Source organism: Chiloscyllium plagiosum, unplaced genomic scaffold, assembly GCF_037043375.1.
Source record: "Chiloscyllium plagiosum isolate Xiang-an unplaced genomic scaffold, Cpla_swu_hap1 HiC_scaffold_49, whole genome shotgun sequence".
In the NCBI taxonomy this organism is placed as follows: Eukaryota; Metazoa; Chordata; class Chondrichthyes; order Orectolobiformes; family Hemiscylliidae; genus Chiloscyllium; species Chiloscyllium plagiosum.
This window is the reverse complement of record NW_028270187.1, coordinates 22,480,192-22,552,280: the sequence shown is the minus strand read 5'-3', so window position 1 is coordinate 22,552,280 and position 72,089 is coordinate 22,480,192.

Below are 72,089 nucleotides of genomic sequence, written 5' to 3'. Positions count from 1 at the left end.
TGCTCATTGACTATAGGTTCACCTTGAACACCATTATTCCCTTCAGACTGATCACAAAACTCCCTGACCTTGGTCTTGGCTCCGTCCTCTGAAATTGGATCCTCAGCTTTCTGACCTACAGTACACAAGCAGTGAAAATAGGTAAGGTTGTCTCTTCCATGATAACATTCAACACTGAAATCCCAAAGGATGTGTCCTCAGCCCCCTACTCTACTCCCTGTACAACCACGACTGTATGGCCAAATTTTGAACGAACGACATCTACATGTTCACTGATGACACCATCATATTAGGACAGATATGTAATGATACCAAGTCAAAACACAGATCGGAAATAGAGGACTTTGTGATGTGCTGCACTGAGTCGAACCTCTCTTTCAACATCAGCAGAACTAACCAACTGATCAATGACTTCAGAAAGAAAGGAGGAAAACATGCCGCCATCTCCATCAATGGAACTGAAGTTTAAATAGTGGACAACATTAAGTTCCTCGGAGTGACGATAACCGACATCCTGTCCTGGACTTCCCATGTAGATGTGAAAGTCGAGATGGCACAACAACGCCTCTTCATTCTCCGGCAGCTCAGGACATTTGACATGCCCACAAGGATCCTCTACAAATGCACCACTGAGAGCAAACCATCCGGGTGCATAATGGCCTGGTGTGGCAACAGCCTAGCACAGGACAGTAAGAGAAATAACAGAAGGTTGTGTGCACAGCCCATGCCATGAAGGAAGCCAACCTCCCGTCCATTGACTAAATTTACACGGCAACCAAAGACCTATCGCTCTCTGGATCACCTACAATCTCTTCCATCAGGCAGGCAGTACAGAAGCTTAAACACTCAAACCACCGGCTCATGAACAGCAACTTCCCAACCATTATTATACTGAGGAATGCAATCTCTGACTTCAAATAGTGCTGATCTTAATCACGTTGATCTTGCCTATTGCATGTCATTTGTGGTGTAACCTGTATGCCTCAGTCTGTTTTTAGTTTTCCCTCTGACCTGTACGTCCTTGCTTAGGAGCGAGATTCCCCAGCTAGGGACAATGTCTCTACAGGGAGTAGACTTTAATTCAAGCAAAAACTGGTTATTGCAGGGAGAGTACCAAAGGATCTTCCTCAAATCTGGCTTTAACGTAAGAAAACAATGGTTTCCTTAATCCTCAGCTCAGATCAGAAGAGGGTTGCTGCTCCAAGTTATCTTGAGCTGTGGGATGGTGGGTACCTCCTGATTTTCACCTGGTGGAGGGTGGCCTTTATCAGTCACCTCAGAGGGTTCGTCGTTTCCTGTTTAGGAGGTTCTGCCCTCCTTTCTCCCGACAACGCTCTGTTTCTTCTTCTGGTGATGACCCTCTGGGGTGTAAAATTCCAAGCAGTGGAATGTGGTGAAACGGTTAAAAATTATGTCCCAATACATGTGTGAATCTAACTGGAATGGAGGTGTTGCTTAGTCCCGTGTGAATCTTATTACACACCTCCCCGTGTGAATCTTCTTATCTGTATGTAACCAGAATGGAATGTGTTTTTTTAGCCTTGCTCTGCTGTTCACATGAATGTTTATATCTGGAAAAGAGTATATCAGCTGGAAAAGTCTCCAGTTCGGTGAGTCTGCTCCGGGGTTACGTTTAACCGCCGAGCGTGGGTTGTTGGCAACCGCTCTACGAGAACTGACGGCTCCCAGTTCCGGTAACATGTAGAGTGAGTATAAGCCAGACCCGGGAGTCTGCTCCGGGGTTACGTTTAACCGCCGAGCGTGGGTTGTTGGCAACCGCTCTACGAGAACTGATGGCTCCCAGTTCCGGTAACATGTAGAGTGAGTATAAGCCAGACCCGGGAGTCTGCTCCGGGGTTACGTTTAACCGCCGAGCGTGGGTTGTTGGCAACCGCTCTACGAGAACTGACGGCTCCCAGTTCCGGTAACATGTAGAGTGAGTATAAACCAGACCCGTTGTAAGTACGAGACCTGGTTGTGGCGACGCTGCGGGGAATAAAACACTTATATTCTAGCAGACTCGCCTCTTGGTCGTTTGTTCTGTGTCAGACTACTCTCCTACGAACCTGACCTTGAGAATTTTTTAAAACATTTTGGCGCTGTGAGCAGGGTCAATCGCAATTGAGGAGAGATTTTGATACAGAACAATGTTTTGGAAAAAGACTAAGAAACCAGAAGAACAAACTGTGGAGGTCCCGACCGTCCCGGGATGGCATGGATGTGGGCATGTACGTGGCAGTTTGTTTGAGAAATGGTGGGGGGCGACCGGAGGAACCCCAGGGTCGCTGCTGTCCACCCTTGAGAGGATCCCAGTCCTGCCGAAGAACCCCTTGCCTGGGGTACAGGGGAGGATGTGGGCATGTCCAAAAAGCTGAAGCGGAGTTAACAGAATTGAATGGGATTGAACTGAACTGAGTGGAACTGAAGTGAATCAAATTGAACGGAACAAAATGGAACTGAGCTAAATTGAATTGAAATGGACGGAACTGAATTGAACACAATTGAATTGAACTGAACAGACCTGAACTGAGCTGAATTGAACTACACTGAATTGACTGAAATGAAATTAACTGAAACGAATTGAACTGAATTAAGCATAATGTAACACATGTATTGGGCCAAGCAGTGGAATGTGGTGTAAAATTCCAAGCAGTGGAATGTGGTGAAACGGTTAAAAATTATGTCCCAATACATGTGTGAATCTAACCGGAATGGAGGTGTTGCTTAGTCCCGTGTGAATCTTATTACACACCTCCCCGTGTGAATCTTCTTATCTGTATGTAACCAGAATGGAATGTGTTTTTTAGGTTGCTCTGCTGTTCACATGAATGTTTATATCTGGAAAAGAGTATATCAGCTGGAAAAGTCTCCAGTTCGGTGAGTCTGCTCCGGGGTTACGTTTAACCGCCGAGCGTGGGTTGTTGGCAACCGCTCTACGAGAACTGACGGCTCCCAGTTCCGGTAACATGTAGAGTGAGTATAAGCCAGACCCGGGAGTCTGCTCCGGGGTTACGTTTAACCGCCGAGCGTGGGTTGTTGGCAACCGCTCTACGAGAACTGACGGCTCCCAGTTCCGGTAACATGTAGAGTGAGTATAAGCCAGACCCGGGAGTCTGCTCCGGGGTTACGTTTAACCGCCGAGCGTGGGTTGTTGGCAACCGCTCTTCGAGAACTGACGGCTCCCAGTTCCGGTAACACGTAGAGTGAGTATAAACCAGACCCGTTGTAAGTACGAGACCTGGTTGTGGCGACGCTGCGGGGAATAAAACACTTATATTCTAGCAGACTCGCCTCTTGGTCGTTTGTTCTGTGTCAGACTACTCTCCTACGAACCTGACCTTGAGAATTTTTTAAAACACCCTCCATGAGCCCATCCTTGATTATGTTAGATTACTTACAGTTTGGCAACAGGCCCTTCAGCCCAACAAGTCCACACCGAAGCGCAACCCACCCAGACCCATCCCCTCACCTAACACTATGGGTAATTTAGCATGGCCAATTCACCTAACCTGCACATTTTTGGATTGTGGGAGAAACCGGAGGAAACACACGCAGACACGGGGAGAATGTGCAAACTCCACACAGAGAGTCGCCTGAGGTGGGAATTGGACCCGGGTCTCTGGCGCTGTGAGGCAGCAGTGCTAACCACTGTGCCACCGTGCCGCCCATCTTCACCATCCGAAGAGCTGCCTCTATCCTCACTGTGAAGCTGCCGTTTCCCCCTTTGCTAGGAGGTTTTGGTGGCCTGGAACGTTTTCCTCCTCCTGTTTTTTTTATAGGAATCCACTCCTCTGCCTCTTTGGTTCCCTCCTCCTCCATTGCCTCTGTCTGTCCTGTAGGAGCTTGGATCGGCTGCACTACCTACCTGCTGGCTGCTGGCTGCTCCGCTCCAGCCTGTCCTTCGTTCCCTTGCTGGTTTCTGGTACCTTGCTCATATTTTGCCGTCCACCTCCGGCCATCTGTGCGTAGGTGGCGGTCGCTCGTCTTGGGCAGGCCTTGTACATGTGGCCTGCCTCTCCGCACAGATTACAGTTCTTGGCCTCTCTGCATTCCTTGGTCGGGTGACCCTCCTGCTTGCAGTTCCGACAGATACTGACCTTACAGTCAGCAGCAATGTGACCTGACCTCCTGCAGGTTTGGCACACTTTTGGCTGGGCTGCGTATGTCAGGTACCCTCTGCTCCCTCCGATTGCAAAGCTGGAGGGTGGGTGGATGATGTTCCCACTGCATCGACCCTCAGGGTTACCCTGACCTGCCACTTGCTGGTTCAGATCCTGAAAGGGTCAACCACATCAGTGCTTTCTGCCTCAACCTGGACGTATCTTCTCAGGAAGGTGAGGACATCAGCTGCTGGGACGTGGAGGCTGTACATATGAATCGTAACACCCTGCCTGCTCTGTGCACGACGCACACACATCAGGATCGCTGACAGGATGGAGAACAGAGGGTCCCCTTCCACCTCCATGAAGACCTTCAGGAGTTGCTTACAGTGCTTCACACTCCTGAAGGTCACATCAAAACAACCTGCCCGAGGAAAATCCTGCACACATCAGCTGCTCCAAACCTGCAGTCCTCGAGCAAAATCTTATTCACGGATACTGTCCGATCCACAGGTATAAGATCCTCCACCTTCTTCACAGTCACCCTGACTGTGTTGCGAATGCCCTGGTCTGGGCTGCAGGCTGCTGCTGAATCCATAGCTCCTAGCTTGGCTGGTCCCTGAATTGGCGTTAGGCCGAAGCCAGCATGAAGATCCACCAAGAGCAGGACAGCAGAACCAAACGATTCTTCAACGTCCAATCACGATCCAACGATGATCTCGACGAGCTGTGATGACTAGCAAATCGACACCTGTCCTGATATGAACAGACACTTGATCTTAGCCAAAAGAGATTCTATTAAAAATCTTGCTGAAAATCCAAGTTCTGTTCCTCTATTGCTTTTCTGTAAACAATCTACCAGTCAGTTTCCTCAAATATGTTTCCCATTTCATTAATGTGTGTTGATTTTTTTTATCTATACCCATTATTTTCAGTTCCAATAATTTTCCCAAATTAGTTTATTTACTAATTTCATACTATATACTTTTTTCCTCAGTCTCAGGTTTTCTCTTATTGCTGGGAAGGAGTTGTTTATGCATTTTTCTGTGAAGACATAAGTAAAGTAGTTGATTCATGTTTCTTTGTTCTCCATTCCTTGGTTCCTGACTGTAAGGAAGCTGACACTTTGACTAAAAAGAACGGCTGTTGTCTATTCACCCTGTCCATGCACTTTGTAATCTTAAGCCTGAATTACTTACCCATTCAACTTTCTCTGCTCCAATGTAAACAACCCGAGCTTATACAGCTCCTCTCCACAGCACATATGATCCATCCCAGGAAGCATCTCAGTGACTTTCCTCTGCACCTCATCGAATACAATCACATCCTTCCTGTAATGTGCTCCCAGAACTGCACACAGTATTTAATTTGGCCTTACCAAAGTGCTACATAACTCTTATGATCTTTGGGTCAACGATCAAATGCTACGGTCCTGCTTAACTCATCAATGATCATATCCAGTCACGTTCAAGAATGTGTGGAGAAGCACCCTCTGAACTTCCTGGTGTGCAGCCATCCATTGAATTCTCCCCTGTTATTCCAAAGTGCATTACCTCATATTCATCACGGTTACATTCCATCTGCCATTGATCGTTATCATCTGACCAATCCACTAGTATCTTCCTGTAACTTAAGGCCTTCCTCCTCACTGCCAACCACCCGGTCAATCTTTGTTTCCAACACAAACTTGCTAATCACACTCCCCCTACCCACTTCACATTCACATCACTTATGGTTACCACGAATAATAAGGCACACAGCACTGATCTCTGCGGCACAACAGGGGACATTGGTCTCCAGACACACAAACAGCCTTCTACCACGAAGTTGTGTTTGGATGCAACTTGGCAAGTCACTAATAGGTCCTACGTATTCACTGATTATTCTGTTCCAGATAACATACCTGTAGAATATCTGGGGATGCTCCCTAATCTTGCCCTGCCAGCAGGTTTCCATGGACCTGATTGCGTCAGTCCCCTCTGAGTGAAGAATGTCCTTCTTATTGCGGTCTTAAATGCCCTGTCTCTTATCCTGCCATTATTTTCCTTAAATGTAGAGTAGACATCCAGAGAAACATTCTATTTATTTCCACCTTGTGACATGTTTCGTAGATTTTCTAAATTTCATTGTGATCACCTCTCGTTCTTTGAAACTGGGGAGGTCACAAGACAAGTCCCCCCATCAGAAAATCTTGTCATCTGAGGGATTAATCTGGAGAATGTCCATTGCACGTCCTCTGTGATCAGTATACTCTTTCTTACGTTGGGTCACCAACACTGTAAACAATTATCCAAGTATATTCTGACCAACACTCTATGCAACTGCTTAATGATGTCTTTACATCTATATTCCCTTAAACGAAGGCCAACCTAACTTTAACTTTCCAATTTCATGTATTCTTCCAAATACTATTCACGGTAATTATATTTACGCGGTCACTGTGTGAGTTCTTACAGAAAGACTTCTGAAAATCCAAATGCACCACTTCCACTGATTGTCCATTGTCTATGCTACAAGAAACAACTTCAAACAATTCCGAAGTTTATTAGGTATGATTTCTCTGTCAGAAATAAATAGAGATTCTCTGCAATGTTATTGTTCATTTCTAAATACCCAATATCACATCTTATATAGTAGATTCCAACTGTTTCACTACAGATGTCAAAGTAATTGGTCTGCTGTCCTCCACATTATCTCTTCTTGCCTGCGTATATAGTTGGATCATGTTTACAACGGCCCTGTTATCTACAATGGCTTATGACCTTTGCAGGATCTACAGGAAAATAAAACGCAGTCACCGACAGTTCAATTAATATGCTGTTTTCTTTCTGACATTTTGATATGAAGTACATCTGGCCCATCATACTTGGCAATGATCAATCTAGCTATACTTTCAAGTACTACCTTCTTGCTGATACGCATTGACTTTATGTCTTTAGTTCCACAAGTCCCATGTAACTTTCCCTCGGAGATTTCCTGGAGCTTTCTCCATGAAGACAAATGTGAAGTAACTGGTTAGTTTCTCTGCACGTTTCCTTTTCCCCCACAATAAATTCTCCTGTATCTTACAAATTTCCACATTTGACCTTGCTTTTGTTTTCTTTAGTATATGGATCGTAGATGTAAGCAGTATGTGTGTTTCCTGTTTGTTTGTATTCATGTTATTTTTGATTTCCTTAACACTTTCTCCTTCCTTATTTTCGAAAAAGTAAATCCCTCAGAATGTTCAGGTTTCCACAATACCTGGAATTCTCCGGAAACTGCATCCGTTGATTTAACACTATCTTTAATTTCTTACATTAACCACCATTGAGTCATCTTCCCTTTCTTTGATGTTTGTACCTTAGTGATGTGTACGTATTTTTCAGACATTGCAGTATGTCTATCAATAACAACCATTATTTGGCTCACACTAAATGTCATATTGTATTTTTCCAATTCACTTGACCCTCTCGTTTCTGGGCTTCCATGATATTTGAGTTTAATGTTCAAAACTTGTATATTGCATGCAGACGCCGTGTAAAATGCAACATATTAATGTCACGATTCCTCAAAAGCTGCTTAAGAGCAAGATTATTAATTAGCCCTTGTGACTACACAACACCACGCCCGCAATTACCTGCTCTCTAGTTTGATTCACAACATACTCTTCAACCTACCTCATATACATTTATGAAATTTATTTTTCACAGCATTAGCAATCATTTAGTTAACCCAGTTTAGATGCAATTTTAGATCATCCAGTATTACTGCAACACCGACAATATTTGCATATCTAATTTCCAGAGCATAGGATGCTCAAAATTTCCACAACAGTTTTGGTTTAGATATGTAAGGCACCAATGTGTGTTTCTCATTGTTGTTTACAAGACCTAAGCAAACTGATTCTGAATAAGCTGAGGGATGTGGTATGTGTTGTTATTAGTGACAGACGTGGACAAGACATTGGGGAGGCTCACCCCGATGCTGAGATGATCAGAAGAAATGCCCATCAATACAGGACAAGCATGAATAACCTTCCCCGCTCGGCCAGGGCAAGTGTCTCCATATTCTCTCTACTCCCTCACAATCACTGTATATCTGTTATATTCCTGATGAAGGGCTTTTGACTGAAATGTCGATTTTCCTGCTCCTTGGATGCTGCCAGACCCGCTGTGCTTTTCCAGCACCACTCTGATGTAAATCTTGTTTCCAGCATCTACAGTTCTCACTTTTGCCATATCTGTTATAGCACCTATAACCGAACAAGGCTCTTGCTCCACCACTCTCACTATTGCATGCAACAATCTCTTTCCTTCACTCTCTCTGTCACTGAAAGCAAATTGAATTTGAATTTATAGTTTTGTCAACATCGAACCAGTTAGACGATTTAAAAATGCGGACATTTTGAAAGTTGGAGAGAGAGAAGATGCCATCGAGATGGAAGAAGCCTGTGCATCAACTATCTTGCTCTGCAAGACATTAGGAAATACTCTCTATCAAAGATATTTTTTCATATGAAACTTATTCACAGTAAACAGAAATATGACGACCCAGGGAATTCAACAGCCAGGAGAGTGACGTCACAGAGGATGGCTGTGGCTGTGCGGTTTTGAAATTAAGTTGATGTAATCTTCATAAGTGTCTTATTGAAACAGCATAACGTTATTGAGTTGGAGTCAGATAATAAGCAGTTGTGGGGGGGGGGAGGAATTAGACTTGTGAATAATTGTTGTGCAATGTTCACTTTTAGAGTTAAAACATAAATTGACATTATTTTCTTTAAATAGTGAAGTGTGGGAGTTCTCTGTCACTCATATTCTAATGGATTACGAGGTGGGGTGAGCTTTCCTGGGTGTTCACTTTACTTAACAGAGGGGTTCACTGCCATTTTGTAACACTTGCAAAGACCAACAGAGAGTAACGAAAATATAAATAAGGAGTGAGAAAATTAAATATGAGAGTAAGTAAGCCAATCATGTAAAGAAAGATTGTAAGAGCTTATTTCGATACATAAAAGGCAAACGAGAGGCAAAAATGGGCATTTGATCCCACACAAATTGACACAAGACAGAAAGTAGTGTGGAACAAGGAAATGGCTAAGGAGCTGAATAATTACTTCGTGCTAGTCTTCACGGCGGAAGACACGAGTAATATTCCAAAAATTGAAAAGAGTAAGGTGGCCATCACCAATGAGAAAGTGCTGGAAAAAACTGAATGGCCTGAATGTAAGTAAATCACCTGGACCAGATGGACTCCACTCCAGTGTTCTAAGGCAGAAAGCTGATGAGACAGTGGAGGCGTTGGTGGTGATCTTTCAGGAGTCGTGCGAATCAGGGAAATTCCCAGAGGACTAAAAAATCGCTAACGTGATACCTCTGTTAAAAAGGGAGTAAAGCAAAGTACGGAAACTTACAGACTGACTAATCTAAATTTGACTGTGGGTAAGATCCTGGAATCCATTGTCAAGGATGAGATTTCTTAATACTTGGAGGTGGATGGTAAAGTGGGACAAAGTTAGCATGGTCATTTTTGGAAAATCTGCTAGAAAACCTTGAGGACGTAATGAGCAGCTTCGAACAAGGAAAGCCGTTGGATGTCATCTACCTGGACTTCCAGAAGGTCTTTGACAATGTGCCGACAGGAGGCTACTGAGTAAGGCAAGGGCCCATTGTGTTAGAGGCAAGGTGCTAGCATAGATAGAAGTTTGGCTGTCTGGCAGGAAGCAAAGAGTGTCGATAAAAGTGTCCTTCTCAGGTTGACATTCGGTGACAAGTGGTGTTCCACAAGTCTCAGTGTTGGAACCACAAGTTTTCACTGTATACATTAACGATCCAGATGAAGGAAGTGAAGGCATTCTGGCTACATTTGAAGATGATACAATGATAGGTGTAGGCTCAAGAAGGATTTGGACAGGGTAGGATAATGGGCAAAGAACTGGAAAATGCAGTACAAATTGGGAAATTGTGGGAACATGCACTTTGGTAGAAAGAATACAAACATGGACTACTTTCTGAATGGGGAGAAAATTCAGATATCTGGAGTGCAAAGGGACTTGAGAGTTCTACTCCAGGATTCTCTCAACGTAAACTTGCAAGTTTAGAAAGTAGTTAGGCAGGCAAATACAATGACGGCATTTATTTTGAAAGGATTTGAATGTAAAAGCAGGGACGTATTTCTGAGGCTCTATAAGGCTCTTGTCCGACCATATTTGGAGTATTGTGCCCTGTCTTGAGCCCCATATCTCAGGAAGGATACAAACTTGAAATGGGTTCAGAGGAGGTTCACGAGAATAGTTCCAGGAATGAAAAGCTTAACATATGAGAACGTTTGAGGACTCTGGGTCTGTTCTTGATGGAGTTCAGAAGGATGAGGGGGCATCTAATTGAAACATGCAGAATACTGAATGGCCTGGACAGTGTGGATGTTGAGGAGACTTCCATTGGTAGGAGACTCTAAGCCCCAAGGAGACAACCTTAGAGTAAAGGGAAAACCTTTTAGAATGGAGAAAAGGAGAAACGTCTTCAGCCAGAGAGTGGAGAATCTATGGAAACCATTTTCACAGAAGGCAGTGGAGGTTAGGTCATTGAGTATATTTAAGGCAGAGATAGATAGGCTCTTAAGTATCAATGGGATCAAGGTTACAGGGTGAAAGCAGGAGAATGTGGTTGAGAAACTTGTCAGCCATAATTGAAAGGTGGATCAGACTCGATGGGCTGAATGGCCTAATTTCTGTTCCTATGTCTGATGATCTTATGGTCGTCAGCCGCAGCCGATTGCTTCCTCTCCTGACAGCAAAGTGCGCGAGTAAAAAAACCCTGAATCATCTTTATTAATCATGGAGGATTCCTGTTGAGGATTCATGGGAATCGCTCCACTGCTTGAAGGAAAGGAAATTCTACCAAATCCAACTGTTCCAGGAAGAATTCTGATACGAGCAGTTTGTTTGAGTAGACTAATATCGGAGACAAAATAGCAGTTGGGACACATTATCACTTTTCCATTTGATATGAGTTCAACTACTATGAAACTCTGGAAATCTTTCCTTATTCTTTTTCGTCTTAAGACATGTGCATTTGTGTATGCGTCTGGACGTGTATGACTCTGTGTCTCATATTTTTTGGGGGAAAATGACCTAGGTTACACTTAGAATCTGTTGTACCCAGTGGAGAAGTGGGGCTGTTAAAGCAAACAGTGACCCTCCAACAGTGGTCGCAGCAGGAATGAGAAATTCCCACGGGGCTGTTCAAATGGAAATTCTCTTCCCCCGAAGTTTCATCCCAAGATGGCAGCTCAGCACCACCACTTCCAGCGTAATTGCACATGGTCCATAAATATTGGCCTACCAACAATAGCCACATTCCATGAACAAATCAAAAATGATAAACTGCAGCAGAATTAAATGGATAGGAACAAGACTGATAGATAAATGTCTGTTGCCTTCCAGACTTGTGCTGCCTTTTCACTTTGACTTTGTGCAGTTTCCGACTACTTATTCAAAGTTGAATTTATTCAACATTTGACAGACGTGAATGGAGGAAAATTGTGGACAGACAGAAAAGTGCTGCGGAGACCACACTCAGATCAGCCATGAACTTATTGTCTGGTCGAGCAATTATTAAGTGTTTAATGACCCAGTCCTGCTCCTCAGTCCTATTTCCTATGTTCCATTCAGTCCTTACAACCACCGTAACAGGAGCAGATAGAGACCACTTGCTCCAAATACCTGGTCCACAGTAACACAGGATACCATTCAGTCATTAACACTGAGTGGTTTGTTGTGGGTTGGAAAATGTGATGGGAAATCCAGGCTGGTTACGAAAGAGGCCTCCCATCTCTTTACAGAGTGTCTCCTCTCTGTAACTGGGGTTTCATTTGTTGGTCATGTTGTAGACCCAGAATCACTGTGAATATTTGGCCCATATCTCTCCCAGAGATGGCTCACAGAATACATGTCTCGCACTGTCCTCAACATTCAATAACAGCACTTCCAGGAAAATTGCAACAATTCACTTTCCAAAGACAGAATATGAGAACATAAGAAACAGGAGTAGGTAACTCGGATGCTCACGCGATTGTATGCGATCATGTCTGACGGACTGTTGGCATTATCTCCTTTGTAATGGCAAATGCTTCAAACCCCTCAGCTCTCTGACAGGTCAAAAATCCATCTATCTCCTCTTTAAATACTTGCAGTGATCCAGCTCCCCTAACTTTCTAGGGGACTGAAAATTGCTGACATTCACTACCCTCTGTTAGATGAAAACACTCTCCAGACAGACACCATCCTATTAACATTAACAAACGGGGTTAACGGATCTACTCAGGTATGAGGGATTGAGCCGGATATCAAGGCAGGATTTGATTAAAGATTTCATCCTCAGAGGCACTTAAATATCCAGAATCATACATCCCGACTAAAATTTTAAAAAAATACAAGCCATGGAATTTATCACCTCTCAGTGTCTGTGTAGAACATAACGTGTGATTGTCCATCACTGTCAAGTTTCAATGCAATGACCCCTTATTCTCGGACAGTGCTACAGATTAACCTTCACTCACTCCTCTTTTACCATCAGCCCAGGGACTAGTCTGGTGACATTCCTTTACACTGTCTCTGTTGCAATGAGATCATTCCTTTTAAAGGAGTGAAAACCTATCCACAATATCCCAAATATTGCCTCAACTACACTCTCAGCGATGATCATAATAATTCCTTTCCCTCACTTACGGGTCTCCATTTCTTTATTATGATGTAAAACCCCATTCCGTCTCTATGCACTGCCACTGTTGTGGAATTTAAAAGTTCCTTACATCTGTATATCAGCATCAGTAAAGCCAGCACCAGAGGCGCCCGTGGAGATGACCATCGCTCTTGGGGAGCGACTCAGTCAGAAAGACTGCACTTGAAATAGGGAATGGTCACCTACCTGAATGGAAATGAAGTGTAGGAATAAGGAAAACAGGCAGAGGAAGGGAGCTAACTTTACTTTTGTTCTTCTCTCACGGGATGTGTGCAGCCCTGGTCAGACCAGCATGTTATATGGATCTCGACCTGAGTGACTGGTTCAGCTGTTCCACAGGACGATAAAGAGTAAAACACATTGCTGTGAGTTTGCGCAGACCTGACTGGGGAAGGATAACCCATTGATTTCATTGAAGGACATGATGCAGGCAGATGGGCGTTTTCTCACAAATTATGGTGGTTTCAGATCAATTACATCAATTTCCTTCAGGAGATATCAACAGACTATTATTCTGTGCCTCTAGATTATGTGCAATGTCTTAAGCAGCATGCAGTGCCTGTCTGCCTGACGGATTCTGTGCAGTGAACAAGTTCAATATACTCAAGCGCAATTATTCTGTCATTAATATGTAGTTAGAAATGACTTGATAACGTGTGTCCAGATTTAACAAAGGGACAATTGATGGTTTATTTAGAAGATACACTGAGGTGGAGGAGGAGACGGGGATATTATGATGGTGGTATTGGACAGGATTCGTGAATGGGGAGGATATAGATATGTAGATCTGTGCAGGGCTTGAAGGATTATGGAGATTGAGAACAGTCTGGTTCCTCCTCGCATATTGGTGAGTAATGTGTCATGAGTAATTTGCTCGTTATAATTTGTGTGAAATGGAATATTTCATTAGAATTGAAAATGTTGACGTCCACCTTTCTAAATTTTAAATAATATCGGCAGCAATTCAGTTTAACCTGGCTTAATGAACAGAAAGAATGACTTACCAGGAACACTAGCTATAGCGAGGATGGGATAGTAACCAGCTTCAATAACCAGCAGTAAATTAGTAATCCACCAAGATAATGATATCCCAGGTTGGGAAATCCAGTAAAGACCATAGGACAAACTCCTGTCCATTGCTGGAACATTCCACTCTAATGTTCTCAGATTCTGATCTCTCCTGCACCTCTCTCTGGAGCAGCTTATCTCTGTTAGTGCTGTCGGTGAGCTCCTGCTCATACTATGGGATAATTCGTTGAACCGAATCCTTAATTAAGAGAAGAGGCAAATCCTCCCATGACCCAATTAGGATCCACGGAGACTGACATCAATAACATTCGCTGAACTAATGTTAACCTGTTTCAATTCAATACTATCTTATTAAAATTCAAAATAACGATTAATATTTACACATTCTGATAGGTATATGTGAGGGTGACTGAATGAACGAATGTTGGGGTTTGTAGGCCAATTCAATTCAATCTGTCTTGGATATGGGAGTAATACTGGAGATTTATCGGAACATGAATATGCTTCCCTGTTTATAAATGGAAGCATACATCCTGTAACTGCTGCTCTGGCATTAAAATATCAATAAAACATTAAGAGAGCTTCTATCATCAATGGTCTTGAAGAAAATGTCCCTTAGACTATGTGCGTTTACAACAGACAGCGACATTATGTTAACAGAGAATTGTACCTAAGAGACAATGGGGACTGCAGATGTTGGAGAATTCAGTGTAGATAAAGTGTGATGGTCGAAAAGACACGGTTGTTCAGCCAACAACCGAGGAGCAAGAGAGTCAACTTTTCAGTCAGGACCCTTCTTCATGACTGAGGAGGGGGAAGAGGGCTGAGAGCAAATGGGTGGTGGAGTGAGGCTGGGGAAAGGTAGGCGATACGTGGACGAAGGTGAGAGGTGATAGTGATATGTGGATGGGGAGTGTGGAGCGGTCGCTGGGAAGGAACATGGACAGGTACGTCCCCTCGAGAGGGCGGACCTGAGTCGGAGAGTTGGTTTTGGGAGGGTGGGTCGGTGAGTGTGGTTTGGAAACTGGTCAATTCAATGTTCATGCCTTGTGTTTGGAGGCTCCCGAGGCAGAAGATGAAGTGTTCATGGTAACAACCTGGTAAATCTCTTCCGAACCTCTCCGGCTTAATAATATCCCTCCTATAACATAACGACTATAATTGCACACAGTACAACAGAAGAGGCTTCATCAATGTTGTGCACAACCTCAGCATGACTTCTCAACTTCTAATCTCAAAGGTCTGAGCAATGAAGTAACCTTAAACACTCTGCAGCATAAACTTCAAAGAATTACACCTGCGTCCCGGGTGCCTCTTTTCTACATAACTACCAACGCCCAGTATTAATTGTACAAGCCCTCCCCTTGTTTGATTTTTTCAAAATGCAACACCTCGCATGTATCCAAGTTAAACTCCATCTGCCACACGTCAGCCCAGTGAGTGATATTACTACCCCCTCTACATTCTCCCTTCGGACTAAAACGACACTCCCCTCTCCAGTAGGCCCACAAACAACAGCCTTGACTTTCCCAAAGACCCAGAGCTTGGATTTCCTTGCGCAGGCAGAGGGAGGAGTGGGTAAGGACAAGCTGGATAGTGAACAGTTCTCTTGCATAACTTCATAATTTTCGGAAGAGGAAAGCCACATGTTAGAGATTTGAAAGAGTGACCGGTGTTTTGGGCCCAGAATTGTGCTCTTTCCTCGTCTCTGGTGTTCAGTATTGATATCTACTTGAGAACCTTCATAGTGCAGAGTGTGTTTGCAGGATTTCTTTCCCTGATATAGCAGACGACTGAGAACAGCCATTTAAACCGGTAATCATCGCCAAGCAATTAAAGATGTTCATAGTTTATCTCAATGGCACAGCGACTGCACTCAACGTCCTATAGTTGAGGCTAATAACGTACTTTTTTCAATGAGAAATGTCCCCTATATAATTTGTTAATGTTAAGCAGAATTTAATATATTCATATACTTAGAATAAGACCCAAAATCTGGGCATGGTTTAGGCCTTGTGTAGTGGGTGTAGGCCACGTTTCAGAGCCGGAACTCTGAATTCGATTCCAGTCCATGAACGTGTGGGAGTGCCCCTATCTCTGGAGAATATGGTGTGTATTCATGTCCTGTGGAGGTGTATCACAGCATATTACAACACGCTGAAGAACAAACACATAGAAGCATCATGATGCAGCCTCAGGGACTAATGCTGAATGATGGTAGTGTCCCTATCACTGCGCTGAAAATTCTAATTTCAAATCCCACAGAGCTGTTTCATAATATGTCTGAACAAGTTGATTAAACTTTTTTTTTAAACGTACCTTGATCGAGAAGGAAGAGGTACGACTACTGAATTTGAGACTATAGACCCAGGGTGACTGAAAGCGCAGCCAACTGTCTTGATTGGAGTTACATTTACACTTTCTAGAGGTTTATAAAATTATGAAGGGCATGGATAGGGTGAGTGGTCAAGGTTCCTTCCCCCCCAAGGTAGGAGAGTCTAAAACTAGAAGGCATAGGTTTAAGGTGGGAAGAGAGACATTTGAAAGACAATGAAGAGCAACTTTTTTTCCCTGCAGAGGGTGGTGCTTCTATGGAATAAACTGCCAGAGAAACTGGTGGAGGCGGGAACAATTACAGCATTTAAAAGGCAACTGGGTGGCTTTATGATTAGTGGGACATGGGCCAAATGCTGGCAAATGGGAGTGGATTAATTTAGAATATTTGGATGGCCTGAACGAGTTGAAGGGTCTGTTTCCCTGTTGTACATCTCTATGAATCATTGATTTAATTAATGAAGGTCTCTTTGTAATCTTCAGTTGTTCACCATTATACAAACATTGTCCACTGTACACCAAAACTTGATGTCATCCGCAAATTTGCGAAATTTGCCTTCTATAATTCTCATTTAAATCATTTATATAAATGACAAACAAAAGTGGACCCAACAATTTTGCCTCTGGATCATTGCTGCCCACAGACGCTCCTGTTCAAAACTCAACCATCCACCACCACCCTGTCTCCTGCCATCAAACAGATATACACAGAAACACAGACGCAATCACACTCACATACAGAGACACGGACGCAACCATGTATTTAAGACAAAGGTTAGATTAAAACAACGATTGAGAGTTACAGTGAGAAGGCGGTGAAATTGTGTTGAGAAACACACCAGACAGGATCAAACAGCAAAGTAGACCTGATGGGCCAAATGGCCTAATTCCAAATTCCTCTGCTCTGCGTCTTAAGGTGTCAGGATTATTTTACAAGTGTGCAGTAGAAGCTCAGTTTGATAAATACTTGACTGAACAGTCAATTGGACTATGGGATACGGTTGAGGGGCTGAATGGTATATGTTTGTTCCTATTTGCTGTGCCCTTGTTTCTGAAAAGAGGAGTTGACTTGCTGTGATGTTAACACACTTTAAAACGAAAGGAGTCTCCCTTTTCCATTTGAGATAGCGTTGCTCCGTTCTCCTTTGGATTGTGCGATCTGTGGCGTTCTCATCCTCCGGGAACAGTGAAGTCTGGGTCATTGAGGATACTCAAGGCTGTCCTTGACTGACCTTTGATTGACAGGGGAGTCATTGTTTATTGGAAACTGAGAGGAAAGGGGTATTCAGCTACAATCAGGCCAGCCATTATGTTTTTAAACTGAGCAGCAAGTTGGAGGGGACGAATGGCCAACTGCTGCTCCTACCTCACCCGTTGTTCTGTCAATTAACTCCCGAGGCTGTCACAGAAGGAGAGAAAGATCCCATTCAGCTAGCTAGCATCGTGACAATACAGCAGGGGTAGGCCATAATGCACCTCCACGGGGTTAGACAGGAATAGCATGAAGTATTGAAGTTATTTCAGTAACTTACACAGCACAGGAGGACGTCATATAACCATCCCAGGCTGTTACGCAGGACCAGGGGCGCCTTGGGCGGCGTCAGGAAATACAGAGTAGAGATCATTATTCATTTTGTGTTTGGAAAGTTGTAACTACTGGAATTATTCAGGGATCTGTGTGAGATCATCAACAACTTACAATCCATACCAATGAATTGGATGAAGGGGATGGAGCTCAGTGTGCTCATACATCAGGATAGTCAATCAATAAGATGTCAAGCGGAGATAGAGCCTCTCCAATGAGATACAGATGGGGAGGACAGAGCGTCTGCAATGGAATACAGACAGGGAGAGGGCAAAGCATCAGCAATGGGATACAGACAGGGGAAGGGAAGAACATCGGCAATGAGATACAGATGGGGAAGGCATAGCATCTGCAATGGGATACAGACAGGGGAAGGGAAGAACATCGGCAATGAGATACAGACGGGGAAGGCATAGCATCTGCAATGGGATACAGACAGGGGAGGGCAGATAATCTGCAATGGGACGCAGGCGGGGTAGGGCAGAGCATCTGCAATGGGATACAGATAGGGGAGGGCAGTGCATCTGCAATGGGATACAGACAGGGGGAGTGCAGAGCGTCTGCAAAGGTATACAGACAGGGGAGACAGAACATCTGCAATGGGATACAGACAGGGGAGGGCAGAGTGTCTGCAAAGGGATGAAGACGTGGGAAGTCAGAGTGTCTGCAATGGGATACCGACAGGGGGAGGGAATATCGTCTGCAGTGGAATACAGACAGGGGAGGCAGAGCGTCTACAATGGGATACAGACAATGGCAGGGGCAGAGCGTCTGCAATGGGATACAGACAGTGGGAGGGAAGAGCGTCTGCAGTTGGATACGGACAGAGGGAGGGCAGGGCGACTGCAATTGGATACAGACAGGGACAGGGTAGGGCGTCTGCAGTGGAATACAGACGGGGAGGCAGAGCGTCTGCAATGGAATACAGGCAGGGGGAGGGAAAGCGTATGCAAATGGATATTGACGGGGAGGTAGAGCGTCTGCACTTGGATATAGACTCAGGAGGCAGAGCGTCTACAATGGGATACAGACAGTGGAGGCAGAGCGTCTGCAATGGGATACAGACGGGGGGAGGCAAGAGCGTCTACAGTGGGATACAGCCAGAGGGAGGGCAGGGCGTCTGCAATTGGATACAGACAGGGGCAGGGTAGGGCATCTGCAGTGGAATACAGACGGGGAGGCAGAGCGTCTACAATGAAATGCAGACGGGGGAGGGAAAGCGTATGCAAATGGATACAGACGGGGAGGCAGAGCGCCTGCAATGGGATGCAGACAGGAGAGGGCAGAACATCTGCAATGGGATACAGACGGGGTGGCAGAGCATCAAGCAATGGCATACAGACAGAGGTCAGTTTTGAGCAAACCTTTAGCAGAAAAAAAAGTACAATACATATGTGATGGGAATTTTCTGTTTTGGGGAAAAGACAAGACAGCAGAAAATTATTTAAATGCAAGGAGAATGTAGAACTCAATGGTCCAGAGGGATTTGTGTGTCTTAGTACATGAATCAGATCAAATTACTCTGAAGATGCAGCTAATGATTTGGAAGGTAAATGGAATTATTCTGTTTCCTGCAAGGGGTGTTGTGTTTGATCTTAGCGATTTTTTTGCATCAGTACAGGGCATTGCTGAGATCACATCTGATGTATCATGTGTAGTCATAATTGTCTTAACTTATAAAAACAAAGTTACTTTTGAAACGTTTCAAATATTTTTATCTTTACTCATTCTAGGGATGAAGACAATACATTACAAAGGAGGAACAATCCGGCCTGAGAATGAGAGATGTTTTATTGACCATATAACATCTTGAGAAGAGTGTAGTTGGTGAATACCGGATGGATATTTCTTCTTATGTGGAAGAATGAAATTGGGGAAATAATTTAAGAATAAGCCAGGTTCAAAGGAAAGGTCATTGGACCGAAACATTGAACTCTGATTTCTCTTGATATCTGATGCCAGTCAGGCTGACCTTTTCCAGCAATTTCTGTATTTGTTGAAGAATAAAACATATTCTTCTTAACACAGATATTGTGAAGTCATCAAACGCTTATGTTTACATTATGCAGGCACATATTAACACATCATCAAAACAAGTATGGCCATTTATTGTTAATGAATTGGTTCTGCGTACGATAACAGCAATAATGCACTGACCTGGAGTAGAGAATGTGATGGAGTCATATAGTTCAGACAATATTCAAGGAGAGCACACATGGTCCGGTTTGGGGTCTGATAACGTTACTGATTTAACTTGGAGATGGGAAAATATACCCTATCTGTGAAGGAACAGTCTATTGCTCCCTTTCTGTTTCCCTACCGCTCATCACAGCAATGCCTGGGAGTGAAAAAATAAACAGTCGCCTTTCCCACTCATGGATGATTCCTGATGAGGATTCATTGGAATTTGTCCACTGCCTGAAGCAAATCAATTCAGCCAAATCCAACTGTTTCAGGAAGAAATCCCATTGTCAGAAGTTTATGCTCGGTGCATAACTTCAGAAGTAATTATTCAGACTCGATAGTGAGGGGAACAGAGAAGAGATCATGTGGCAAATGGGAATCCAAGATGATGCATAGCCAACTACGTGCCAGGGTCCAGGATGTCTCAGAGCGGCTGTAGAACGTTCTCCCGGGGTGGGGGAGCGGCCAGAAGCCACTGAACACATTGATACAAATGACACAGGTAGAAATAGTGATGAGGTCCTGCAGAGTGACTATAGAGAACTAGGATAAAGGGTAAAAGACAAGACCACGACAGTGGTAATATCCAGTTTACTTCCAGTGCTCTGTGCTAAAGAGGGTAAGAACAGGACGACATGGCAGATGAATGCGTGGCTAAATAATTGGTTCAGGAGGTAGGGAGTTTTAGATAATTCGGATTTTTTGAGGGGCAGAGGTGACCTGTTCAAGAAGGACAAGTTGTACCTGAATTGGAAGGGGACTAATATCCTGGCAGGCAGGTTTGCTAGTGCTACAAGGGAGTGTTTCAGCTGGATTGGCTGGCGTGGGGGACAGCGTGGGATCCTCAACAGCAGGGTTGCAAGTGCAAGGCTGGAAGGAGATACCGTAATTACAAATAGTAAAGTGCAGAGATAGGTTAGGCAGGAACATGACAGGGAGCAACGAATGCCTGTTGGATTGAATTGCACCTATTTCAATGTAAGGTGGCTGACAGGTAAGTCCAATGATCTCAGTGCGTGAATAGGTATGTGGGACTGGGATGTTTTAGTCATTACAGACACATGGCTAAGGGAGGGACAGGACTGGCAGCTTAATGTACCAGGGTACAGGTGCTTTATGTGAGACAGAGATGATGGAAGGATGGGACGGGGAGTTTCATTTTTGATTAAGGCGAGAATCACAGCAGTAATCAGAAATAAATTAACTGAAGGAATATCCAGTGAGGATTTGTAGAGGAGCTTAGAAATAAGAAGGGAATGGTGATTTTTTTTTTTGGGTTGTTCCATCGGCCCTCAAATAGTAAACGAGGAATTAGCCGAGCAAAAATATGTAGAGCGATTGGGGAGAATTGCAGGGCAAATGTGATTGCCATAGTAGGAGATTTTAATGTTCGTAACATAGACTGGGAAGGACATAGAGTTAAGGACTGAGATGGGGTGCATCTGTTAAGTGTGTCCAAGAAGGTTTCCACAAGCAGTGTGTAGAGGGTGCAACTCGGGAAGGGGTAAAACTTGACCTACTCGAAGAACTAGGGCAGGACAGGTGACTGAGGTAACAGTCGGGGAGCACTTTGGGACCAGTGACTATAGTTGTATTAGTTTTTAAATAGTTATGGAGAAGGACAGAACTGGTCCATATGTTCAAGTTCTAAGTTGGGGCAAGGCGAATTTTGATGGAATTAGACAGGAGCTTGTAGGGGTTGGTTGGAGGAGTTTGTTTGCAGGCTAAGGGACCTCCTGCAAGTGGGAGGCCTTGAAAAGTGAAATGTCTAGAGTTCAAGGTCTATATGCTCCTTTGAGGTAAAAGGCAAGGTTAGCAGGAATAGGGAACACTGGATGTCAGGAGGTATTGGGCTTTGACCAGAAAAAAGACGGCGTGGCTCAGTTCCATGCAGCTGGGATCGAGGAAATCCCTGGAGGTATATAGGGGGATACAGGTGTTTACTGAAGAAGGAAAACAGGAGGGCGAAAAGGGGGCACAAGATAACCTTGGCTGAGAAGATTTGGCTGAATCCAAAGAGGTTCTTTAAGTAGATTAAAGACAAAAAGAATAACTAAATGCGAATATGACCCCTCAAGGTCCAAACTAGACATGCATGTCTAGAACCATAGGAGATTTGTGAGATTCTCAATGAATATTTCTCCCCTGTCTTTACAGTGGAGAAATACATGAAGACTTGGGAGCTTAACAAAGGATCACGGTGATATCTTGGGTTAGTCAATATCACAGGAGAGGTCTTGTTGGATGCATTAGAATGTATGAAGGTGGATAAATCTCCTGGTCCTAAACAGATGCTTCCAAGAACACGTTTAGAGACGACAGAAGAAACTACAGGAACCTGGTTGATATTTTTGCATCATCGTTAGACGCAGCTTAGGGTCCAGAATACTGGAGAGTAGCAAATGTTGTGCCATTAATCAAGAAGGGAAGCAAAGAAAATCTGGGAACTATAGACCAAAAAGCCTAACATCTATGGTAGGTAGGTTACTTGAGAAGACTCTGAGGGATAAGATGTACGTGTATTTGGAAAGACAGCATTTGATTAGAAGTGTTTTTTTTTCAGATTCCCGACAGTTTGCAAACAGGCCATTTGGCCCAACAAGGCCACACTGACCCACCGAATAGCAACCCATCCAGTCCCATTCTCCTACCCTATATTTACCCCGACTAATGCACATAACACTATGTGTAACTTCGCATGGCCAATTCACCTAACCTGTATATCTTTGGATTGTGGGAGGAAAATGCAGCAACTGGAGGAAACCCACACAAACACAGGTAGATTGTGCAAACTCCACACAGAGAGTCACTCGAGGCTGTAACCAAACCTGGATCCGTGGCACTGTGAGGCAATAGTGCTAACCACTGAGCCACCATGCCACCCTTGCTTTTTTTAGTACAGTTCAAAGACAGAGGTACAAAATCTATTCTGCCCTTCACCCATGATTTATGTTCCAAGATCACATACCATGGATACTTTATTCTCCATTGAAAGTGTCATCTTATTATTATTTATTATTGTTTGTAATTAGAAATTTTAATAATTATTATTAATAGTCGTTTTTATACCGGAAACATTGCATTGTTTTGTGAATGGGAGATTATGCCTCACAAATTTCTTTGAGTTCTTTGATGAAGTGACCAGAAATATTGATGAGGGCAGGGCGGTAGACGTCGTCTGTATGGTTTTCAGTAGGCCTTTGACAAGGTTACCCTTAGTCGGCTGGTCTGGAAGGTTAGAATCGCATGGAATCCAGAGGGAACTGGCAAACTGGGCTTGATCGTAGTAAGGAGGCTCTAGGACTGGAGGCCTGTGACACATGAAGTGCCTCAGGGGTCAGTGCTGGGCACATTGTTGTTTGTTATCTATAACAATGATATTCTTGAGAATGTACAACGCATGATTAATAAATTTGTAGGCAGTATCGTGGACAGTGAGGAAGTTTATAAGAAATTGCAGCAGGAACTTGATCAACTGGAGAGGTGGGCCGAGGAATATTTTTGCAAAGTTAGATCAATGTCGGTGTTTCATGGTGAATGGTAAGGCCTTAGCAGTGTAGTTGAACAGAGGGACCATGGAGTTCAGTTCCCCCGTTATCTGAAAGTTATGACACAGGTAGACATGGCAGTGAGGAAGGGTTTTGGCACACTGGCATGCATCGGTCATGACATGGAGGAGAGAAATTGGGAAGTTATGTTGCAGTTCTACAGGATGTTGGTGAAGCTGCACTCGTAGTGTTGTGTTCAGTTTTGGTCACATTGCGATCAGAAGGATGTTTTTAATTGGAATGTGTGCAGACGGAATTTACAAAGATGTTGTCAGGACACAACAGTGAGACATATAGGGAGAAGTTGGACAAGCGAGAACATTTCTTTAGAGCATAGGAGACTGAGGGGGATCTTATAGAAGTGTACAAGATTATGAGAGGCATGGATAGGGTGAATGGATTCAGCCTTTTTCCCCGGTGTTGGGGAATCGAGAAGGAGGGGGCATCAGTTTAAGATGAGATGAGAAACAATAAAAGGCAAACTAATGGAAACTGTTTTACCCAGAGAGTGGTACGCAAAGGGAAAGAGCTGCCAGCGGAAGCGGTTGAAGCATTTATATTAACAATATTTAAACGGTATTTGGACAGGTACAAGGACAGGAAAGGACGAGAAGGCCATGGGCGAAGTGCTGGGAAATGGGGTTAGTGTGGATGGACCTTTGGGTCAACATGGATCAGTTTGGGCCAAAAGGCCTCTCTCCATGCTGTAGGACTTGATTGCTCTATAACTAGAACAGCATTTGGTTCAAACTCTCATTTTTCTTTTGGTCATGAGTTCGAATAATATTTGGACAAAGTTCTTTCAAGTTAACTTTGCAGTTATTTTGTTTTTCAATTTGTTATCAAACATACGTGTGTGTGTGTGTGTGCGTGCGTGTGTGTGTGTGTTAGTGTCTGTGTAAGTGTGTGACATATTTGCAATGCCCAATCGTCATTCTTTCCATCATAGTTTGAGTAATTTTGTTTTGGTCACAAACGTGTTTTAGCAGATTAAAGAAATCTGCCTGACTTGTTCCTAACACTGACCCTGACACACTCTGAGAACTATAGCATTGGCCATATCACCAACCTAGTTATATTTTCTTTTTGTGGCCAGTGGACAAGTAGGACTAGAAAAGGGAACTTTGATCCAAAAACATAGTTAATTATCGACTCAGTGAGCCGAACGTCAGTGTCGAGGAGTTTGTTGGAGGGAATTCTGAGGGATAGGATTTACATCCATTTAGAAAGACGAGGACTGATTAGGGATAGTCATCATAGCTTTGTACGATGGAAATCATGTTTCATTAATGTGATTGAGTATTCTGAAGAGGTGACAAAGAAACTTGAAGGCACTGTGATACACATTGTTTACACAGACTTCAGCAAAGCGTTTAATAATATTTCCCCATCAGAGACAGATTACTAAGGTTAGGTCATGTGCTTTCCAGGAAAATCTAACCAATTGGATACAAAATTGGATTGAAGGTGATGGATTGTTTTCCAGACTGGAGGCCTATGGCCAGATGTGTGCTGAAAGAATCAGTGCTGAGCTCACAGCTTTTCATCATGTATATAAACGACTTGGATCTGAATATCGGAAGCACGGTAAGTAAGTTTACAGATAACATCAAAGAAGTGGTGCAGAGGACAGTGAGGAAGATTAGCTCAGAGTACAACAGCACCACTGACCGTCAATGGGCCAAGAACTGGCAGATGGAGTTTAATTTTAATATTTGTGAGGTTTTGCATTTTGGTAAGTTAAAGCAGGGTAGTGCCCTGGGGAATATTGCTGAACAAAGAGACCCCGGGTGCATGTTCATAGTTCCTTGAAAGTGGAGTTACAGGTAGACAGGGCGGTGAAGAACGCGTTGGCATGCTTGCCTTAATTGGTCATAACTTTGAGTAAAGGAGTTGGGGTGGCATATTGTGCTTGTACGGGATGCTGGTGAGTCCACTTTAAATACTGCTCTGCAGCCATCTCCAGCCTCTACGAGCACTTCCATAGAACACAGAACAAAGTACAGTACAGCACAGTACAGGCCATTCGGCACTCGATGTTGTGCCCCCCGTTTATCCTACTCTAACATCAGACTCACTGACATGCTTCCTATCACTTTCTTCCATATGCCTATCCAATATTCTCTTAAGTTTCCATCACGTATTTGACTCTATTTCCACTGCTGGCAGTGCATTCCACACACCGATCTCTCTCTGTCTAAAGAACTTACCACTGATATCTCCCTAAACCTTCCTCCAATTACCTTATAATTATGATCCCTTGTGATAGATATTTCTGCCCTGGGAAAAAAAGTCTCTGGCTATTCACTCTATCGATGACTCTCATCATCTCGTACACTTCTATCAAATTACCTCTCATCTTTCTTTACTCCATTGAGAAAAACCCTCGCTCCCTCAAGGTTACTTCATAAGACCTGCCCTCCAGTCCAGGCAGCCTCCTGGTAAATTTCCTCTGCACCCTTTCTAAAGCTTCCACATCCTTCCTATAACGGGTGACCAGAACTGAACACAATATTCCAAGTGAGGTCTAACCAGGGCTCTATAGAGATGCAACATAACCTCATGGCTCTTAAACTCAATCCCCTGCTAATGAAAGCCAACACAACATATTCCTTCTTAACAACCCCATCAACTTGGGTAGCCAATTTGAGGGATGTGTGGATACGGCCTCCAAGATCCTTCTGTTCCTCCACACTGCCAAAAGTCCTGCCTTTAACCAAGTATTCTGCATTCACATTCGAGCTTGCAAAGGGAATCCCTTCACATTTTTCCAGTTTGAACTCCATCTGCCACTTCTCAGCCCAGCTCTGCATTCTGACCATGTCCCGTTGCAACCGACAACATCCAGTTCATTTATAAAATAACAAATAATCGGGGTTCCAGAACCGATCTCCACTGGTCCCTTTCAGGGATCTCTCTCCCCTAACCCTCTGTGTAAGACAAGTCCAAACAATCACTACCCTCTGTTTGAAGAAACCATTCTCTGCTTCTACACCATGATCTATTGATATGAACAAAAGAGGGAACACTGAGGTGAGGGAGACTGGCCTAGACATCAGCGAAGTGTTAGACTGAGGATGATATCAAGGAGCCTGAGCAAAATTACACTTAATGAGAATTAATTGTGACCTCTCGACTGTTTGGAATCATTCACAACACAAGGGAGATGTTTACCATCAGTGGGCATCAATCATCTCAGCCGTGGGGCATTTCTGCAGGAAAACTTCAGGATAGCTCCCTCAGCCCAGGCATCTCCTGTTTTTCAGCGGGGAATTCCTGCAATGTGGAAGGAGGTCATTCAGCACATTGAGTCCAGAATGACCAGAAAGGGGAATATTCACTGAAGTTTACATGATGTTCGAACAAGTTGTCCCTCTTCAGCTCTTGAAGCAATCTGTGTCCATGTGTAACTTGGCCTGGACAACATTCAAGATAGTGCTGTTACCGTCTGGGTAACATTTATGTAACAGCACTGTACATTTCCACAGTAAAAGAAGAAGCACATTCAGCACTTCAATATGGTTTCACACGAATGTGGGGAAGTCATTCAGCCCAACAAAACTACTGGGCACAAGAGGGATAGCCCATTCAGTTCCTCCTGCCAATTATACAGGAAAAGAAGGAATCTGCTCACTCCCACATGTCACTTACACGGGATCAGAAAGAGACAATTTCACACCCGGAGTCACTTACGAACGAACAGGAAGAGGTCATTCAGCTTCTCAAGTCACTAACAGAGGAACAGGAAAGTGTCAGAAATGTTTTAACATTGCAAACAAATGGAGCAGGGGCTGCACAGATAGACTGCTTCAAATTGATCCACATGGCTTAATTACTCATCGTACGTAAGTGTTACTTTAACATGGTTTTCTGGCAGTCGGAATAAAGCCAACCTTTTTTTTAATCAGTCTCCAAGTTATCTTCAATCTCCGAGAAGGCAGACCCATGGTCTCCATGGATGTGAGAAGCTAGTGGGAAATGACTAACTGTTGCAGAATGAAGTTACTGTGGCTGCTGACAGGTGTGTGTGCAAAGTGACATTCAATGCAATGTCACACTTGTGCATTCAAGTGTCCAGAGTTCGTTCAGAGCATGTACCTCTCTATCAATCGACATGGGGGCATGTCCGCAGATGCATGTAAACTATCGGGAATCAAACATCCTCTGAAAAGTATGGAATTTTCACCTTATTCAGCTGATTGAGACATAATGAATGTCCGTCCATAACCATCAAATTTCAGCTTCTTATTCTCTCGCAGCGCTACGGAGTAAACATACAGTTCCTGCACTCTCTCCTCATGGTACCATCATGCCAGGGTTTAGTCTGATAAAACTCCTTTGCACTGTCTCGGTGACATGGAGATCATTATTTATAAAGCAGGCCAAATCTGTACACAATGCACCAAATACTCTATCATCAAAACACTACCATTAAGAAATATATAACTCTGGTACTTCAATCGTGTTGCATGAAGAGCCACATATCATTTACTTTCTGCCCCGTTTGAATTTGTTTATGACTTAAGATCAAGGAGATCCAGGTCATTTTCAACAACACCTTTTCCCAATGTCTCACCATTTAATAAAAATAAATGGACATGAAGATATTTGTTGTTCCCATCTGATCATTTTTGTACCTTGTGAACAGCTATTGCCCAAACACTGATCCATCTGATACCCAACAAGCCTTCAGTCCAGCCAAAAACACTACTCTTCTCATATCTCCATTACCCAATTTTTAATCCATATGGTATATATTCCATACCTACCTACCCATGGAGTCTAACATTCCCCACTCACCTGTTTTCAACCATGTCAAGCATGTGCTGAAAATTCAAATACTTCACTCCCATTGATTCTCAATTTCGATGTCACAATGGACAATCTCAACAAACCCCAGCAGGTTTATCAAAGATCATTTATCTTTCCTGAATCTAGGCTGACTCTACCAAATTATATCATTGTTCTCCAAGTGCCGAGTTGTCACGTTCCTTATAAAACGTTTCAATGTTTTTCTGACCGCTGACATCAAGCTATTTAGTTTTCTGTTTTCTCTCTCCGTCCTGTTTTAAATGTTTAGGTTGACAATAGCTACTTTCTCGTCTGCAGCATCCTTTCTAGAATCTAATCAGCTTTGAAGAATAATTATTTCAGTGGCTCTGTTCTCACCTCCTCAATACTCTGGGATGTAGCTCATCAGATGCAGCAAGTTATGAAACTTCAATTCAATTAGATTTCCAAAAAATACTCATCATTAATTCTAATCTTCTGCAGTTCCTCATTTTTACAAGTCACTCTGTATCTTCATATTTCTGAAAGTTATTTCTGTACCTTTCTCTGTGGAGATGGAACCAATGCATTCCTCTCAGCAGGCAGGTGGCTTCGGTCAGCTCGTGTTACATCGGAGGACTACACTCCAGGTATGGTGGATATATTACACACGCCTGCCTGGAATGTTTCAGAATTGAAACAGTTCACTTCAAGGTGAGAGTCTGCACAGTCCTGTCCCTGGTGAGAGACTATAGGTTATACCGAAAGAGAGGATACAGCTCAGTGAGCACCTCATTTTTGAAACAAGCTGGTTTCACATTTTACACATGAATGTTTGCAGCTTAGACAAATGTTTCTGGAAATGCCAGAGAGGAAAGTTGAGTTCCTTGCTCCTCCCTGTTTACAGAGCTTCCCTTCTTTGTAGTCTCTGCTCAAATTGTTTATCATGGACCCAGACACTCTGTAAATGCAGTAACCAGATGGGATCACCAGACCCTCTGGTCTCCCGGAATGAACTCAGCAGCTGACAAAACAAACCTGAGAACACCATTTACAGAAACTCCACTGACTTTCTAATGACAGCAGCAAGTCAAATCCCCACACGCATGCTGCACCCATTCAGTGTTGAAAATTCCTTCATCTCGGCAGTTTCTGTTCCTGGCTGAGAAAACCGTTACATCTCTGCACAGTCCCGCAGTAACAATTCCTCTATCGAAAGAAGCAGTTGACACTGTAACATTACCTTTCCCTGTATCTCAGCAACTAGACGGGCAACACTATTATTGCCAATGGAGAAGATCATCACACTCATTGAAGAGAGACAGAGGGAACAGAATTCACTTTAACCAGGTACATACCTCAATGGACGTGATATTCGAGAATATGGGAAAGGCAGGAATGTTAGAATAACCTCCCATTCTATTTTCCTTCAAGTTCATCATTAGTAATCCTTTTGTTTGCTTTTCCTTTCTCTCTCTCTCGTTTGCTGGACATTTCTTTATCCATTCAACACAAACCTCCCACTCACCCTTCCAACCATCCCTGATATAATAATATTATTTCCCAGTTGCATTGAGTTTTGATAGAATCACTGAACTCAAAAAGTTATGTTTTTCTCCTGACAGAGGCTGTCATGCATGTTGAGATTCTCCAACACTTGCGGATACTGGAGAATTTTATTTCAGATCTCCATTATCTACAGTTCTTTGGTTTATTTCACCATTAATGTTTTTGTTTCATGGTATGTCAGCATCACTGGCAAGGGCAGCATGTGTTGTCTATCCTAATTGCCCTTGACTGTGAGGCCATTTGTCAAGGCAACATGGAGCCAACTATTTCATTGTGTGTCTGAAGTCACACTTAATCCAGACTGGGCAATAATGTTAAGTTTCTGTACCAAAGACGATTAATAATAAAAGAAATCCTGATCGTTTATGGTTTCCATCAGTGACATGTCATGCCAATTTTTGTCATTCAAATTTTAGTTTCGTCATCTGTTGTGATAGGATTTCAAACAATGGCTTTCGAGTCATATTCTGCGCCACGGAATTACACCTCCAGTGACATCATGAATCTGATACAGAGTACCAGTTGTGAAGTAACTGTAGTGACGAGAACAAGCTTGTGGTCAAAATATTTGTAACTGGAAGAGAGGTCAGAATACAACTGGAGCCATAAATTGTGAAGTTAACAAAGAGGTAGATGATGTTTAATTCAGCAACAGCACTGAGGCAGAGGTGGAGACTGGGGATATTATTGAGGTGGGTGTGGGCAGGTTTGATGACAGAGAGAATACAGAGACATAAAGCAGTTCAGGGCAAAAGTCAAATTTGAGGTTCTGAACAGTCTTGTTCCTTCTTAGATGTTTCTGAGTGAAGAGTCTGAAATTCATTTAAAGGAAGTGGAGATTGTGACTGAACCAGAAGAAAATACTCTATGTATTTGCGAAATATAAATAACAGAATTAGCAATGATATTCACCATAGGTTATAGAATTGACAGGGAAAGACTTACCAGGAATACCAATAATAGTTAGGATCGGATAGTGACCGGCTTGAATAATCATCAGTACGGCTTCAATCCGCAACTCTAACCATGGCCAATCCTGAGAAAGCCAGTAAAAACTATCGGATAAACTCCAGTTCATGGTTGGAACACTCCAGTCTATTGTTCTCAAATTCAATTCCTCTCCCTCTCTCTGGAGCTGCTGATCCCTATCGTGTTGAGGATGACGCTGCCCCTGATACTATGGAATAACAGGTTAAAAGAAACTCCTTAATTATGCAAGAGGGAAACTCTCCAGTGGCACAGTTCGGGTCCATGAAGAGTGACATCAATCACAGTCACCGAACAAACAGCTCCAGTTAACCCACTTCACTACATCGCTTATAGACCACAAACATACTTGATCTGGGTTGGGATGTTGACATCACTGACTATTGGGTGAATGGCACATCTCCAATTGTAAAGTTAGAGTGACGGAGAGAGATAATGCTTTCTCTTCACTAGCATGATGATTCGACTGTGTTTTGGCAGGGTAGGAATTGCTAGGCTTCCGAGGCCGTCTGTATCTGACCACCAGGCCTGCTACATCCTTTCATTTTTTTATTTATGTTGAACGTTGATATTTATCTTGCCATCATTTAACTGCTTAGGTGGGGTTAGGCATTTTTGAGAGGCTCCTACAGTGGCATAGACTGCACAGATACCGTCCATTCCTTTTTGTCCTTGCAATCACAGCCGGGTCCTGTAGAGTGATGGTCAAGCTGTCACAGAAGCAGGATTCTTAATTTTACATTTTGCCAGTTATGGCTTGGGTCTCAGCAGGGTCGGAAGGCAGGAAACCTCTCCAGGCTGCCACACACTCTCCCTGAGATTTCGCTCAGAATTGACTTTTGTTGTTCTTTCCTCCTGGATTGGAGAACTGCATGTGAGACAATCGGATTCCTGAATTTGTTTTATGACAAGGGTGTGTCTCAAGGATGTTACCATATTGGAGTAGTTACTGTGAAATATTTAAATAATCAATTATTATGTTATCTTGTCCAATAGAATTAAGTTTTTGTTGTGTTTTGTCTACTGTGTTTGAATATATTGTATTTTGCTTCGTGTAGAACACTTTGAGCAAGCAAAATGCATCTTAAACAGAGCACCTCACATTTACCTTTACAGTAAGAAATCCTTTTGGTTGCGTCTGCCTTCATCATATATTTTCAGGTGTTTCTGCGCGTTTGCATCGCAAGAAGGACAGATATTCACGTTTTATTTGGATAATTATTTCATGGACAACATGCTGCAGAAATACAGGGTTTGACAGTGGAATGTGCTGAGCTAAAGGAGTGATAGCTCGATCAGGAATTATTTCGGATCCTTAATCCACCTCACAGATCCAGCCCAGACACTTATACGCTCAGATGAAATATCTGCTCAGCATGGGGCACTGTGCAGACCAGGCTCAGAATAAAATAGCAATGTGTCCAGGATGGAGAATTGTGCAGACCAGACTCATTACAACACAGCAATCTTTCCAGGGTGGAATACTGTGCAGACCAACTCAGACAAACCAGCAATCTGTCCAAGGATGGAAGACTGCGCAGGTCTCACCAGGCCATTAGCTATCTGTCCAGCATGGGGACGAGCACAGACCACACCAGTGCATTGATTCAGTAATCCAGGTGAATTCGTCTGTCTGCAGACCACACCAATGTCTTGCTTTATAAATGCGACAAGATTTCTGTTCAGTATGAATAGCTGTACATTGAATAGATCTGTAAACCTGGAGCAGTTACACTCCCAGCGTGGAGAGCTGTGTACACTATCCCAGTGCATTGATCTGTAAACCTGGAGCAGTATTCCTCCCAGCATGTAGAGCTGTGTACACCACCCCACTGCATTGATCTGCAAACCAGTAGCAGGTACCTTCCTAGCATGTAGAGCTGTGTACACAACCCCAGTGCATTGATCTGTAAACCAGGAGCAGTTACCCTCCCAGCATGTAGGACTGTGTACACCACCCCAGTGCATTTCTCAGTAACACTGTGTTAGATCACTGCCCAGCGTGGGGAAAATTGCAGCCCATGCTGGAAGTGACAGGATGTGTAGCTCCCATCCATTTACAGCTCCATACATTCATTGTGGCATGACAAGGGGTACTGTGGGTGTGAAAATCACTGGCAGTTCAATTCCCTACACTGACAGAGGTTACCATGAAGGGAACGCTCTCTTAACCACACCCCATCATCCGAGGTGTAGTAACTCTCAGGGCAAACCACCACGAGTGTTCTCTCTCTCATGACAGAGCGGCCCCATGGTCCTTTCGAACTCTGTTCTATCACTGTTTGCATTTTAAAATGTTTTCTAGATTATCGATTGTGGACAACTGGGAACTATAAACCTGCGTATACAGAACACGGAAAAACACTGACGAAATACTTAACTAAACCAGCAACCATCCCAACACACACAAACGAAGCTGTATCAGAACACTATTGCAACGAGCTACCACACACTGCAGCACAGAAGAACTTCGGAAAACAGAGGAGAACCACCTTTACAACGTATTCAAGATGAACGGATACTCAAAAAATACAGTCCGCAGATTCCTCAAGAACAAACCACGACAAGCAGACCAAACACAGTCAGAGACCCTGACCACATTACCATATATCAAAGAAGTTTCAGAAATGACAGCCAGACGACTAAGACCCCTCGGAATCCTAGTAGCACACAAACCCACCAACACTCTCAAACAAAAACTAACAAACTTAAAAGACCCAGTACAACCCATGGACAAAACCAACGTCATCTACAAAATTCCATGCAAGGACTGCCACAAACACTACGTAGGACAAACAGGAAGAAAGTTAGCCACCAGGATACACGAACACCAGCTAGTCACAAAAATACACAACCCTCTCTCCCTCGTAGCCCGACACACGGATGAAAAAAACACCATTTCGACTGGAACAACACATCTAGCCTGAGACAGGCGAAGCAAAGACATGCCAGAGAATTCCTAGAAGCCTGGCACTACCATAACAACGCCATAAACAAACACATAGATCTAGATACCATGTATCAACCCCTCAGAAAATGAACAGGAAATGACATCATCACAAACCCTAGGAACCCCATCCAGGACAAACACATAAATAGAAAGCAGGAGACAACAGCTTCACTTCACTTGGAGGTCGCCTCTGATGATGTTACCTAGCCAGGTAATGAAATGTCTGGATATCAAACCTACAGCTCAGCGAGCAAACCTACACCCTAAACCTCAACCTGAGCAACAAAACTTCACAAACCTTGCAACAAGGACATAATTACATTGGAAGCAGTTCAGAGATGTTTCAACTCATGTATTCCAGGGATGAAGGCCTTATATTATGGAGAGTTTAACAGGTTACACATAGAAAGAGAGATGATCTCATTCAAACATACAAGACCTCCAGCAGAGTGGATCAGGTAGATACCCACTAGGTATTTTAATGGTCCAAATTTGTTGCCATTGTTATACAACCTCGACAGTGTGGAAACAGGACATTCTGCCCATCAAATCCACACAGACAAACCGAATAGCATCCCACCCGGTCCTGACCCCTACCCTATCCATGTAATCCTGCATTTCTCATGACTAATCCACTTAATCTACATATCGCTGGGAACTATGGGCAATTTAGCAAGGCCAATTCACTCTAAGATACACAGTTTTGGACTGCGGCAGCAAATTGGAGCACTGGAAGGAAACGAACACAGACACGGGAAGAATGTTCAAACTCCACATAGAGGGTCGCCCAAGGATGGAATTGCACCCAGCTCCTTGGTGATGTGAGGCAGCAGCGCTACCCTCAGATCCACCATGCTGCTCTGTTAGTTCTGTTCGTTACTTGTGGGTGACTAAAGAAATCTGGCTGATTTGTTCCTACCACTGAACCTGTTCCAATCTGAGTCTTTTATCATCGGCCATATCACCAAACTGGTGATATTTAAGATTTGTTGTGAGGAATGAAGGAGTTGGACTAGAAAAGGAAACAGTGACACCCTCCAAACACTGTCAAAACAGGAATGAGGAGAAATTCACAAAGTGGTATTTCACTCAAGTGGGAATTCTCTTTCCCAGAAGTTTTGGATGGCTGAATCTTTATATTATATCGAGGCTGGGTTCGTCAGGTAGTCCATAGACAAGTGAATCAGGAAAAATGGTGCAGGGAGAGAAAAGTGCAACTGCGACCACAATGAAATGAGCCACAACCGTATTTACAGTTGGAGTAGTGTCAAAGTGCAGAATGACCCACTCCTATCCCTCAGCCCTTTGTTATGTTGTTTCATTCAGCCCTTTGGACCTGCTACACGGGGCAGATCGAGGCCACTCCGATGCTTAGGTGTAGTTTGGGAAAAGTACTTGGAAAATCCAGGCTGAGTCAGGAATTGACCTCCACCCCAATCCCACTTTCCAGGCCTTCCCTCTCCGTAACTGCTACTCCAGTTGTGGGTCATGTTACAGACCTTGATTCGCTTTGAGTACAGCCCTCTACCCGCTTCCAGGGTTAGCTCAAACAAATCCTCTGCTCTGCCTGAATGCAACATTGTACAACACCATTTTCAGGAAAATAACCAGTTACTTTCCAAAAGAATAACATAAGAACGTAAGAAATATGAACCGGACCAGGCCATTCGGCCCCTCAAGCCTGCAATGTCATTTAATCAGAACATGGCTGATCTACTTCAGAGCTCAACCCCAATTTCCTGCTAACCCCTTGTATCCCTGGACTCGCTGATATGTCAAAACCCAATCCACCCAGTCTGTAAATACATTCAGTGTCCCAGCCCCCTCACTGTCTGGATTAGGGATTTCCAGACATTCACTACCTTCTGAAAGAAGACATTTCTTTGCATATCCCTTATTCTATATCTCCATCACGGAGTTCAACACTCTGCCCTGGAATGGATCGAAATTCTCAAAATTTACATTGTCAAGCCCCCTCTGTATCTTGTGCATTTCAGTAATATCACCCTCATTCATTTCAACCACAATGAATAATCGCCTCATCCTTTTAGATGTACTCAATAATTCAACTCTTTCATCCCAGGAATCTGCATAACGAACCAACCAATTTACTTGCTGCATCAGCATGCTGTCGTTATGTTTCAAACACAAGAACAATCCCATCCCTTTGCACTGTTCTTTTTGTGTGAGTCCTTTCCATTAAATAACAGCCTGCCTTTTAGTTCTCAGTGTCATCCTCAAACTCGGATGTATAATGCACTCAGCTCTTGCCGTCAGGCTATCAGTATAGATTGTAAATAAATCGTGCCATTGCACTGATATTTGTGATACTCTAGCAGATACTTTTTATCAGGAAGATCCATTAACCATGACTCTCCGATTTCTATGTGTTAACCAACCGTCATCCCATGCTAATATATTAAGCGTCAGACTACGAGCTCCAATAATGTGATACCTTTTGGAAACCCTCTGGAAAGCATCGCGTCTACCAGCTCCCTTTTATCAAGTCCACTTGTTACATTCTCAGGGATCTCCACAGAAAGCTTTGAATGATTTTACAGGGAAATTATAGAGCCCCTTTCACAAAACCATGCTGACTCCATGTGTAGCTTTTCTAAATGCCCTGCAGTCCTTTCCTTAATAACAGACTCTCACAGATTCCCAGCAATAATGGTGAGGCTAAATGGTTCCTGCTTTCATTTTCTTGAAGACAGGCGCCACATTGGAGGGTCTCTAGAATCGTTGGTTCATTCCTGCAATCCAGAGAGTTATAGATTTTTTCCCTCATACCACCAGTAATTGTGTAACCGCTGCTTTTAAACCCAACTATGAATTAGTACTGACCTGTCTACCACTAGTCTTATCTGTTTATTAAAAAAAACCTTGATCCTTTTGTTAGAGGCTGTTCAAGAACTTCCCTCCTATGACCATTTTGTTTATATCATTGAAATACTTACAGTGCCTTCCCCTGTGAAGAATAGTGTAAAATTCTGGTGTAAATTATCTGTCTGTTCCCTCCAGGCACACCGTCCAAACGTCCTCAATCTACTTTTCTGACTTCATTTCTACCGAAAGTCACACATTCATATTGGACTTTCTTTATATACACGGAACAGCTTGTGCCGCTTGTTATTATATTTCTTGCCAGTTTGCTTACATAATAGCTTTTCTTCCTTTTTCCTCGCTTTCTAGATTCATACAGTCATATCGCTCAAACAGACCTTTTGGTCCAACTTGTCCATGCTGACAGGTTTTCTAAACTAAACTAGTTTCATCTGCTTGCACTTGGCCAATGTGCCTCTGAACCTTTCCCATTCATATATTTGTACAAATGTATTTTAAATGTTGTAGCTGTATTTGCATCTACCACTCTTCCCCTGGCAGCTCATTCTATACACACATCGCGCTCTGTGTGAAAACACTGCCCCTTCGTCCCTTTTAAATATTTCCCTTTTCTCCTTAAAGCTACATCATCTATGGTTGAACTCTCCTATCCTGCTGAAAAGACCTTGGCTATTCACCCTATCCATGCCTCACATGATTTTATAATCTTCTATAATGTCACCTTTCAACCGACTAGACTCCATCTGATACTAACTTCAAGAACAAGCATTTAAACATAAGCACTGCAAAGTTTAAACAATATTAAAAATGACAGGGAAACAACACTCAATCCGAACTTCATAATGTGATATGTTTAAGTCCATGTTACAATACTAAGGTAGCATATAAGACATGAAGCTCCTGAATTCCTTGGTCTAAAGGGGGTGATGATCTCTACAGCGAATACGTATCTCTGGCCGGTTATATGTAAGGAAAGGAATTCTTATACCACACGGGCAGCGTGCAGGGACCTTTAGCAGAGTGAGATGAAGGCTGAGTATACTTTTTGGGTTTTGGATCACAGTGTGAATTCAATGCGAAGGGAGATAGGTGCTTTCAATAAGGTTTACTACAAGAAGGAAACTTTCTGGAATAAGATGTGAGTGGGAGGTCGAGCCACACTGAGACCAGAGGCAAAATAGCAGCACAAAACGCACCTTGATGCTAGTGCAGGGAAGGTAGAATTGATGAAAGAGCTTCAGGTGAAGTGGGGGGGGGGGGGACTATAATGTGAGAGAATGTGCTCTGTAATTGGAGAGGGAGAACCTGGAAACAGGAAGGGGAGACGAGCTGGGAAGAGGTTGGAGCAGCAATGGTAGGGGTGTCTGGGGGTAATTCAGGAAGTACATCTGAAATTTATGTCCAGCATCTGCTTCTGCTCCCTGAAATAAACATCCAAACCCGGACCTACACTAACGCTTATTAAATTGTGATTGAATAGTATGCTTGACAGCTTTTGTCAACCATAGGTGGTTCATCTCCTTATCAAGTCCTTCTTTTTGAACAGAAACTATAATTTCTGAGCGTTATGGGATATCTGCTTGAATGTCTGCCCGTGCATACCCACTGACCTTCCTCTGGGTCTGTTTCCACATCCCGCTTCAGACCAAATGTGAGACAGAAATCCTCAGATTAGAGGCTGACCCCATTCTCCCAGTTTCTCCGTCTCTGTTATTTCTGTTTGATGATGCCACATTCCAGTGAGCTGCCTCTGACGTGACCTCCTTTTCCTTCAAACCAGAAATCCCCTAACTCTCGTGGACAGGGCTTTCAGCTGTGACTGTCCCATCGCCCACTGTCTGCCCTTACTCCGTCCCCTCCTCCCCAGAACAATGATAGATCTCCCCTTGCCCTCACTTCCTACTGCACTAGAATCCACATTCACAGAATCATCCTCCGCCACTTCCACCACCACCTGCAGGGCAGCGCCATCAAACACATCTTCCCCTCCTGTCCAATGTCAGTATTTCTCAGGAACTTCTGTGACACCTTCCATCACCCCGAGCATTTCCCCACTTTCCCCATGGCACTTTCCCGTGCAATTGCAGAAGCCACAAGAATTGCGCACTCACCTCTTCCCTCCTCACTGTCCAAGGCCCCAAACACAACATCCAGGTGAAGCAACATTTCACTTGTACTCTTTCAATCCAGTCTCCTGTCATTGTTGCTCACAATGCAGTCTCCTTTACATTGGGGAGACCAAACAGAGACTGCATTGTGGAACACTCCCACTCTGGAGGAATAATTCTGACCTTGTCATTGCTTCCCATTTCAATAATCGACCTCGCTCTCATGTTACCTTTTCGTTCCTGGGCTGCTGCAAAGTCTCACTGAAACACAACCCAAGCTCATATCACACCTCATTTTATACTTTGGCACGTTACAGCCTGTAGGAGTTAATATTCAATTTCATAACTTCACAGCCTGAACCCATTATGGCTGTCCTCCATGTTTCATGCATTCTCCGTCCTCACCTCCCTATGACCTTTTGTGATTGTGTCTTCTTTATGTTGCACTCAACAGAGAGAACCCTTCACCATTCACATCTTAATTTAAAGCCATTTCGCATCATCTTCTCGTTCACCACTGCTAAAAGCCGGTTTGTCTTTTGCCATGCCCTCTTTTCCCCATCACCCATCCTCTCACCTCTCTCAAGGGATTAAAAGGTCCAGTTTCCAATCCTTCTCTGTTCTGAAGAATTGTCACACTAGACTTGCAACACTAACTCTGTTTCTCTGTCTCTGCAGATGCTGCCACACCTATTGAGTTTCTCAAGAAATTAATAGGCACAGAACAAATTTTCAATTAAACAAATAATTATGGATACTGGAAAGAAAAATGCAAATATTATTGGTGAAACTGGGAGCTTTGTAGAAGTGTCACTGGAACTGAAAAGTCAACTTTACGTTCACTCCACAAGATATTGCCAGACCTTCATTGTTTCTTCAGCAATATCTGTTTTGAGCAAGTTCCACAGACGTGTGTCAAAGCTGCTCGAACGCCCGGTCTGATATGCAGCACTGTCACCGGAAAGTGGACAGTAACATTAGGGGCACACATTCATTGTCTCTGAATCTACATAAAACAGGCATCACTGACACTACAAAGCTCTTACTCATAGCCAGAGAGAGGGAACACATTCACATCAAACATAGATGATGATATTCAGAGAATAGAAAAAAAATCAGATGAATATGTTAAAGGGTTTAAGGAAGGCAATAAATTGGAGATAATAACATCAAGGAGAGACCCTCAGTAGAATGAGAATATGAAAATAGAAGTGCTACCAAATCAGAAACCAGGTCAGGTTACTGAGTAGAGGGCTGATGTGTGAATAAGTCTCGGTGTGAACTGGGGGACAGTCAGTAGAATTGAATTGCAGATATTGTAGCTCAAACGGGGCATTCATGTGGCGCTGTAGATCACAGCAGCAGCAGAATAGTATTCAATCATAATCTGTAACTTATCCCCCAGGATACTCCGTCAGTCTACCATTACCATTAAGCCGATCTATGGTTCAGTGATGACTGTGGATGAACATGCCAGAGTCAGAACCATGTGTAGCTAAACCTTATGACAACCCAAAGTCCTGTACAGTGACAGTGACACACCCTTTCTTCTGGACACAAATCCTCCTAAAATGAACGTCAACACACCGTTTACCTTTCTCCACAATGAAACAATCACAGAAGCATGGACTCTGTTCCCTCAAAAAAAAAGCATGAGCTACATTAGTCCTAATTTCTTACATGAGATCCATAGCCAGAAATGTTATGATACTCCAAGTGTTGGTCCAACTGCTGTTTAAAGGTTGTGAGATTACCCATTACAACTACCCTCTCGGGAAGTTTATTCCTGACCCAACACTCTCTGCGTGAAAAACAATCCTCAAATCCTCTCTAAACTTCAAATCCTTCACTTTAAATGTCTGTTGCACGTCTTGGTCCTTTGACTAAAATGAACAGCTGCTGTCTATCTCCCCTCTCCATACTCCGCTTAACCTCATCCTTCTGAATCACATCCCCTCAGCCTTCTCTGCTCCATAGTAAACAACCCGATCTTATCCAGTCTCTCTCCTCTGCAGCCCTCCAGTGCAATCACATCCTTCCTGTAATGTGGTTCCCAAAACTGTATACAGTATTCCATCTTGCCCGAATCACAGTCCAGTATAACTCTTAAAATCTATGTCTCGATTAATAAAAGCTATGCTAACAGTCGCATGTGACTTCTTACCTAACCTATTACCCTGTCCAGTCCCATTCAGGGATGTGTGGCGAAGCACCCTCTGAGCTTCCTAGCGTGCTACCATTCATTGAGTACTCCCCTGTCTCGTTCCTTCCTCCAAAGTGCATTACCTCATATTTATCAGAGTGACATTCCATCTGCCATTGATCCACCCATCTGACCATTCCATCCGCATCTTCCTGCAACATCAGGCCTTCCTCCTCACTGTCAACCACCCGGCCAATCATTGTATCAAACATACACTTATTTGTCGCACACTCCCTCCCCCCTCCACATTCACATATATATCGTTTATGAACACCACAAATAATAAGGGACACAGCACTGACCCCTGTGGTACACCAGGGGACATTGGTCTCCAGTCACACAAACAGCCTTCTCCTACCACCCTGTGTCTCCTGCCACTAAGATAATTTGAATGCCACTTACCAAGTTACCCTTGATACCATGAGATTGTACTTCCTTCATCAGTTTCCCCCGAGGGGCTTTGTCAAAGGCCTGGCTGAAAAACCAAATAAATGACCTCTCTGAAATGAATCAAAAAATTCGTTCGGTATGGCTTCCATCGGATGACTTCACACTCACGACCCCTGATCAAACATTGAACAGAATGAGTCCAATCAGCCACTCATTCATCTTACACAGCAATTGGAGCAGATCTTTTACAGCTTTTTGCCTGTATCACAGGAATTGAAAGAGAGTGCGCGGGTTATAGAAAGGGAAGAACTTAGAATAACCAACTTCACTAGGGAATGGAAAGTATTGGACAAATTATTGGGATTGAAGACAAATTGTTAGAATCTGGTATGAAGGAATTAATAACTGGATATTTTCAAAGTCAAGACACGATCCATGGCAGTTAACATAGTATTACTAAGCATCAGTCATGTTTGAATGATTTGACTAACACTTAAAACAATGTGACAAGCAAGATGGATAAAGAGGATCCTATTGATGTATTATATCTGGACTTCCAGAAGCAATTGCAAAACGTGCCTCAAAAACGAATCATATGCAAGACAAGAGCACATTATGTTCGGAATAAAACGTGCTTGGAGAGAGGATTGGCTAACTAATAAAAGCCATGAAATGAAGGTGCTGGTTTTGGACTGAGTTGGACAAGGCCAAAATCTGCACGACACCAGATTATATTCCAACAGATTTATTTGAAAACTCTAGCTTTCTGAGAGCTGCTTCTTCACCAGGTCTTAGGGAGAGAGGAAGAACTTAGGAATTGGATTTATAAGGAAAAAGATCAAAGGATGTAAACTCGTGCGCTTTAATTGAACACACCTAAGATGGCTCTTAAATCTTTAATCAATTAGAATGAAGGAGTAGGTTTTGTTTGATTAATATGCAAGTGTCCGCTTTTCTTTCATGTCGTTGCCTGGAGATACCTTCAGGTATTATCGATGGAAAGGTGGTGACCCCTCCGGTCAGACAATGCATTTTAGGCATGAGGTCTTGTTTGGAGTCTGTCTGTCTCTTCATCTGGAGTCAGACTGGGTTCATTTGTAAAGAAGAAGGCGATAAATACCACAATGACCAATTGTCTACGAATTGTGTGTATTTGGAACAAAGCGGGTTATATATGAAAATACAAATGAGCAAGTGCAAATTCACCCCATAAATGTGTATGTATACGCATGTGTGTGTGTGTTTGTGTGTGTATGTGTGTGTGTGACCTTTCACCTTCATGCCCTCCCCCACTCACCTATTGTACTTTATGCTAATTTCTCCTCACCCCCACCCTCCTCTCACTTATCTCTCCACCCTTCAGGCTCTCTGCCTGTATTCATGATGAAGGGCATTTGCCCGAAACGTCGATTTTTTTGTTCCTCGGATGCTGCCTGAACTGCTGTGCTCTTCCAGCACCTCTAATCCAGAATCTGGTTTCCAGCATCTGCAGTCATTGTTGTTACCTACTGAGCTGCCTTCCAGAGACACTGCACCAGCAGTTTGAGCTGTTGTTATCTGTGTACCCTCCAGCTGACGCTACAACACGCCTCATGTCTGTAACTACATCCAGACAACGCAGCTTTTCCTTTTATATCTGACAGCCTCCCCGAGTTATAACTCTTATCGTTCCTCACAAAATCGCACCTCCTCCATTCTTACCTGCCGTCTAGAGAGCTCTAAAATTTCTTTATTCTTGTTTAAACTTCTGATCAACTAAATTCTCTCCCTTTTTAAATTTGTAACCCCGTCAGCTTCTGTAACTCTCCATCTAACTGTAATCAATGACAGCACAGGTTCCCTTCCTTAAATCTCTATAATTACAATGGTTTTGTATACTAACTTGGCATTTTTCATCCTCCTTATCCATCTCCGGACTTCCAGCCCTACAATACCACTACTTGGAATGCTCCCATTCTCTGCACCTCCTCATGTCCTGAGGGTCCTTGAACACCACCAGTGCTCCAAAAGTTTTTATTCCCCCCAATTACTGCAAGTCTTCCAACTCTGTAACATCCAACAGTCTCCAGTACCATACAACACTTCCTGACTATCAATTTGCATTTGTTGAAGTCTGCACATCTCTGTAAGCAGCTCAGAATAAGCCCTTCAGACTCTGCAAAGCTCCATCATGAACAAGCCAACAGCTCTCTATTTCCTTTGCCTTCTTCAGTGTCTGCAACTCTCGCTGTAACTTCTAGTAACCTCCTTTAGTTGTTGAAGATCTGCCTAGCTCCCCAGATAACCTGTTCCATCCCATACAGCTCGCCCAATCACTGTAACACCCTCTGCTCTGTCTAATCCTCCTCTTTTCCACTATTTTCCAAGCACAACAGCGATCCTGTATGAGACCAGTGCGGAATGGGATGTTATAAATCTCAACTGAGGCTTGAGGTCTGCCATTACCTGGGAGTCACAAAGGCAGATAACCTAAGACAGAGCAGCACAGAGCGGGTGAATATAAATCAGCAGCGAGGATCGAGGCCTACTGGGACTTGGATTTGGAGAAGCAGCTGAGCAGGAGGCTCGAAATCAGCACCGAGTCACAGAGGGAGTGACCATGTGAGGGAGCAACTTGGAGCAGGAGCATGAGGCTAACATACCTGGGAGTTACAGAGGCAGCAAAATGGGAAGATATTAATCAGCACTGAGGATCGAGGCCTAATCGTGCCTGGGAGTCACAGAGACGGTGACCCTGTGAGGGAGCAGAGTGGAGTGGGAGCTGGAGGATTACACATCCCTGGGAGTCACAGAGACGGTGAGCCTGCGAGGGAGCAGAGTGGAGTGGGAGCTGGAGGATGACACATACATGTGAGTCGCAGAGATAACTTTCTGCTGCTGGGACCTGCCTGCACTGAGTTTAAAAGAACTACAAGAGCCATCACAGAAAAGGCTGTAAGTTCATTGCCAGATAATGCACCGTTATTAGTGACTGTCAATAAATTGCTAGAAGTTAGCAAATTTATTTTTTCAACTTCTGAAATAAGGGGTGAACTCAAAAATCAGAGACAGATGTGAAATTCTGAGCCAATATAATACATTACCCTCAGTAAGCCACAGTTGAATAAGGGAGTTAACCATATTGTTATTTCCCTAATGGTAACTTCATTCTAAGTAATTAATAAATTACTCTAGACATGTTGCAGTTTAAGACATGGCAATACATGTTTGTCAGATGGAAATATGTTCTGTTTTATTGGGAAGCCACAGCCCCTGCTGGTGTTCTAGATGAACACTGGGTCTTGGAGCTCAGACAGTGAGTGCAAACTCTATGGGCCATCTGTGATGTTGAGAGTTAGGTGGATAGCAAACACACAGAGCAGATCACCCTTCAGACATGACAGCTGAGAAGAAGAAAGGGAATAAAGGACTAGGCAATCGAACAGAAACATTCAGAGAATGCAAGGATATCCTGATACCTCCCTCCCAATTCAGTTTCCTGGTTTGGAAGCTGATGAAGGTGCGGGATGCTCAGGGAAGGAAGTCGGAGCCATGTCTGCGGCACCACAAGCAGCCTGACTGTACGGGGGGGGGGGGCGGGGGGAGAAGGAAGGAGAAGCAATACGCACAGGGGAGTCAGGAAATTGAAGAAGGTGTCAGTGTTTCTGTAATTCCAGTATAGTGAGATTTAGAATATCACGGTGTCTGCAGGACATTCGTCTGGGGTCAATGAGCAGTCAAAGGTCATGTCCATGTTGGTAGGAATGACCTGGGTAGGAAGGGTGAAGTCGTCTGGGAATCAGAATTTAGGGAACTAGGTGGATGGTTAGCAAGCAGGACCTGAAATGTAGCAATCGCTGCAATAATCTCAGTGCTGTGTCCAGTGAGAACAGAACTCGGAGTTTTAGGTAGATGAGCGTGTGACTAGAACGATGGTGCAGCAGGAAGGGCTTCAGATTCCTGGGACATTGACACTGTTTCTGGGGAATGCAGCAACTGTGCAAGCTCAGTGGGCTAACGTAACAGGGCTGGGACTGAATTCCTTGTGGGGTGTTTGGGAGGGATTGGAAATAACTTGGTGTGTGCTTAGGATCCAAAAAACAATAGTAAAGGAACTACCAGGATTCTCAAAATAATGTGATATGCAGTTGGTACTAATTTACAACAACAGGTTTAACAGTGGAAGATGGAGTGAGAAAGAAACCCTTAATCTGTTGTACTCTGCATGGATGTGAATACTCAGAGTCTGGGGAGTTACAAATGCAGATTAGTGTGTGGAAATCTGATGGACTGATCACTGAGAGCTGGCTCGAGGATGTCAGGACTGGGTGTTAAATATTGCTGGGTATAAAGAATTCCAAAATGATAGAAGGGAAGGGAAATGATGAAGGGAGAAGTATTGGTTGAGATTAGCGTTAGTTAAGGGGTCCAAGAGAAAGAGGATCCATCCAAGGACAGAATGAATTTGGCTGGAGCTACAGAACAAAAAGTGTATAATTAAACTGTGAGGTACAGTCTGTCAGCCAGCAACCATTGGAAAGGGTGGAGAGAATAAATATGCAGGCTCATTTGAGAGTGATGACAATACTACAGATTAGATATACTGAGAAACTTAATTTATCCAGATATTGACTGGGTTACTTGTGTTGCAGGGTCATGGGGGGCCAGTATCCCTGGATTACAAGGAGGAGAGATCACTTTAGGAGTATGTGTCCAGCCCAAGAGAGCATGTACTGTTGGACCTGGTCCTTGGGAAAAGGTGGGGCAAGTGGATCCAGTGGCAGTAGGGGAACGTTTTGGGGCCCAGCGATCATTATATTGGAACGTTCATGATGATGATGGAGAATCATATGCAATAATTGAGACTGAGAATCATTGGTTGACTAAGAGCAGCCTTCAATGGGGCAAGAATGAAGCTGGAAACCTTTCAACAAGACCAGTGAAATGGTAGCTTTAAATAGTGTGAACCAGGTCAGATTGAGCTGGGATTATGGAGATGGGGCTGCAGTGTGACCATGACTGAAATCTGAATAATCACACGTTTTCCCCATTTGTACAACAAGGATAAATAGGCCAAAATAGTGAAGTAGCATTGTGTATAAAGGATGGGATCAGTATTATTGTGATACTAATAAATTTACACACTGCTCCTCCCTGCCCTCACCGCTCATCACTGCGTATTGATCCTATCAGATATTGGCTCCCTTTGTAAACTTCAGAAAATAGCACAGTACAGAGGAGATTACTCTGTCCACTGTCTGCATTGACCAAGATGTAATGTTGGTTTTTTAAAGCCCTAGTTCTGTCTCCCCGGATACTACAGGACTTCAGCTGCAGATCCCAGCACCTTTTTAAAATGGTTTGAGAGTTTCTGCCTCTACTCTACTTCCATGTGTGATTCCCAGATCCCGATCATAAACTGCGTTTTAGAACAACTTTCCTCATCCCTTCGCTAATATTTCAACCAATTACATTAAATATTTGCCACTGGTAACTGAGTTCTGTATCATGAACAAGGTATTCTCTCCCTTTCTATCCAGGCTCCTGTCAATATGTATACCCCAATCAAATCTCCTCTCAGCACCCTCCGTTCCAATATTTCCTTATAACTGCACTTCCACTGTCACAGGGTGAAGAATCTCCTCTGTACCCTCTCCAGTCCAATTCCATCCTTCCATGTGATGGGGTGACCAGAACTGGACACCGTCCCCAAGCTGTGACTGAACTCATTATTTATGCAGTTTCAGCAAAAGTTTCCTGCTCTGAAATTCTGCCCTTTGGCTGATAGAGGAAATGATGCCATTTGCTACATTAACGAGATTATTGATGTTTCCAGCTATCTTCATTTATCCGCCCACACAGACTATGCTCTCATTTATTGTACATTCCCCTCTATTGTCGAGGTCCCCTTGCACTTCTCTGGCTTCTTTGCTCCATTCACTTGGACCCCACAGTTTCTGTTTTTAAACAGTCTGCCATGGGATCTCTCGTCAAATCCAAGTAAGTCACATGCAGTTACAGGTTATTGCCTCAGACCGATACAGTCACATTAATTACACATGATCTTCCTTGAACAAATCCAGACCGACTGTCCTGGAGTCCCTGGGACTTCCTCAGTGACCGTTAATCCACTGTCTCAGAATTCCAGCCTCGACCTATTCAGTCAGTCCCTTGTTCCACATTAAACAAAGTTGCGGTATTAGCCGTTCTCCAGGCCTCCAGCACCATCCCTGCATCCAGTGAGGATTGGATAATGTGGGTAACTATAAGGCAGGGGATTTTTTCCCCGGCTTCTTTTAACAGTCTGGAAGATTGTGTTACCCCTTTTTTAATGTTTTGAATCTCCTTTGTAATTCTCTGCTCCAAGTTTGTTGCTCCCAATATTTCACACTGCATCCCTATTTTGAATCAGACAGACAGAGACCAAACCATCTTATGATTTAGTCAAGTCTCATTTTAGTCAGGTTGTATGGAGGGTTTCTCTCCACAAGGTGAAGTGCATTTTCTCATGAGACCATCCCAAATCTGCCTCATTAACTACACTCACTGCCCACGTGGTTATCTTCTCAACTGACACTAACACGGTGATTTTCCCTTTCGTCATAACAACTGCGCACTGCCTGGATATCCCAGAATGCACCGGCCTCCCTGTGACAGGGGCCATTAGTAAAACGTCATTACAGCCTTAGATTGTCAATCTGAAACTGCCCAGGAGAGAGCAGAGGGTGTAAAACTGAGGCTTCACTTTGTGGACAAGCCCCTGAGGTTCTGGTGAATGACATGTTGTAGGAGAGGGACATTATCTTCCTCCAGGACTGGCACGGTAGGCCATGGCACCAGACCCTGCCAGCTTGGTCCAAGGCTGACGCCTGGGTCAGTGAGGTACCAGCCTTCTGAGTGAACGTCCAGCAGTGTAGGAAGGAGGTCAGTGACCTTCTCCACTCCACCAGGGTAAGTGCCACCATCTGCAGTTTGTGAGCTCACCTTCACTCTATCTCTGTGACTGCACCCACCTCCCACCAAGGCTCATGTTCTCCCACTCTCACTGAATGCAGCACCTTCTCTTTGTCTTTCGCTAACCGCTTCTCTGTCCCTCTGCCCAATTCTGCCTGGTGTCTGTGCTGCCCACTCACTCACACAGAACACCTCGACACCTTTCCCCCAGCTGTCCCAGCACTAACAGCTGTACCAATATTTTCCATTTCCCTTAATACCACTTGTTAATTTTCACATTCTAGAAGGAATCATTCCACAATAGGAAAGAAATAGCCAGAGAGGCATATGTCTCCCCAACATTCAGCTCCTTTTCTCCTCGCAGGGGAAGGATCCTGACCCTAACAATCACGAGAGCCCGACTGACCGTGTCCAAGCTCCCGGACTGGGATCTGAGACTCCCCCTGACTGACTGTGCTGGGCACCGGGACTGACTGTGGACAATGATCTCGAACTTCCTGCTTTTGTGTCTGTGCTAAACACCAAGACTATACAGCAGGCGGGTGAGCCTGGTATCTCTGGCTGAGGGGTAACACTGTTAAAGGCAGGGTAAGGCAAGGCAATAATTCTGTCAGCATTCCAGTCAGCTCAACGTGAAGGTGTACAGACACAGAGTGAGCAGCCCAGAGAGACAGTCCATGAGCTGGGCGTGTGCCTGAGCACAGTGTCCTTGCAGCAGGATTCAGTGTGTACAGACACGGAGTGAGCAGCCCAGAGGGACAGTCCATGAGCTGGGTGTGTCCCCTGAGCACAGTGTCCTTGCAGCAGCATTGAGTGTGTACAAACACGGAGTGAGCAGCACAGGGGGACAGTCCATGAGCTGGGTGTATGTCCCTGAGCACAGTGTCCTTGCAGCAGCATTGCAATGAGAGTTGTCAGTGCACCCTGAGCTGCAGCATTGAAGTACAGAAGCGTATTGTCAGTGGGTTGGAGATGTGCTGGGATTACATGGTGAGGCTGGCATGTGACAGATACCAGCATTGGAGGGTGTGGAGTACATGCAGCCTCTGTCAGTGCAGTGTCCCCCGAGACGTTGTTGTGCAAGAGAGAAGGCCGGAGGAGCGTGGGGCGAGATGGAGTCACCAGTTACCAGCTCGGAATTTCACGTCAAATTCTCCATATTCCCCAAAGTGGGAAGGAGGATATGAAACTGCAAGTTGTTGAGGAGAGATTCACTGAATGTGGCTGTTGTGCATCAGTAATCATCAGTAATCATTCAGTCAACATCTTGCAATTCCTGCAATCAAATCTTGTTTTAAACAGCAATCCAGCACTGGAACTGGCCCTTCATGCCAGCAAGCCCACACTGACACATGATGCCGTTCTAACGTTAAAAAGAAAGTTTTTTGCTCTGTATCATTCTGTTTCCTACACCCTCTATGTCATTCAGTTTCCTACTTACTCGTATTTGTGACAAGATCCCTCTTAAATCTTGCAATATTAGCTTTTTCTCCTCTATCAGTGCATTCCAGGCACATGCATATTCTGTCTGGGAAAGCAAAAAAAAACTTGCCCATCATATCTCCTAAACTTTCTCCCTTTTACCTAAAACCTATGGTGCTGAGTAATTGATAGTTCTACTCTGGGGAAAGAAAAGGCTTCTAGCTGTATTTGTATCTGTGCCTCTGATAATTTTGTAAATATTTATCAGGTAGCCCATAGCGAATGATGCCCAGTTGGAAACAAACCATGTTTGTTCAATATTTCCTTCTGGCTAATACCATCCAAATCAGGTAACATCCTGGTAAAACGTTTCCATACCCCCTCCAACACTTCCACATCGTTCTGCTGGTGTGGCAACCAGTACTGTACACAATATTCTAAATGTGCCCGAACTAAGTTTCTCTACAGCTGCAAAATGACCTGCTAATTTTCATACTGCATGCTCTGATGCACGTCTGAAAGTTTGCCATCAGTCTTCTTCATCACCCTATCCACCCGTGTTACCACTTTCAGGGGACTGTGGAGCTGTACACCTAGATTCCTTCGGATGTTGATGCGGCCAGTAGTTTTTCCATCCACTTTATACTTCTCTCCTGCATTAGACCTTCTAAAACGCATCACGTCACAACTGTCCAGATAAAGTAACATCTGCGTTTCTGTCCAAGTCTGTAGCTGACCTACGTCCTGCTGTATTCTCTGGCAATTATCATCAGAATCTGCAACTCCGCCAATCTATTTACAGATCTCCAGTCACAAAAAACATTTTTCCACAACGACTCTGTCTTCTATGACCAAGCAGTTCTCTGTCCATCTTACTAACTGACCGCTGATCCCATTTCACTTCACCTTCTGTATGAGCCTGCCATAAGGAAACATATCAAGGGCCTTGCTAAGGTCCAAATGGCCAACATCCATTCCCATGCCCTCATCAATCAATTTTGTCACTTCCTCAAAATAATCAATCAAGTTTGTGAGACATGAACTTCCCCACACAACTGTGTTGCCTGTTGCTAGTAACTACATACTAGAGTACTGTTGGAGCTGCACTCATTCAGACAAGTGATTATTTCATCATATTCTCGAATTGAACCTTGGAGGTTAGATTAAATTCTCTACAGTGTGGAAACAGGCTCTTCAGCCCAACCAGTCCACACCAACCCTCAGAAGAGTAACCCACCTAGACCCATTCCTCTGCCGTATATTTAACTCTGACTAATGCACCTTACAATATGGGCATTTTTGTATAGCCATTTCACCTGACCTGCACATCTTTGGATTGTGGGAGGAAACCGGAGCACCCGGAGGAAACCCACGCAGACAGTGGTGTATGTGCAAACTCCACACAGACAGTTACCCAAGGCCGGGATTGAACCTTGGACTTTGGTGCTGTGAGGCAGCAGTGCTAAGCACTGAACTCTTGATGGTTACTCTACAGTGGGAGGTAAATCGGGCCGTGATGGTTACTGTACAGTGGGAGGTATGTCGGGCCGTGATGGTTACTGTACAGTGGGAGGCGTGTCAGGCCGTGATGGTTACTGTACAGTGGGAGGTATGTCGGACCGTGATGGTTAGTGTACGGTGGGAAGTATGTCTGACTGTGAGGTTTCAGACTGTATGAGTTGTGCAGAGTATGATTCTGCTCATGCCGATGGCCCACTGCACCTCATGGATGCATCACCATTGAGTTTCCAAACTGGAGCTGGTCAGTTACTGACATAATCCCTCACAATGGATTGGTTAGAGACATACCTGAACAACGGGGAAATTGAGTGGGGAAAACTGGTCAATGGACTAGCACATGGTGTCGATCCGGACGCAGTTCAACATTTGTAATAATGACCTCTAAACAGCCATGTCTTGCAAGCATATCTCTTCTGGTATGGCACCTAAACACTGTAATTCTGCACCTTGGACCCGATCCTGAATGAAGGTGTTATAAAGGTGATGGGCTCCTGTGGCACATGGCATCTTACATTGAACCCCTCATAAACCATATCCAGTGTATGTTAGCCCCACAATGTCAGTGTCCAAACAGAAGTGTACAGCTCCATTGATGGCCAGCATCATCCCAGCCCAATGATTTTGTGTTTGACTTGCACTGGAAATTTCTGTGTAAATGTTCACAGCATTGTTCTAACCATGAACAGCAAAGTCTCTTTACTGAAGTTTCGATAACCTTTCATAATACCAACATTTAGATTGTCCAATAAGCATTATATCCCCCCTTTACTCCGTTCACTTTTATAACAACATTATGATGAAAACAGTGCACAACTCACAGGAAGGAATATTGAAATGATAAATCTCATTCCCTCACCCAAGACCAAATTATTATTAAGTACAAGGACTATGAAAATATACAATTATTTTGCCTTATATTAATATTGTGAGCTAATAGTCGACTCCCTTGCTCCTCAGATGTTGCCTGAACGGCTGTGTTTTTTTCAGAACCACACTTTTTGACAGTGATCGCCAGCATCTGCAGTCCTCACTTTCCCCCGCTAACGTTCACTCATAATTATTTTCGTGGCAACAATATCACTGTGTGTTTAAACATGTTAGTCAGATATGAGTGTATTTTCAATTGCCTCTGTCTATCTCAGAGCTCAGTAATGTGTGATGTGACTGTCAGTGTCTGTGTGATGCTTGGTATGCAGGGCATACCTCTGAGAGACTGTCCGAGTGTTTCAAACAGCATATTCCTTCAGCTGTTTACCACAAATATGTTACTGCCTGGACCCAACCAGCCAGCGCTCACAAAACCCAAGGCACAGTGTCCAGAATTGGGCAGGTCTGGACAATATTTTTCATGTTAATTTATTCATAGAATATGATAAGGCCAGTATTTATTGCCTGTCCCTTTTTGCCCTTGAGAAGGTGGGGGTGAGCTGTCGCATTGACCCGCTGCAGCCCATGTGCTGTAGGTAGACTTACAATACCATTAGGGAGGGAACTTGAAACAGTGACACTGAAAGAACGGCAATATAGTTCCCAATCAGCTCGGTGGATGGCTTGGATTGGAACCCGATCATGGTTCTCCCATGTATCTGCTTCCCTTGTCCTTCTTGATGGTCGTGGCTTCAGAGGTACGTTGTAAGGAGCCTTGGTAAATTTCTGCAGAGCCACCGTGTAGATGGCAGACATTGCTGCTTCTGAGTGTCAGTGGATGAGGGATGAAGCTGCACTCACACAGGCAAATGGAGGTATTTAATCACACACACATTCAACATGAGTCTTTTTGATGGGAGACAGGCTTTCCGAAATTTTAAGGTGAATCGTTCTTGTAGCATTTCTTGCCCCTGACATATTCTGGTAGCCAATGAATTAATATGTGTCAAAGTGTGGCGCTGGAAAAGCACAACAGGTCAGACAGCACCTGAGGTACAGGACAGTCAATGTTTTAGCATAAGCACTTCACAGGACTGGGTAATGAAATTATATGGTTAGTCCAGTTCTGGTTAACGGTCATACCCGGGATATTGCTCGGTGGCTGTTCAGTGATGGTGGTGGCATTGAACATTAGACGATATGGTACACTTTTCTATTGTTAGAGGTAATCGTTGTCTGGCACATGTGTAATGGAAATGGTATTTGTCACTGTTAAGCACACACCTGCGTATTTCCAGGTCCTGTTGCATTTGGATAAGGACTGTTTCAGTATCTGAGTAAATCACGAATGGTGTTGAACATTGTCCAATCATTGGCAAACTTCCTCACTTATGACTTACAGTGTAGGGATGGTCATTTAAGAAGCAGCTGAAAATTATTGGGCCTCGGGCAGAGAGAACTCTTACAGCTCACGGATGCTGTCCCTCTCTCTTAGCTCGGTAGCTTGCTTCTAGTTCCACCTGTTCCAGAGGTGTCTAACAATATATTTGAATGGTATAATATTACAGTATCTTCCCCAAGAAACTGAGTAAGGACTTGGTTATCTCAATCAGTTGGATGGCTAGTTTGTAATGCAGATTAATGCCAACAGTGTGGGTTCAGTTCCTGCATTGAATGAGGTGTCTGAAAAGGGCTGTCTTACTCAACCTCTCCCTTGCTTGAGGCATGATGACTATCCAGGTAAACTGCCACTAGTTGCGTCTATCTTATAAGAGAACAACCCTATCATCCTGTTGGCGTATAGCGCCCTGTCTTTCCATTTCTGGTCTACAGGTTTACTCAGAGGCCTCTCACCTGGGGAACTGCTGTGGAGATGTCTGCTCGCCACCTTCCTTTGCACCAGGTGTAACTTCAGCCAGTGCAGACGATTCCTATTTGCTCCAGTTTTTCTGTGAGTCCAGGATATGACACTTGGTCAAATGCAGTAACGATGATGTTAAGTGCAGTCACTGTCACCTCACCTCTAGAATTCATCTTGTTGTACATCGTTAAACCAGGACTTCAATGTGCCCAAGGGATGAGAGCCCAAACTGAGCTTCAGTGAGCAGGTTGGAGGAAGTGCTGCTTGGCCCCACTATAGATGACATCTTCCAACTCTTTATTAATGATAGAGATGAGAGCAATGGGACAGTCATTGATTGTCTGATGTTTTGTCTGTGTGTGTGTGCAAGACATGTCTGGATAGTTTCCACGTTATCAGGTAGGTCCCATTGCAATATCTCTGCCGGAACAGCTTGAATAGAATGTTCTCAGGGCCCGCAGCCTTTGCATTCCCCTTCCCTCCAGTCGTTTGGATTTACCACACACAGTAAATCAAATCAGCTGAAGACTCCCATCTGGAGAAGACTAAACTAGATCATCCCATCGACACTTCAGTCTGAACATTGTTGTGAATGTTTCAGCCTTAGCTTCTCTATTGTTGTACTAGACCCTTTCATCGTTGAGGAAGGCGATATTTGTGGATCCTATTCCTCCAGTGAGTTGTTTAATTGATCACACAATTCACGCTGACTGCATGTGACAGGATTGCAGAGATTAGGTCTGATTTCTTGGTTATATCTGTCTGTCACTGGCTGTTTATGCTATTTGTTAAGTAAGTGGTCCTGTTTGGTAGCGTCACCTCATTGCGAGATATACCTGATGCTACTCTTGACAGGCCAGGCTGTGATCCTCATTGAACAATGGTTTATCCCCGGTCTAATGGTCAGGGTAAAGTGTAGCATATGCCAGGCAGTAACAGTAAAAATTGTGCTGGAGTACAATTTTGCTGCTGTTGAAAATTACCCGAATCACTTTCCACAGGCTAGAGCTGAGTTCTGGATCTCTTTGAAATCTGTCCCGTTTAACATAGTGAGAGTACCTGTCACATGTGTGCTCATGTGTGTACACACACACACACACACACACACACACACTTCAGAATGTAAAAGTGGGACTTTGTCTCCAGAAATACTGTATGTGTGGTAGTCACCATTCCCAATATGGTCATCGTGCAACGTCTCTGCAGCCAGGAGGTTGGTGAGGATGAGGTCAGGTATGTTTCTCCCTGTCAGTGGTTCCCCCCGACCTGGTGCAGCCCCAGTTTCGCAGTTTTCTCCTTTTGGACCCGACCATCTCGATCATCAATGCTTCTGCTGAGCCCCTCTGAGTGGTAGTTTTGAAATGGCCCAACCAGTATAGATTCTCCAGCTCATTAATTCTGTCAGTGTGTCCTCCAAGTGTTGTTCAATGTAGAGGGACACTGATCCATGAGCTGAGGGAAGGGAGTCAGCCGGAGGTTTCCGTGTCAGTGTTTGATCACACACAATGAGGCTGAGTGAGGGGAGTCAGCAGGAGATTTCCGTGTCAGTGTTCGATCCGACACCGTGAGGTTTCGTTATGTCACATTGTTGCTTGAGGAGTCTGTAGAACACCTCTCCCAAATTTAGCACTCGCCCCAAGACGTTAGGAAGGAGGGTTTTTCAGTGTCTGCAGAGCTTTTAATTGTTGTCACTATCAATCGGAGGGTTTCTTCTGTACTGTATGACACTCACCCTATGACTCTTGTGATTGGACAGTCCAGGTCTCACTCCTTCAGTTCCTCCAAGTGCCTTGTTTATTCCGCAGACTTCTACAATATCTTCTCTAATAATACATTGCATAATTCCGTTTTTAAACTATCTACGTGTATCTCTGTATCTTTCGCTGTCATCTCCTCCAGCCGCTACATCCATCTGTATCTCAGTAACCCTCCGTATCTCCACAACCTTTATCTCATACTACAGCCCTATCTATCACTGTAAATTCCGCCTGCCCGACACCACTCCCTAACTCTCTAATCTCCAGCGGCTACACATCTCCCCATTTCCTGTGAATGAATTTAAAATCATCTCACTCACCTCTTCTAGCATGCACAGGCCACGCTATCGCTGTAACATCTCCAGCCTTGCTTTCCTATACCTGTACCATATCCAGCCTTGCTTTCCTCTCTCTGTAACATCTCCAGCCTTGCTTTCCTCTCTCTCTGTAACATCTCCAGCCTTGCTTTCCTCTCTCTCTGTAACATCTCCAGACTTGCTTTTCTCTCTCTGTAATATCTCCAGCCTTTCTTCCATATCTCTGTCACATCTCCAGTCTTGATTTCCTCTCTCTGTAACATCTCCAGCCTTGCTTTCCTATCTCTCTGCAGCATCTCCAGCATGCTTTCCTCTCTCTGTAACATCTCCAGCCTTGCTTTCCTATCTCTCTGCAGCATCTCCAGCATGCTTTCCTCTCTCTGTAACATCTCCAGCCTTTCTTCCATATCTCAGTACCATCTTCAGTCTTGCTTTCCTCTCTCTCTCTGTAACATCTCCAGCATGGCTTTCCTCTCTCTGTAACATCTCCAATCTTGCTTTCCCCTCTCTCTGCAGCATCTCCAGACTTGCTTTCCTCTCTCTGTAACATCTCCAGCATTCCTTCCCTCTGTCTGTGACATCTCCAGCCTGTCTTCTCTATCTCTGTACCATCTCCAGTCTTGCTTTACTCTGTCTCTGAACCAATCTCCAGCCTTGCTCTCCTCTCTGTAACATCTCCAAGTTTGCATTCCTATCGCTGTAACATCTCCAGCCTTGCATTCCTATCGCTGTAACATCTCCAGCCTTGCTTTCCTATCGCTGTACCATCTCCAGCCTTGATTTCCTATCGTTGTAACATCTCCAGCCTTGCTTTCTCCTCTCTCTCTGTAACATCTCCAGCCTGCTTTCCTCTCTCTGTAACATCTCCAGCCTTTCTTCCCTATCTCAGTACCATCTTCAGTCTTGCTTTCCTCTCTCTCTGTAACATCTCCAGCCTTGCTTTCCCCTCTCTCTCTGTAACATCTCCAGCCTTTCTTCCCTATCTCAGTACCATCTGCAGTCTTGCTTTCCTCTCTCTCTGTAACATCTCCAGCCTTGCTTCCTCTCACTGTAACATCTCCAGCATGCTTTCCTCTCTGTGTAACATCTCCAGGCTTGCTTTCCTCTCTCTACAACATCTCCAGCCTTGCTTTCCTCTCTCCGTAATATCTCTAGCCTTGCTTTCCTCTCTCTCCGTAACATCTCCAGTCTTGTTTTCCCTCTCTCTGTGTAACAGCTCCAGCCTTTCTTTCCTATCTCTGTTACATCTCCAGCCTTGTGTTCCTATCTCTGTAACACCTCCAGCCTGGCTTTCCTTTCTCTGCAACAACTCCAGCCTTGCTTTCATTCACACCTCAGTGAATTGGTTATATATCTGCCCTTGTATTTTCATTTTTCTAAGGCTCTATAAAATATCCCAGCGGTGTTTCTGTCATCGATTGCACCCAACCTCGACCTATAAAGCCTAATTTGAAGACACGTCCAAGATATCGTCCGTCCTCACTGCATTTACTGTTCCCTAATTAATAATGCAACACCACCTCCTTTTCAATACCCTCCCCTGTCATGCGTATAGTTCCAGTACAACAGAATATTGAGTTTTTAGCCCTGACCTCCCTCAAACACATCTCTGTGATGGCAAAAACGTTCCATCGTCACATCAGTCTGTCTGACAATACTCCCTGCATTAACGTAAGCTGGAATATAACACCTGGAATACTCTGTGCCTCGGAGTTCCTCAATAATTCACTATTTGTTATCAGACTGCCCAAACCAGGAATCAAAATTGTAACTCTGGGACTGAATGAATATTTGTGGAATTGGAATTCTTTAATAAAAAAAAAGAACGTATTCATCAAGTGCAACTTTCCAGAACTGAGCAGTCAGCTCCACATACAATGGGTTTCTGACGGTTAATTCCCCGCTCAGTGTGCAGAGGGGACAGCCCTCAGTAATGGAGAAAGTGAGAACTGCAGTTGATGGAGATCAGAGTCGAAAGGTGTGGTGCTGGAAAAGCATCGCAGGTCAGGCAGCATCCGAGGAGCAGGATAGTCGATGTTTCGGGCATAGGCCCTTCATCAGGAAGGCATTGGTGCATTCCTCTTTATTTCATTCGGTGATTCACAGGATGTTGGGAACCATATTTACTCAGGAAGGCAGCACTGTATATTGCACTGAAAAGGAAAGCAATCAATCAATTCGTTGGACAGGGTGTAGAAATGTTGAAGGGAAGTGTACACTGATTGAAGCACAAACATAAGGATAGGTAAATCCCCTGGGCCAGATGGGGTTACCCTAGGTTACTCCAGGAAGTGACGGGAGAGATTGGCGTGCCTTTGGCGATGATCTTTGCGTCCTCACTGTCCACTGGAGCAGTGCCAGCCAGATGATTGGAGGGTGACAAATGTTATTCCCTTGTTCAGGAAAGGGAGTAGGGATAACTCTGGGAATGCCCGAACAGTCAGTCTTTGGTCAGTGCTGGAAAATGTGTTGCTGGAAGAGCGCAGCAGGTCAGGCAGCATCCAAGGAGCAGGAGAATCGACGTTACGGGCATAAGCCTCCTGAAGAAGGGCTTATGCCCGAAACGTCTATTCTCCTGCGCCTTGGATGCTGCCTGACCTGCTGCGCTTTTCCAGCAACACATTTTTCCGCTCTGATCTCCAACATCTGCAGTCCTCACTTTCTCCTTACATCAGTGATGGGCAAAGTATTGGAGACGATTCTGAGAGACAAGATTTACAATTACTTAGAAAACCATAATTTGATTAGAGATAGTCAGCATGGCTTTGTGAGGGGCAGGCCATCCCTCAGAAACCTTCTTGATGTTTTGAAAATGTGAAAGAATACGTTGATTAAGGTAGACCAGTAGATGTAGTGAACAAGAATGTTAGCAAGGAGCTTGATAAATTTCCCCATTGTCGGCTCATTCAAAAGGTAAGGAGGCATGGGACACAGGGAAAATTGGCTGGTTCGATATGGACTTGGCTGGCCCATAGAATACAGAGGGTGATAGCAAATGGAAAGTATTCACCCTGGAGCACAGTGAGCAGTGGTGTTCCACAGGGATCGGCTCTGGGACCTGTGCTTTTTGTGATTTTTATAAATGATTTTGATGAGGAAGCGGAATGGTGGGTGAGTAAGTTTGACAACGACATGAATGTTGGCAGAGTTGTGTGTAATGTGGAGGTGTATTGTAGGTTGCAACACGTCGTTGTTAGGATGCAGGGCTGGGCTGATAAGTGGCAGATACAGTTCAAACTTAAAAAGTGTGAAGCAATTTACTTTGGACGGTTGAATTTGCATACAGCATTCAGGGTGAAAGGCAGAATTCTTGGCAACGTGGAGCAATAGAGGGATCTTGGGGTCCATGTCCATATATCCCTCCAAGTTGCCACTCAAGCTGATAGATTTGTTAAGAATGTGTTTGGTGTATTGGCTTTCATTATCGGGGCGGAATGCAGCGCCAGCGGTGATAGTAGAGTTAGATACATTAGCGATATTTAAGAAGACTCTTGGATGGGCACATGAAAGTTAATACATTGAAGGTCATGTATGTTAGTCTGATCTTAGAGGAGGATCAAAGACCGGAAAAAACATTGAGGGCTGAAGGGCTCTTACTGTGCTGTACTGTTCCGCATTCCAGGTTTCACTCGGTTTGAGGATTCTCATCAGTTGGTGAACGTGTGAGGGAGGGAGTTGTGTGAGGGACTGAGTTGTGTGAGGGAGTGAGGTGCGTGGGGGAGTGAGGTGCGTGAGGGAGTGAGGCGTGTGAAGGAGTGAGGCACGTGAAGGAGTGAGGCGTGTTAAGGAGTGAGGCACATAAAGGAGTGAGTCGCGTGAAGGAGTGAGTTGTGTGAGAGAGTGCATCATGTGAGGGAGTGCGGCGTGTGATGGAGTGAGGTGTGTGATGGAGTGAGGCATGTGATGGAGTGAGGCATGTGAGGGAGTGGGGCGTGTGAGAGAGCGGGGCGTGTGAGGGAGTGGGGTGTGTCAGGAAGTGGGGCATATCATGTAGTGGGGCAGGTGATGGAGTGAGGTGTGTGAACATGTGAGGCGTGTGAGGGAGTGAGGCGTGTGATCACGAGTGGAGCGTGTGAGGGAGTGGGGCGTGTGAGGGAGTAGGGCGTGTGAGGGAGTGAGGCATGTGGGGGAGTGAGTCGTGTATGGGAGTGAGGCGTGTGAGGGAGTGAGATGTGTGAGGGAGTGAGTTGTATGAGGGTGTGAGGTACGTGAGGGAGTGAGGTGTGTGAGGGAGTGAAGCACGTGAGGGATTGAGGCACGTGAGGGAGTGAGGTGCGTGAAGGAGTGAGGTGCGTGAAGGAGTGAGGCACGTGATGGAGAGATGCGCATGAAGGAGTGTGTTGTGTGAGGGAGTGCAGTGTGTGAGGGAGTGGGGCATGTGAGGGAGTGATGCATGTGAGGGAGAGATGCATGTGATGGAGTTGGGCATGTGAGGCAGTGGGGCATGTGAGGGAGTGAGGCATGTGAGGGAGTGCGATGTGTAAGGGAGCGAGGAGTGTGAGGGAGCAGGGCGTGTGAGGGAGTGCTGCGGGTGAGGGAGCACTGTGGGTGAGGGAGCGCGGTGGGGGAGGGGGCGGGTGTCGAAGCGCGGTGGGTATGGGGCGGGTGGGGGAGCGCGGCCGTTTAATGTGCGCGGCGGGTGAGCGAGCAGGGCGGAAGACTGAGTGAAGCGGATGAAGGAGTGGGGTGGGTGAGGGAGCTGGGCATGCGAGGGAGGAGGGCGGATGAGGGAGCGGGGCATGTGAGGGAGCGGGGCGTGTGAGGGAGTGGGGCAGGTGAGGGGCACGGTGGGTGAGGGAGCGCTGCTGGTGAGGGAGTGAGGCGAGTGAGGGAGTGAGGCATGTGAAGGAGTGAGGCATGTGAAGGAGTGAGTTGTGTGAGGGAGGGAGTTGTGTGAGGGAGCGGGGCATGTGAGGGAGGAGGGCGGATGAGGGAGCGGGGCATGTGAGGGAGTGAGGCGAGTGAGGGAGTGAGGCATGTGAAGGAGTGAGGCATGTGAGGGAATGAGTTGTGTGAGGGAGGGAGTTGTGTGAGGGAGCGGGGCATGTGAGGAAGTCGGGCGTGTGAGGGAGTGCTGCAGGTGAGGGAGCGCTGCGGGTGAGGGAGCACGGGGGTTGAGGGGGCGGGTTGGGGAGCACGGCGGGTGAGGCAGTAGGTGGGGGAGTGCAGTGGGTGACGGAGCGGTTTGGGTGAGGGAGTGGGGTGGGTGAGGGAACGGGGCGTGTATGGGAGTGGGGCGGATGAGGGTGCGGGTCATGTGAATGGGCGCAACGGGTGAGGGAGCGTGGCGGGTGAGGGGGCAGGTGGGGGAACACAGCGGTTGAGGGAGCGCGGTGGATGAGGGAGCGCGGCAGATGAGGGAGCGGGGCGGGTGAGGGAGCGCGGCGGGTGAGGGAGCGGGGCAGGAGAGGGAGCGGGGTGGGTAAGGGAGTGCGGCGGGTGATGGAGCGGGGCGGGTGAGGGAGTGCGGCGGGTGATGGAGCGGGGCGGGTGAGGGAGCGGGTGAGGGAGCGTGGCAGGTGAGGGAGCAGGGTGGAAGAGGGAGTTGGGCGGTGGAGAGAGTGGGGCAGCTGAGGGAGTGCAGCGGGTGAGTGAGCGGGGCGTGTGCTGGAGTGGAGCCTGTGTGTCAGTGGGGCGTGTGAGGAAGAGGGGCGTTTGAGGGAGAGGGGCGTTTGAGGGAGAGGGGCCTGTGAGGGAGAGCGGCCAGTGAGGAGTGGGACGTGTGAGTGAGTGGGGCATGTGCGGGAGTGGGGCCTGTGAGTGAGTGCGGCCAAAGGGAGAGGGGCCTGTGAGGGCGAGGGGCCTGTGAGGGATTGGGGCCTGTGAGGGAATGGGTTGTGTGAGAAAATGGGTACTGTGAGGGAGTTGGGCATGTGAGGGAGTGAGGCATGTGAAGGAGTGAGGTGTGAGAGGGAATGAGGCGTGTGAGGGAGTGGGGCGTGTGAAGGAGTGAGGAATGTGAGGAAGTGAGGCGTGTGAAGGACTGAGGTGTGTGAGGGAGTTGAGCATGTGAAGGAGCACTGTGTGTGAAAGGGCGGGTGGGGGAGTGCTTCATTTGAGGGAGCGCTGCAGGTGAGTGAGCGTGGCAGGTGAGTGAGTGCGGTGGGTGAGGGAGCGGGACGTGTGAGGGATCACTGCATGTGAGGGAGCGCTGCGGTGAGTGAGCACGGCGGGTGAGGGAGTGCGGCGGGTGAGTGAGCGGTGTGGGTGAGTGAGCGCGGCCGGTCAGGGAGTGCGGCGGGTGAGGGAGCACTGCGGGCGAGGGAGCGGGTTAGTGAGCGCGGCGGGTGAGGGAGCATGGCGTGTGATGGAGCCCGGTGGGTGAGGGAGCGTGGCGGGTGAGGGAGCAGGATGGGGGAGGGAGCGGGAGGGTGAGGGAGCTGGGTGAGTGATGGAGCGAGGCAGGTGAGGGAGTGGGGTGGGGAGTGAGTGAGGACTGTGAGGGAGTGCGGCATGTGAATGAGTGGGGCCTGTGAGGGAGTAGGGTGTGTGAGGGAGTGGGGCGTGTGAGAGAATGGAGCCTGTGAGGGAATGGGGCCTGTGAGGGAGTGGGACCTGTGAGGGAGGGGGGCCTGTGAGGGAGTGGGTGGTGTGAGGGAGTGAGGCATGTGAGGGAATTGGGCGTGTGAGGGGAGTAAGGCGTGCAACGGAGTTGGGCGTATGGGGGAGTGGGGCATGTGAGGGAGCCGGGCGTGTGCGGGAGCGCGGCGGGTGAGGGAGCAGAGCGGGAGAGGGTGCGGGTCATGTGAGGGACTGGGGCATGTGAGGGATCGCGGCACGTGAGTGAGTGCTGTTGGTGATGGAGCGTGGTGGGTGAAGGGATGGGTGGGGGAGCGTGGCGGGTGAGGGAGCGTGATGGGTGAGGGCACGGGGTGGGTGAGTGAGTGAGGTGGGTGAGCGAGCGGGGTGGGAGAGGGAATGGGGCCTGTGAGGCAGTGGGGCCTGTGAGTGAGTGGGGCCTGTGAGGGAGTGGGGCATGTGAGGGAGTGGGGTGTGTGAGGGATTGGGGCGTATGAGGGAATAGGTCCTATGAGGGAGTGGGGCGTGTGAGGGAGTGGGGTCTGTGACAGAGAGGTGCCTGTGGGGGAGAGGGGTGTGTGAGGGAGAGGGGCCTGTGAAGGAGTGAGTCCAGTGAGGGAGTGGGGCGTGTGTGGGAGTGGAACATGTGTGGGAGTGGGTCGTGTGAGGGAGTGAGGTGTGTGAGTGAGTGGGGCATGTGAGGGAGTGAGGTGTGTGAAGGAGAGGGCCCTGTGAGGGATAGGGGCCTTTGAGGGAGTGGGGCGTGTGACGGAGTGGGTGGTGTGAGGGAGTGAGCTGTGTGAGGGAGTGAGGTGCGTGAGGTTAGGAAGCTGTTAAGGGACATTAGGCCAAGACTTCCAGTTATGGTGTGCATTGTTACATTCACCTGAGTGCCAGCACAATAGGTGTGGTTATCTACATCAGACAAAATCTACCAAGTTCAGTTATTATTGCTGCAGAAGACTGTCAATTGTGAACATTTTCACCCAGTGTCTGTTCCAAGGAGCAGATGTATAGGAGATATGCTACATGTCAGGACCATAAGCAACACCATGTGATTCTGACACATCTATGTCGATACAACTGCTTTCTGGGCCAGGGTCAAACTGAAGATGAATTTGTAAGACCTGGTTCCTGGTCAATCATTGGTATCTAATTTATACAGTATTTGTAACTACACTGAGAACAGTGATCACCTGTTGGCGAGTTACTTCCTGCCCAAGGTGGAATCCAAATGATTTACTTTGAAGAAATGTTTGAATGATTGCCCTGACGCAGTTTGGAAACTCTCTGGGCAGATTCATGAGCAGACCAGTGTCTCACTGAGTTCCGCAGGCAGCTGTGAGGTCCCATAATGCAGTGCCTGAATTCAGGCCTTTTGGAATCCATTTTTAATGTCGGTCATGACAATGTCGGCAACGTGGCGGGTTTACTGGCCTGAACAATAATCAGGTGTTTGCCATATTCGTGAATGTGGCAATGATGAGATATGAACTACAATTATTCAACTGAACAATAACTGCATCATCGCTGAAAACAATTAAATTGATTCTATATTGATGGCATTAAAATATGAACACCTAACAATATTTTATGATACAAAAGTAAAGAATGCACATTTTGTTTTGTACGGAAAAATAACATGTTGTCTGACTATTCTGGTGAACATTACACATTGAATATTCCTCCACGCACACACTCTCACATACACATGGACCACACGTACACACAGACGCGCACACAGACATCCACACACACTCTTATAGACACACACACTCCCACACATGCACCCCCTCATAGACTTAAGGCATTCTGCACTCACTGCACACACACACACATACACACACTTTCTCACACTCACAACCCCCACCCCAGACAGACACACAAACACAGACAGACAAAGACCCACCACATGCACACATATATTTTGTGTGGTGAATTTGTACTTGCAGAGTTGCATTGCACTTTGCTCAAAAACTGCATGCATTCATGTAGAAGTCTGAGCTCAAAAACTGCATGAATTTATGTAAAACTCTGTAATCTCACTTTTTAGATGAGAATCAATCTAAACATCAGGTCATAGACAGAGTTCACAGTGGGCTAACACCTTCAACATATTGTCTAGCTATCACCAGTGTTAACAGCTAACCCGAGAATGCAACTTAAAAAAAAAGGGTTTTTTGATTTACACATGAAACAAGTGAAACTATCACTGTATTCTAACAGATGAAATACTTAACAGACAATCAATTTTTCAATGTATAATTTCAGTTACATCCCACTGCAAATTTTTGCTATAAATTCTGTCGTACGATCAAGCCCTCCACAATCACCTGATGAAGGAGCGTCGCGCTGAAAGCTCGTGTGCTTCCAATTAAACCTGTTGGACTATAACCTGGTGTTGTGTGATTTTTAACTTTGTACACCCAGTCCAACACCGGCATCTCCAAATCATGACATTGAATGTCAGTATTCAAAAGCAGACATTGTCGCCCTACCATTTGAAAAGTGGTTGACCTCTGACTGGTCACATATTCAGAGTGAGCAAACGATTGAACAATCAAATAGAATTATCATTCTGACACATTTAAATATAATCAATCGATTTAATTTCTCTTATCACCCACCTTCAGAGACCCAGACACATAAATAAAAAGCGGGACAGAACACAAGAAGGCGTTTGGTATGCTTTCCTTTATTGGTCAGAGTATTGAGTACAGGATTTGAGAGGTCATGTTGCGGCTGCACAGGACATTGGTTAGGTCACTATTGGAATATTGCATGTAATTCTGGTCTCCTTCCTATCGGAAAGATGTTGTGAAACTTGAAATGGTTCAGAAACGATTTACAAGGATATTGCCAGGGTTGGAGGATTTGAGATATAGGGAAAGGCTGAATAGATTAGATTAGATTAGATTACCTACAGTGTGGAAACAGGCTCTTCGGCCCAACAAGTCCACACCGACTTGCCGAAGCGCAACCCACCCATACCCCTACACTTACCCCTTGACCTAACACTACAGGCAATTTAGCATGGCCAATTCACCTGATCAGCACATCTTTGGACTGTGGGAGGAAACCGGAGCACCCGGAGGAAACCCACGCAGACACGGGGAGAATGTGCAAACTCCACACAGTCAGTCGCCTGAGGCGGAGATTTGAACCCAGGTCTCTGGTGCTGTGAGGCAGCAGTGCTAACCACTGTGCCACCGTGCCGCCCTTAATAGGCTAGGGCTGTTTTCCCTGGAGCGTCAGAAGCTGAAGGGAGACCTTATTGGGGTTTGTAACATCATGAGGGGCATGTATAGGATTAATAGACAAGGCGTTCTCTCCAGTGTGGGGGAGTCCAGAACTAGAGAGCATATGAGGGAAAAGATATAAAAGAGACCTAAAGGGCAACTCTTTCACACAGAGGGTGGTATGTGTATGGAATGAGCTGCCAAAGTAAGTGGTCGAGGCTAATACATTGCAACGTTTCAGAGACATTTGGATAGGTATATGAATAGGAAGGGTTTGGATGGATATGGGCTGGGTCCGGGCAGGTGGGACTAGATTGGGTTGGGATATCTGATTGGCATGGATGGGTTGGACCAAAGGGTCAGTTTTCGTGCTGTACATCTCTGTGAATCTATGACTCTAATTTAGAAATGACTATAATTTGACATGCACTGTCAAATAAATAAATGGTCTATGTTATTAAATTGTAGCATAAAATAGGTTGAAAACATACAATTTGTAGAATGAATGATAAAGAACGAAGAACACAGAAAATTCCAGCGCAGAAGCATGCCCTTCGGCCCTCCAAACCTGCACTGTTCCAGATCCTCTATCTAAACCTGTTGCCTATTTTCTAATTATTAGTATCCCTTTGCTCTCTGCCCACTCATGTATCTGTCTAGATATATCTTAAATGATGCTATCGCAAAATACTCCAAATATGGTCTGATCAGAACCTTGTAAAGCATCACACATCCATCCCTGCTTTAATATTCAAATCCTCTCAAAATAAATGCCATCACTGTATTTGTCTTTCTGACCGGATAGGCCACTTGAAACAATGAACACATGATGGACATTAATAAACTTAAAATGGAGTTACAAAAATGAACAATGATTAAAGCATGCTGGGAAATGGATCCCAACCTTGACTGAAGTGTCTGTGCTATCCATTTGCTGCAGAATTCAGACAGGCTGCAGCTCCCGGCAGACGGTTTGCAAAAAAACGTGGCCTTCAATACCACCTGAAGTTGGACTATTAATGGGCAATGGAATGTTGCCCTTGTGCCATCAATGTGCCAGTCCTTGGTTGGGAATAATTGATCAGGCTAAATGAACCTGATCATTCCATTGGCAAATCCTCCATACCCTCCTAAGAGGTTAAAGACTTAGAAGGATAAGAATCAACTCAAAACCCCACAGAGTGCGGTATCTGGAGAATAATCACTGAAAAAGAAGACAACTCCAAGACCATCGGAAGAATAAGAAGACATCACCACGTGGAGCCCGGCCAAGTTCTAGTGTGGTGGTACACGATCAGCCAAAGTTAAGTAAAAGCATAAGACAATGTGCAGTATTTTTCATTACTTTATAGTAAACGTTATTGTACTAACATTGATTGTGCCCAATGAGCAAATATTATTGTTCATAAGAGTTGACTCACAGTTCTTTTGCTGAATAGAAGACTTTAAACTCACTGTGCGGCAGATACAACACCATCCTCACTATTAACTCAACCGGCAAGTTTACTTTGAGCCAATCATGTACAAGAACTCTCAACTCTCTTTGCACTTTAGACTTCTGAATTTTCTCTCCGGGCCTCTCTTCCTCCACAGAAAGTGTACCACTTCATGCTTTCCCAAGATGTACTCCATCTGCCACTTCTTTGCCAACTCTCCTATTCTATCTAAATTCTTCTGCAGCCTCCCTGTCTCCTCAAAGCTACCTGTACCTCTACCTATCTAAAACTACACTAAATCCAGTATTTCACGATCCCTCGTTGCTGCACCAGAAGCTGCTCCAAAAAACCACCTCGTCGACATTCCACAAATTCCTTTTCTTTCAAACCACTGCCAACCTGATTTTCCCAGTCCAACTGCGGATTGAAATCCCCCAAATCACTGTAACTTTGCCTTTCCTACACATCTTTTCTATCTCCTGATGTATCCTCCGCCCAGCTCTTGGATACGATTTGTAGACCTTTAAATAACACTAACTGGTTTTTCACCTTTGCCGTTCCTCAGTTCAAACCAGACAGTTTCTACACCATCTGTCCCTACTTTGAGTTTGGGAACTGAGTGATAGGACTGCAAAACACTTTAGCAATGCCACAAGTTCATAGTTGAGACATTGATTAAAATTATTACATTGTCAATTCTATTGGAATGTGGCCACAATCTATTTCTTTGGCCAAATATCGTGTGTGTGTGTGTGTGTTATGGAAGAATGCAGACATCTGCATTCCCGACTCAGGCGACTGACTGTGTGGAATTTGCACATTCTCCCCCTGTCTGCGTGGGTTTCCTCCGGGTGCTCCGGTTTCCTCCCACAGTCCGAAGATGTGCGGGTCGGGTGAATTGGCCATGCTAAATTGCCCGTAGTGTTAGGTTAAAGGGGTAAATGTAGGGGTATGGGTGGGTTGTGCTTCGGCGGGTCGGTGTGGACTTGTTGGGCTGAAGGGCCTGGTTCCACACTGTAAGTAATCTAAGTGTCTAAATCTAAATCTAAATCTAAATCTAAATCTAAATCTAAATCTAAATCTAAATCTAAATCTGGAACTGTTAGAAAAGCAAGACGTGAAGAGGGCTTGAGTCTATAAAGAGATAAAGGTAGGTCAAGTGAACAGAAAAAATATTGTTGTATGGAGCATCGTAAGATGTTTTGTCTGTGCGCTCAAACATGTTGGTGGGTTGTATTGAAAGGCAGTGTATCATTTCAATGGAGAGATTGGCTTGATGCACAGAGGAAGCAGGTACCTGGATTACAAAATAAAAACTTCATGTGTGCATAAATTTATGAATGATGTAAGATAACTGCAGAAACTTTCTGAAATAGATTACATGCAAAATTAGGGAAGATTTTCTAGTTTTGCAGAGAGTGGCGAGACAACATCGAGAGAACAATGGCCGTAATGACATGCAAATCAGTCCAGAGAAGATTGACTCAACTGACTCCTGTGTGGAACGTTTGTTTCAGGATGAAATCTTGAACTGACTGACTCTGGATCTGCTGGGGTTGAGGCGGACACCATGCGATCTTGGTAACCCCAGAATACTCCAAGTAGTCTTTTCAAGTTGAATTCTGAAACAACATTTCAGCTTGTGTGAGAGATTACCAGGAATGGATGGATTATTATGAAACTGAAGGATATCTCAGTTAAGAAGACGTTGGTTGTTTTAACACTCTCAAAGTGTCGTGTATTTGTGAACTATCTTGCCAGATAGCAATGGAGGACAAAACATTGAATATTCCTAAGGTAGAGGCAGGCAGATTCTTGACTAAGAATGGAGCACAAACATTGTAAGGACAAAGGTGGAATGTGTGATTGAGGTCACAATCAGATCATACACGATCTTATTGCATGACGGAGCTGTATTGGTGACTTACTCCTGATGCCAGTTTCTGCATTTCTGTTGTCTTTAGATACTGACAAATTATGAGGTGATTCTCATGAGCATGAAGACTTTTCCGTTCAGATTATTGGGCGAAGCTTTCCATATGTGAATTTTAAACAGCACTCAATAGCACGCAGGGAAGGTTCATGGTTTTGGAGAAAGGTCAGGAGCATAGGGCAAAATGAACGCCTGCCTTGAAACTGCTTTAAAAATCAGATTGGGTCGAATGGATAACTTTACTTCTACTCATTCCTTTCAGTTGTTCTAGTGAGGTGAGTTTCATTAGCAAGGCCAGCAAACTGTTGCCCATGTTTAATTTATATTCAGAATATGGTAATAAACCCCAGGGGTTCTTGTGGTGCAGGAATACTAACAGATAGTCTTACAAAGATAGAAACAGGTGCTGAACCATTTGATAGTGAAGGGCGAATGATATAGATTCAAGTCAATGTGCTGTGTGACACTGGAGATTGTATTCCTCACCATTTGATGCTCACAAGCTGTGGAAATAGTGAGACTGCATTCTTTGTTTTCAACAATTAAAGTGATAGTCGCACATCATATAAACAGGCCCTTCAGCCCAATCCATCTACGCCAGCCAGAAAACCCCAATGTACATTATTCCCAGTTACCTGGTTTTTGCTTAAATGCTGCATTGTCTTGTATCGTCTGTGACCTGAGCGTATTGTTGTTCTTTAAACCACACGGGCGGCATGGTGGCACAGTGGTTAGCACTGCTGCCTCACAGCGCCAGAGACCCGTGTTTAATTCCCACCACGGGCAACTGTCTGCGTGGAGTTTGCACGTTCTCCCCGTGTCTGCGTGCGTTTCCTCCCACAATCCAAAAAATGTGCACGTTAGGTGAATTGGCTAAGCTAAATTGTCCCGAGTGTTAGACGAAGGCGTAAATGTAGGGGTGTGTGTTGCGTTTCGGTATGGACTTAATGGGCCGAAGGGCCTGTTTCCACACAGTAAGTGATCTAATATATATTCAAAATTGTTCCATGGACATAGATAACACAACTATAAAGACAGTTACAAACTCATCAGATCAATAAACAATCTCTGCATTTTTTATTAATTAAAGAAAATCCGATTCAATTCATTTGGGATTTTAATGGAGCTAGACCAGCATTAATTGCCCTTGAGAAGTTCTAGTCCAGATGATGTTAGTCCATCCAACTGTTGAGAGGGAGTGCCAGCAGTGCATCTCATGTGCCAGTTTGACTGGGACTAAATATTACTGGTGGTGGATGGAGTGTTAAACAAGCCGCCACGCTGTGATGAACAGCTCACAAGAATACACAAGAAACCTGACTCATTGTCAAAGCGAACAAATAGGATGGAGTTTATTATTTATTCTGAGAAATAACAACCTTACAGATACAAGTCAATATAATAACGAAGGGAGGTCTGCAACGATGATATTGGTGTCCTTACAATAATGGTGTCAAATGGCTGGAATTATGTTATTGCTTTTGATGGGCGATTCTTGCACTGAACAAGACAATTATCCTGAATGTTTTCAGAGATGGATGGGCAGTACTATTTTTGAGTAAGTGCTGGTACTCCATGGGATTATGTTGATTTGTAATCTCATCACTTACTGATCACAGTTCGCCAGAACAACCAACAGGTATCGTTGTTTGGTGCTTCAGAATGTATAAGAGCTTTCATGGCTGCCACCATATGAAATCGTGTAATAAAGACAAGGCCCATCGAGTCTGCAACACCCAGTGCTGATGCAAGTGCTTTATAAAGTTTGTGAGGTTACATTCCTGAACCACCCTCCCAGGGAATGCATTCTTGACACAAACTATCCTCTGGATTCTAAATAGATTCCACAAATCCTCTCTCAATATCTTCTCTTTCCCTTTAACCATGTGTCCCTTGTTTTAGACACTTTGACTAAGAGGAACAGCTGCTGTCTGTTCCCTCTGCCAATACCTTTCATGGTCTTATACACATCTGTCAGGATCACTCTCTTCTGCTGCAAATGCAAGTCTAGCCTGTCATCATGGTTTGAGTTCTCGCTTGTCTTGTTACTTCTTCCAAAGTTCAGCATCTCACATCTTTCAATGTTAATTTTTATCGGTCAGTGATCTGGCCATCTGAACAATGGATTTGTACCCTCCTGTAACCTAACATGCTCCTCCTCACCGTGACCCATCCGGCTAATCATTATGTCATCCACAACATTGTTTATCATTCTCCAACCCCACATACCCATCCCCATCTCCTATATTAATATCAGAAACAAACCTTGATTTTCTTCCTGTTCTGTGGATCTGTTGCAGAGGAAGAATTGAGAATTCCAGTCTCTTGTTTTTCATATTTTGTAAATTGACATCGTGATGCAGTTGAGGTCATTTGTGAGGGAGCCACAAATAATATTTTGGACACAGAGCTGAATTCTGCTTTTACACCCCACCCCTCTGTATGTATTATTCATAAGATTTGTGTACCATTAACTTTGGACTAGCCATTGGCACTGAAACGTTTCTGTTTTACATGGGCCTGCAGCTTATTCTGCAAAACATTCACTGCAATAGTCAGAGCTGAAGAATGGGCACAGGATCATTCATTAAGATTGTTTGAAAGGGTTAGAGGGATGAGGATAAAGTTGAAATTTAAATTCTGCATTACAAACACACCATAGAAGATGCATTCGCATTCTCATTTCTACGTTGAATTGGAAGCAAATTAAAAGTACAAGCACCCGAATTTCTGAATATTGTTTTATAAAGTGACATCATGTTGCAATAATGCATTGGGGAGAAAAGAAAATGTCTTGATGGAGATACAGAAATGCAGAGTGAATATACAATATGAAGAAGAATCAAGTGTTACTAAAAAAAAAATAGGAAACTTTTCTTACTTTTCAAAGGAAACCAGATCCCAATTTTCCCGAACAGTGATGTTTGATTTTACATCAATCTCACTTTTCCAAATACATG